The sequence below is a fragment of the Mytilus galloprovincialis genome, chromosome 7, assembly GCF_965363235.1.
Source record: "Mytilus galloprovincialis chromosome 7, xbMytGall1.hap1.1, whole genome shotgun sequence".
NCBI classification, from domain to species: Eukaryota; Metazoa; Mollusca; class Bivalvia; order Mytilida; family Mytilidae; genus Mytilus; species Mytilus galloprovincialis.
In genome coordinates, this window is record NC_134844.1 from 65820074 (window position 1) to 65879879 (window position 59806).

At 31.7% G+C, this 59806-nt stretch overlaps 1 protein-coding gene across 1 annotated transcript; it reads right to left on the reverse strand.

Annotated features, from left to right (window-relative positions):
- Nucleotides 1–18685: 18685 nt before the first annotated feature.
- On the reverse strand, nucleotides 18686–44878 carry LOC143083488 (protein mono-ADP-ribosyltransferase PARP14-like). Its single transcript, XM_076259748.1, has 16 exons — nucleotides 44790–44878; nucleotides 39160–39365; nucleotides 38439–38675; nucleotides 32881–33117; nucleotides 30129–31841; nucleotides 29351–29776; nucleotides 28613–28698; nucleotides 27672–27902; nucleotides 26195–26416; nucleotides 25209–25239; nucleotides 23894–24093; nucleotides 22866–23038; nucleotides 22413–22469; nucleotides 21845–21966; nucleotides 21373–21668; nucleotides 18686–19218 (listed from the first exon to the last, which is right to left on the reverse strand). The coding sequence occupies exons 2-16, from the start codon at nucleotides 39356–39358 to the stop codon at nucleotides 19207–19209; spliced, it is 4242 nt and encodes a 1413-aa protein (XP_076115863.1). The 5' UTR covers nucleotides 39359–39365; nucleotides 44790–44878; the 3' UTR covers nucleotides 18686–19206.
- Between the last annotated feature and the right edge of the window lie 14928 nt (nucleotides 44879–59806).

Here is a 59806-nt window from a genome sequence, read left to right on the forward strand (position 1 = left end):
GACAAATTGCAGTTTATGCAGAAAAATGGAAAAAATGACATTTTCAGAAACGGTTTATTTCCATTTTTTTAGGTTTAACAAAATACCACTTTGAGCATCTGGTCCGCAATGTCAAGCAAGGCTTGAATAATTGTATAGTTATTCGTGTAGTGATTTATTTTTTTCCTTTTTGTCACTTATCACAGCTTCAGATTGAACCCGATCTTAATAATTTACGACGAAAAATATCTGCTCCAAAAAATTTATAACATTGCCTATGTGTTTTACAAAATTGCACAAATCCCCAATTTCCAGCCTCAATTTTCTCGAAAACAAGCACGGTGACCTGTGTTTTATTTTGTATTTTATTTTATAATTCGCCAAGGCCTACAACATATTACAAAATTATAAAAATGACATTTTATCGAGAACCTGTATCGGATGCCCTTAAGTTAGAAGAAACGGATTACATATATCAGAAACAATGAAGATATTTTTTTTTTTTATTTTGTATAAAATTATGTGATAATACTTTGAACATTCTGTATTTTTTAAGTTATACAAATTAATTCTTTTTCTCAAGCAGTCAGTATCATTGATACATTGTCATGATTGTTGTTGACTGATCATTTGAAGTTAAAGATACAGGCACTACTTTTGTAACTTATTTCCAAAAGACTAGTTAGGACAAAAAGTCATTGACCAAATGTCAAAATTCAGTTTTGAGATATTGTGTCCCTGATTTACAAATAATTGATTTTTTAATTTATTTGAACTATTATATATCAAAAATATAATAAACGAAAAGGTGTGTTAAAATTTAATAATGATCCCATAGTTCTTAAATGTGGTCTAAATTCACTGGTTTCATTAATTAATTTAATGCAGCTTTGTCCCCAATGGATTGTGTGTATAATTTTCCTCTTGGGCTCCGTATAGTTTTGAAGAAAAAAAATCCATTAAATACCTTAGATGAAATCTAGAAGTCCTGCATTTATCCGTCAAAAGTTGTTATGCGGCTTCGCAATTAAGATATATTGTATATGATAAAAACAATTCTTTAAAGATTGTTATAAAAAAAATATAGTAAAAAAACAAAATTATGTAAAAGATAAGAAAACAATACTGAAAGACTTCTTTTACTTTTATGTTAAAGTGAATTGAAAAAAATGTCACGAAAGAATAATAAAAAATCTCCTGGGAAATAACGTAAATAGATAAAAACCGCCAATTTGATTTGAACAAAATTCCACAAGAATCTTTAAGTAGTACAAGAAACCATTAAATTTTTTTTACGCTACATAGAGATTAGTATACATCATAAACATGGGGTAGTGGTTTAATACATGGTCAGCGTTTTGTTCCATTTCAATGATTTTTAATTGCAAATGATAAACGTCCCAAAACTATTGTTCAACAGACATAATATGTTCCATAAATAAGTCAACTTTCCACTTCATAACACAAGAGACTTAAACTACTTTCTCACTGGCTTAATTCTAGGTTTAACATTTCTCGTCAACTGTCTACTATCTGACCATATTATAACACTGAACAAAAGCATCTAAAGAAGCGAAATTGTTGAAACGTTTGCTTTAAATATTATTGCATGTATTTACTAACAAAAAATTAACATCAAATTTTTAAAAGGCGACGAGAAGACAGAAAACACTTTGAAACATCTTAATTCATTTTTAAATAAAATCGATAAAAGAACGAAAAAACTTTAAACATTCTTTAAAATTTGATATATCAAATGAACTGTCTTATGTACATTATTACGATGACTGTATTTCCTGTTACCCTTTGTATGATTTTGTGCCAACATTTATTAATATATCAACCCAACATCTAAAAGTGAAATGTAAACAACAGTTTCTGTCATAAAGCAGTATTTGGAATGAAGTTACAACACAATTCCTTTTCTACATTTGAAAATGCCTGTACCAAGTCAGGAATATGACAGTTCTTGTCCATTCGTTTTTGATGCGTTTTGTTTGATTTTGCCATGTGATTATGGACTTTCCCAATTGATCTTCCTCTAAGTTCAGTATTTTTGTGATTTTACTTTTTAAATATTGACATACATAGATATTGTTTTACTTTTTGCAACTTAATGTAAAAAAGATGCGAAATATACGAAAGGCATATCCACACTGATAAGTCGACAAACAAAGTGACAATGCCATGGCAAAATACGGATAGACAAACAACAGTACACACACCAGAACATATAAACTAAAGACTGAACAACACGAACCCCTTCACAAATCGACGTTAACTTAGAAGTATAATTAATATTGAACTAGATTTAATTGTCTTTTTATTTTTCCCTGTAAAATCGCAGTCATCCAAATTTCTGTCAAAACATTAAAACAAAATTTAGCTAGTACTCTTAACTTGTAGGTATATACCAGATCGTCCCACTTTTAAATTTTTTACAGTTCTGATTGTCTATATCTATAATGTTAGGCTTATTTATAAATCAAATATCAATATATTTTTAATTCGAAATAAGTTATTTAAATTTTATACATATGCACGAAATTGTTTCTTTTTATTTGTATGAGCTCTCAAACTTAAAGGTTTACATAAGCTACGTTGTTACATAATCATGATTTACAATTTACAGCATCAATAAACAAAATATAGAGGGCAAGGTTTCAACACATATTCTCACTGAGAGTAGAAGTAAATGTGGCCCGTTTATGTCAGTGTCCTTTAAACATATACAATTGTATAGAAAGATGACTGACATATCATGGTAGTATCATATTCCTTTTATATTCAGAGTATATCCAAGAATGTACTGTATCCAACTAACATTTCATATTTTGATGTAGATGTTATACCCCATGATATGTATCTTGATCACATGCTCGTCCATGATTCTAAAACTTATCAAAATTGAAATCTGATCTTTTCTATTGTTCGTCTAAGAAAATTTCTTAAAATAATGTTTTTCAAATAGATTTTTAATAGACAATCACATGTGTGCATTACTTTCGTTCACCTTTTAACTGTGAATGATGGTGAATATTTTGTAAAATTGCATTTTATTGACACTTTTCAGTGCTGTTCTATTTGTAAATCTAATGTTGCATACTATGATATTTCTAAAACACATTATGTGAAGCAAAATCTATCATAATTATTTTTGCTACTCTTTTTCAAAGTTTGTCAAAAGAGGGATTTGAATTGATAGTACAGAAATGACAGGACAAGACATCATGTGTGAGATATAGACCATTAGAAATGTGGCGTGAAATAGTTATCTCCCAATAACTATGAAAAGATATCAAGGATTTATATTATTTTGAAGAATTTTGTTTTAATTTATGTGTTATAAATTTTAAAAAAAGTAAGGATTAGTGGGAAAATTATTTAATGACACTACATAGATAAAACTATGGACCCCTTACTGAATTTGTCTTGGAGTTCAATATTTTGGTTTTATTTTTTGTTAATGTAGTTTTGTTTTATTTAGCTTCCTAAGCATTAAATCTCAAGCAAATCTAGTGAAAACGTTATGATTATTTATTTTTGTATTGTAACTGTTTATTTTTCAGTGTCAAGTACATGTTATTGGTGAGTTCCTTTTTAATTTTTAATATTTCATGTATGTTGATTATATATGATACCTTTCATTTAAGTTTTTTTTCTCTCGAATTGTACATGTTGTAATATTTCAGATATTATTCATGACAATAAAGAAACTATGAAAGTTTGAATTAACTTCATCGGTAATTTGTACATTTTTCCTTTGATGCGTATTCGCTGTTAATGTCAGTATCAGTGAACTGGCCGTGATATAAACATTATTGGGTTAGTACGCAAATGACATGCGCGAATGCAACGCGTAGGATCTACTTTTCCCTTTCATTCACAAAATTGCGCGTGATTTTTTTTCGCAGAAACGCACGAGATTTTTGACGAATGAAACACTTGACATTGTTTGAAACTTTCACAAAGTCAGTTTAGCCTTTTGTGAACGATTGTTGTGAAAATGTAAACAGAAAATGCACGAAAAACCCGATAGATTTTAAAAACAAAATGCTTTAAAGATATATCGTCCATGCTGAGTTTTTATTCATACAATACCAATACATAGTCTGGTGCTGTTCCAAGTAGTTTTCTTTTTTTGTTTCTTGAGAAGTAATTGTTTTACCTGTTCAGTCACTGTTATAATTCATATTTAAACGCAACACATAAATAGTTACCAAAAAGGAACCACTATCGCATGAGAGAAGCTAGAAAAAAAATGAAATTTACGCATTTTCGACATTTTTGTGGGAACATCATATACAATTTTAAAAGATGTGGCTTCATTGTCAATATAAAGACAGATATTCATAGAACAAAGAACAAAAAAGTGGACCGTGATATTCATATATATGCGAATCTAGGATAAATTTTTAAAAGGGGGGTATAACCGGGGGCACTTAACTATAAAAGTCTGCTTTGACCAGAATTGTAGCCTTTATAAGGGTTGACTGTGACCCGGGTCTCCTACCCCTAAATTTACTTCTTAAATTAAAGGTAACCGTAGAGCCTTTAAACTCCAAGTTTCATATTTCTGGTCCCGTCCGTGTGTAAAATAAATGAACATGACTTTGAAAAAGCAAGAATCATAAGTTAAAGTTTATTGACGTCTATTTAAATGTTTAAAATAATTATGAAGTCGACAAGAAATGAGCTTGTTAAGATAATCTACAGTCAGCTTACATTGCCTCCTGTATAAATGTCTCCTCGCAGTGCTTTCTTAAAATTATTTGAAATCAATGTCACCGTGATCGATGAACACTTAGTATTTCGAATGATTCATACTTTTTACAAACAGTTAATTTATTAAAATGACCATATAATTGATACTCATGTCAACACCGATGTGCTGGTGATAACCTCAGGGACGAAACGTCCACCAGCAGTGGCATCGACCCAGTGGTGTAAATAGTTATCAAAGGTACCAGACTTATAATTTGATACGCCAGACGCGCGTTTCGTCTTCATAAGACACACCAGTGACGCTCAGATCAAAATATTTATAAAGCCAAATAGGTATAAAGTTGTGGAGAATTGCGGACCCAAAATTCCAAAAAAGTTGTGCTAAATACGGCTAAGATAATCTATGCCTGGGATAAGAAAATCCTTAGTATTTCATACTTTTGCAAACAGTTAAGTTATCAAAATGACCATATAATTGATATTCTTGTCAACACCGAAGTGCTGACTACTAGGCTGGTGATACCCTCGGGGACGAAACGTCCACTAGCAGTTGCATCAACCAAGTATTAACTTCAAGCAGGTGTTCGATTGTCTTTTGAACAGGTAGCAGTGATTACGTTGAATGTTTCATTGATTCACATGCAAGACTGTTACCACATCGCTTTGTGTTGGAAGACGGAAAAACTGATCCTCCTTATATGGAAAACAAAATGTGTTTTCTTTACTGTAAAGAACACGGTTACAAGTACTGTGGAACACAGGTAATATTGTTATAATGAAAAGATACATTAATCTTACAATTGGTATACCCAAAAGCCATCTGGAACCACAAATGATAACATCTAGATACCTAAAATGATCTTCAGCCACGAGAAATATATAATTAATCAATATGGATACATTTGAATTTTGAGAAAAATTCTTCACTTAAAAAAAACCGCATTATTTCCAGGCTATCATTAAACTAGAATACATTTCAGGTATTCTCCTTCTTTCCGCAAATACAACATATTTTTTATTTTTCAAAATAATTTGTATAAATCGATGTAATGATAAAAAACTTAAAAAAATAATTTTTGAAAAATACTACTTACTTGTAAATGTAGATAGAATCGATAATAAACACATGTCAGCATATATCAAAATGTATGTATTAATGGTTAGATATACTATCGCCCCAATTATTGTTATTTCGTTCAGTTAGCCCGCTCCTAAAAGCATTGTTACAAAGTAGCTATCAACATTTGTCATTTTTACAGTTTTGTTTATTGTGTGCTTGTCATATATATGCAGCCTAGGTGGGGAAACAACTTTTAGTTTTGTGAGTTAAAACGTATAAACTAAAGAGAGAGTTGGTTCATAAACATGATAAATAATCAGATACAACATTTTGAAATATTGAACAGTCTGATAATGTTAAATTTAAAGCGCACATAAATTTCACAGGGATTAGCAAATAGAGATGTGATATTTTATACGTTTTACTGCACCTAGAATGGTTAAATTAATTAAAAAATTTCCGATTTCATCATCGTAGAGATAATTATATCACGCGTTCGCAGGTTCTTATTTCTTCAATTAGGCATGTATCAATTAAGGATCAGTCAAACTGCGATAATAAATTTATTATTATTTTCTTGTCATCATTTTTGAAAAAAGAGTACAGAACAAGTAACAAGTTAACTAGATCAATTGAAACAAAATACTTAAAATTACATTGTAAAGAATTTATGCTGTTTATGAAATATGAAAATATATTTTGTATTATATTTGACCACTTTAAAATTGGGAACACTCATCAAAGAAACTTAATGCATATTAGTTTGTATTAAAAAAACACTTGTGAAAATCTGGCTGTACGATATATCAGGAACGTATTGAAGAGTCATTTTCGCATCTAAATGTTTATCCCATATATATTGGATGTTTTAAGTACATATAACCTCTTAACAAACATGTCTGATTAGTTTATGTTAATAGGGAGCACTAGTAAATGAATTTTGGCCTTAAATGGTTATTTTAATCTTAACATAAACTGTCTGAAAAATAAATCATTCAGTCATGAGTTTTGATTCTTATCTTCTGACTTAAATTCACTACTGTTCAGATAATTCGCTTGCAGTCAATTCAGTGCTGTTCGGTAGCTTTTTCAGACAATCCAGTCTGATGTTGAGGTGTGCTAGTAAATAACAACTACTGAACAGTCTGAACAGATCCTAATTGAGTGCAGACAAATTGTCTGAATAGTACAAAATTATCGCAGTGGGTAAGTTTGAAATCTAACGGAACGAATAAACATGACTAAATGATTTTTTGTTTTCAATAATTTAAGACTTGTTGAAATCAAAATGACTGCTTCAGATCAAAATTGGTTTATTATTGTCTGCACAGAGACTATGAAAGGAATAACAATGACATAGGTGTCAAAAACTATTGGTCCCCGTTCGGCCTTCAAAAATGAGCGAAACCCATCCGCATACTCTGTTATAGTTAATTATAAAAGGCCCCGAAATGACAAATGTAAAACAATTCAAAGAAGAAAACTAACAACTGGTTTACGTACAAAACCAAATATGATATACCTCATCAAACGACGACCACTGAATTACCGGCTCCAGACTTAAGAGAAGCACACACAGAATGTGGCGGGGTTAAACTAATTTGAAGGTGCCCATCCATCCCCTAACCAGAGAGAGTGGTGTAACAGTAAAACATAAGAACACACTTTACAAAATAGTTGCAAATGGCATAAATCATCAGACCGTAACAACCTAAAACAAATATAACAAAAATACAATCCGGGTGTGTCAGGGTATTTATACAACCCCAGAACACAAAAAGACACTAAGTACAGATCTGAGAGTACTCGCAGTTAATAACAGCTAGTTCAAAGCCAATAACAACTGATAAGAAAATCATGCATTTAAGACAAAAATGTCAATCAGTACACATCCAACATCCAATGAGTTTAGTGTAAAGTCGTCATTAACATAAATTTGCATTGAGATAACAGTCCAAATAGTCGTTATCATAAACGAATAAATACGTCCATACTGTTGACCTGAGCCGAACTTACAGATTCAAATATTTTTAGGATGGTAGACAATGTTTCTGTGGTGATGACCCTTATCAGTACGGCCCTGAAAATGTAACAGATAATTACATCAAAGATTATGACTGTGATCGGGAGTGTCGTGGCGATTCTAAACAAATATGTGGTGGTGTATGGAGGTTATCAGTGTATAAAACAGGTAATGAGACTGAATCGTGAATATGCATGAACAAATTAAGAAACGGTTGTAAGATTTATGTGGAAAATGACAGTGTTAAACATCATTAAATATTCTTTCTTTTCTAATATCACAGTCAAATTGAAAAACAAAAAAGTGTAATTGTATTGATCAGCAATTATTTCCCTGAGTGTATAAAATAAATTCCTTTCCGGATTGAAACAAAAAATCTACCGTTTTCAAACAGTAGTGGCCAATAAATACTTTTACATCATTAAAACTAACTTTTATTGATGTTGAAAACGTTTTAGAAATTAAGAAAATAACAATGACATTGTACATGAAATTCAGAAGTGCCTCTAGCTAAACTATCAATGTTGCTTGCTTCCATTTCTTATAAATCGTTATTGAAAAAAAGCAATGATTTCTAAACCAACCCAACTTATCTTCAAAATAACTTTTAAAACCCTTTGTATTGCGGCTTCTTGAAATAGAAAAAAAATACCTATTCAATCAAAGCTCTGTATGTTCTCTTTCCTGTTCCCTCCTGATATATTGCGGTCAGACTTATATTGTTTAGTTACAAAATTCCCTAGTATTGGCCCATTTCGGTTGTGATTATTGTATTATTGGATAATGCCGATACATGGTTTTTACTCCATTTCGTTTATTTATCGCTTAGTTTGGTAAATAGAAACAGGAATAATTGCAAACATTGATAATACTCTGATACATTCGATGAAATAGAAAGGACTTGCTCACCCTTCTTGAGCACCTGAGTTCACCATAAGTGTTTGGTAGGGTTCTTATTGTGCAATCTTTAGTTTTCTATGTAGTGTTTGGAGTATTGTTGTCTGTTGGTCTTTTTTTCTTTTAAAGCCACGGCGTTTATAAGTTTATTTTCGACTTATGAGTTTGAATGTCCCTTTGGTATCTTCTTTCGCTTCTCTTTTGAAATCGATAATATCAATTTAGAACATACTAATCAAAGCACAAAAATAACACCAATTGATTCAAGTTTGTTTTTAAAAATACGAGATTGGGGGCGTCAACAAGGAGAATGTGTCCTGCTTTCAGAAAAGAAATTATGTCAAAGAATGCTAATATTCCGAACGGTTTTCATAATTTTATCACTGAAGCTTAAAGAGGTTCTTTGTATTATTTTTTATTGAATGATCATTGTCAAAGATTTAATTATTCCGACTGAATATGAAATGAAAACAACCTTTGCCTTTTGACATCAATCTAAATTCCAACGAAAAAAAACAAAATAAAAAAGTTTAATTTTGCAATTAAATCACTTGATAAATGATCAATGGTTCATCCACCAAACAAGTTAATTGTTAATTTTATAAACACTGTTATATTTCTAACATGTCAATTGTTAAAAGAAATATTCAACGAGTTTTTTGTAAATATTGTTTTTTGCAGGATATGTCCCGTTTAAAAAAGGAAACAATCATTATGAGTTAGTCTCAAATAACACGATACTTACAGCACCGGCCAACCAAGTCCTGATATCAAGAAGTAAAATTGAATGTGCACGGTATTGCGGAATATCTGACGAATGTAAAGTGTTCGTAATTTCCACAGAAACAGGACAGTGCAGTTTGTATAACAGATACACCGTTATGTGTGAGGGAGTTCAGCACGTACAGAAATTCCAAGTTTATATTATGAAATAAGTTTAAGATATGCTAGTGAAAAAAATGTAAATGAAAAAAATGCCTTAATTTACTGCTGTAACGCTCAAGTGTATATCGTCATTTTCATATATCCGTTGATACTTTGCCCCGCATGGCGGATTTGCGCATAACTCTTAACATGCTTAAGCACATGTTAAATTCCAATTTGAAAAATAAATGTGTGAATGATTTTTTGAACAAGGTATAAACTATTTTCTTCAAAACTGTAATTAACACAGAAATTAATTTTGATCTAATAAGAGACACTTTTTTTGCAAAACCAGAAAAAAATTGAAAGTAGCTTCGTTTTGCTCATTGAATTCTTCAGTTTAGTTTTGCACAGATGTTGACTGACGCATAGTGGAGAAATAACCAAACATTATCCTCGTGGTTACATTTCCTTAAAACTTGGTTGCATCAAATGTTGATTCATTCACAAAATCCAAACTACAAAAAAACACTAGAAGTAAAAAAAAAGCTCTTTTCCAATACTAAGTTTGACAACCAACAACTGTATCAAAACAATTCAATTGTTATTTTCAATATATAAAAAAAAATGTTCGAAACTATCTGACAATTGTCTTTAACTATTATTCCGTACTATGGCGCTACAATGTCACCTCAATCCCCACTCTTGTGTGTTTATTGACTATGGAGATGTTTAAAAAGAGAAATTGTATACTTTCTAGCAATCAAAAGCATAAAATAGTCAATTATCTACATATTGCAAACATGCTAAGAATATGTTGAGATTACATTATTTTCAACAGTTTAAATATAATCAGATATGTAAAATGTTAAGAAATCTATGGAAAATGCCATGTAAAGAGTTTAATTTCCCTCTATGGCACGCTTATTCAACAATACTTTACATTTTTGAAATGATGTTGACCTAATCTAGAGGGCAAATATTGCATATTTTGTTATTTATTGGTGTGTGTTGTTTGTCATAGTTAACTTTATACAAAAACTTTATACAAATTAATTCATATTTGTTTAGCAGCAAACTAAAACAAGTCTCAACAAAACATACCGAAACCCAATGTATACTATAAAAGGGGAAGTTCAAATAACATGACAAAATCAACAGTTGACTATATCAACAACCTGAACTAATGGAAAACAAAGAAAAGATCCGTCTATATTACATTTATTTGATAAATCTAACTACACATATAAGATAACTTTAAGAACACATAGAGTTATCACATCCTAATTTTTACGGTGCTGTTATTTACAAAGCCCGTAAATATAGATAAGATTCGTGTAAACTATTTGATCCTGTGAATAAACTTTTTCTTTAAGGTTATCAATTTTACATAGAAGTAATATTTAGATATTAAATTTAAACTTTACATATGTTATTAGTACTTACATTGATTTTGCTTTTGAAAAGTTAAAGCAAAACTTAAAATTTACAGCTGTATATTTACAGTTATAATGACTAATTTTCCTACATCCTGTCGATATTGCTTACTTATATCTTGACATTCGTTTCTCAGACTGTTTATAATGTCTTTACACTAAATCCGTTGGATGTATACTGATTGATACTTTAGTCTCGGATGACATGATTCATCTATAAGATGTAATGGCTTTGAACTATCTTTCAGTAACTTCCAGTACTCTTAGTTTGATGCTTTGTGTCTATCGTTATATGTTAGTTGATTTTTGTGTCTGTAATCGAACTTTGAGCTACGCCAATTGCTACTGCTTTTAATAATTTGTTCTTGTATGTTGTACTTTTACATCACTGTAATAGTTTGATGGGGGGAGGTCGCACTCCATTTGACCCCGCGACACTTTTTGTATGTGCCTTTCCCAAGTCATGAGCCTATATGTAGTTCAGTGGTTGTCGTTGGTTCATATCTGTTATATTTGTTTTTCGTTTGATTTGTTTCACATTTTATGTATCGGGGATTTTTAAAGACGACAATTCGGTAAGAGCTTGTAGTTTGAGATGAAGTCCATGCGGTTGCTTATAATTTCGAACATCGACTTCATTGATAGTTGTCTCATTGACAATCATACCACATCTCCTTAGCTTTATATATAGCAACATCACTTTAAAAATAAGGGGATGTGCAATGATTGCAAATAAGACAACTATCCAACAAAGTTAAAATGAAGTGGACGGTTTTTATATCCGATCACCCCGATATACAGTCAGATTGAAATTATTTTTTCTTGTAAACGGTTATTTTAGTATGACAAACAAGATGCAAACAAAAGCACTAAAATCATGTTTTTAGAAGTTGTAGATATATAAGATGTTGATTTGTCGGTCGAGTTTTCATTCTTTCGTGCCACCATAATTGTCTGTGGTCTTGAAATTTTATACGTGATTAATGTCGAAAACTTGCATAATGAGAGTTCATATCCATTTTCCTTACATATTTACATATGTCAGCTATTTTATGTAAAATTCCTTATAATTATGGATAAATGAATAAAATTATTTTTGGGAAAAAAATGTCTCATCATAATATTGCTTAAACTTAATTTAATAAAAAAAATCTTTTCTATCTGTGTTTGAACTTTTTTATAGATAGTGATTTCGAGTTGTTTTAAAATCAAACCTTACTATGGTGATATTTACGAGATATCGAATAGCATGATTATTGGTTTATCAATAACTGCGTCATTCATCATGTTCATTGAATATCCCTTGATGATTATGTTGGTAAGGTTTTGCAACAGCAAATTATATGTTTCAGTTTGTAAGTCTAGAAATACAATTTAAAAATTTGTAAGAAATTAAAGAAAAAAAATTTACAACATATTGTTCATTGTTCACTCCTTTGTACAAAATATATAGATGACTATATGCTCTTAGTTATTGTCTCTTTACATGGTATCTGTATTCATCTGCCGATTTGACGCCAAAACTTATGGAAACTATTAAATATCCATTGTTACAAACACAATTAACAGAAGATTGCAGAAGAAGGTTTACATTTATAAGTCTTCTTTACATAGAAATAAAAAGTAGTAATGTTCAAACCAAGCACATGTGTTTGCATATATATCCCACCTAGTACTTTTTTCTGAAAAGAAAGAATAATGTTGTTATTGTCAACATCTTTCACATATAGAACAAAAATAATCACTATATTTTCAAATATGTATTTTTGCACGGACGGGTTAAATATGTGGTATGGTATTTACAAAATGCGTAAAGAAAATAAAATGCGTATCCTTCTTAAATCTTTAAGTTCCTTTAAGTATATATCAAATGATAGCCCATTTATTTGGTATCAACTAAAATTGAGAATGGAAATGGGGAATGTGCCAAAGAGACAACAACCCGACCATAGAAAAAAAACAACAGCAGAAGGTCACCAACAGGTCTTCAATGTAGCGAGTAATTCCCGCACCCGGAGGCGTCCTTCAGCTGGCCCCTAAACAAATATATACTAGTTCTGTGATAATGAACGCCATACTAATTTCCAAATTGTACACAAGAAACTAAAATTAAAATAATACAAGACTAACAAAGGGCAGAGGCTCCTGACTTGGGACAGGCGCAAAAATGCGGCGGGGTTAAACATGTTTGTGAGATCTTAACCCTCCCCCTATACCTCTAGCCAATGTAGAAAAGTAAACGCATAACAATACGCCCATTAAAATTCAGTCCAAGAGATGTCCGAGTTTGATGTCAGAAGATGTAACCAAAGAAAATAAACAAAATGACAATAATACATAAATAACAACAGACTACTAGCAGTTAACTGACATGCCAGCTCCAGACTTCAATTAAACTGACTGAAAGATTATGATTTCATCATATGAACACCAGGCACAGTCCTTCCCGTTAGGGGTTTAGTATCATACCATCATAACATATATGAGAAGAACTCAACCCGTGTCATGACAACAGCTGGTTTTTTAATAAATGTGTTTAGTTCTGATGCAAAGACCCTATAAGTGAATCAATATTAACGCCAAAATATGCAATCTTTAATGATCTGACAACAGTATCGTAACTATATCCCTTCTTAATAAGTCTATTCAAAGGTTTTGTTAGTTTTTGAGGTGAATACTGACACCTTTGTACTTTATCAAGAATATTTCCATAAAAAAAAATTGGATGTGAAATACCTGAACGTATAAGAAGTCTGCATGTTGAGCTATATTTACGAATGATGTCCTTATACTGATGATAAACTTTAGTAAATGTTTTGACTAGTTTGTGATATCGAAAACCCTGGTGTAATAATTTTTCAGTAATACATAAATTTCTCTCGTTAAAATCTAAAACATTGTTACATACACGAGCGAATCGTACAAGTTGAGATATGTAAACACCGTAAGATGGTGACAAGGGAACTTCACCATCTAAAAATGGATAATTAACGATAGGAAATGAAAAATCATCTCTTTTATCATAAATTTTAGTATTCAGCTTTCCGTTAGTGATATAGATATCAAGATCGAGGAAAGGACAGCGGTCATTGTTTGTATTAGCTTTATTTAAAGTGATTTCAGCAGGATAAATTTCTTTAATATACATACTGAAGTCGTCATTATTGAGAGCCAAAATATCATCCAAATATCTTAAAGTATTATTAAATGTGTTTATCAGATGTTGTTTCCATGGGTCTTTGCTTATTTTTGTCATAAATTGTAACTCATAGCAATACAAAAACAGGTCCGCAATAAGTGGTGCACAGTTATATCCCATTGGAATTCCGATAATTTGACGATATACGGAATTCCCAAAGCGAACAAAAATGTTATCTAGTAAAAATTCAAGGGCATATATAGTATCAAAGCATGTCCAATTGACAACATGTTTCAGAAAATGAGTAAGAATCAGAAGAAACTAAAGTAGTTGTCGAACAAATTTGAAATTGATAGAAGAACTGTCTAACAAAACGTTGAAACGCACATTTGCACTATCGTATAGTCAATTTAGTGTCAATGCATACACGGCACCATTTCTTCAGTAATGGTTGAAAGAACAATATTGAAAATGAAAAGCATATTTAAAAGATGACTTTATATAAACCACACGAAGAGCTATACACCTCAATGGACAAAAAAAAGCCACTGTAGGACATTGGACCAGAGCTTTGCATGAAGAATATCTATTCCTTAATCTAAAATAATTTGTATGTTCGTGCCAGGCTGGTGAAACCTTCGGGAACTATCAGTCCACCGACAGAGGCATTTGCCAAGAGGAAATAATACCATACTGCCCTCTTGTAATCGAAATATCATTCACGACATCTAACTTTGTGACTTGTGTTGCATTCACGACATTTAACTTGTGACTTGTGTTGCATTCACGACATTTAACTTGTGACTTGTGTTGCATTCACGACATCCAACTTGTGACTCGTGTTGAATAGTATACATAAATACTAATGAAAATATTTATGTATATTATGTCAAAACCGGGATTGTTTTTATTCATTTGTTTTGCTTCACTGGGTTAAAACATCAACCTTGGTAAAAGTCTGATTCAGGTCACTTTATTAGAAAAGAACATCCTGTAAGCAACAACTGCAGTTCTAATATTCCTGTTCTATTTGTCGTTGCTTTTGAAATGTAGGTAAAATCATTTCACGCCAAATGTTAATTGAGATGTATATTGAAAACAAGGGACAATGATATATATAGACTTTCCAACTTTATCTCTGTGCTGAATGCTATAAAGCATTTGCACAAATAACTTCTTAATATTTAAAAAATATACCTTTCGTGTTTTTTAAATCTAAAGATCGGCGGTTATGTGCACTCGTAATTAAATATATAATTAGTATATATTAATTAGACCTAAATAATATTACATTTAAGGATTCCGCAGAATAAACACACATCAACAAGGCAAAGAGCTTCATAATCATGATACTTTTGACGAATTGAAACGGCATTGCCTACTTTAGATTCGAAGAGCTCCTTTAAACAAAATAAAGGTTATGTCATATATGAAATAGTTCTGTCCCAAAGTGATAAAAGTTGCTAATTTTATAGCCGATTAATGATTCTGCTCAAGCTAAATTGCGTAAGATTTGAATACAACGCTTAAAAACACAAACGATTTATGTAACCATAAGATACAAAAGACCAATGTCTATATTGATGAGCTATTTTAGGGATGAGTATCCAAAAGAATACATTTTGAACAATAAGTAATAGAATTTTATGTTTCCGATTTCGCACAATTAAAGGGAAAGCTTTTGAAAAATTAAAATTTAATGTAAAAGAATAAAACTTCTCGATCATTTAAACAAATATTTCGATAAATACGATGTAAAATTTTCTTTTCATACAAAAGAATTCTGATAGAATTGTTAAAACAAAATGTGAACACAAGTTATTTTAAATGCATCAATTTTGTTCATTTTATTTTATTTCTTAATGAAGTGTTCAAATGTTCTCTTTATCTAAACCTCAACGATGTAAATTAAATGTAATCTGATAAAAAAAGAATTGAGGAGGGAACGAACACCCCTTCTCAATGTCAAACGCGTCATGATAGATTTTCAAAACTATATATATTTTTTTTATTTTTTGTCTACACTATCCCTACTTGACAAATGTATTTGGAAACAAAGGTTTCCTCAAATGTATGCACACAATCTAATATACTAGTATTTCGTTTCTATATACTTAAAAAATCAGAAGAGTTTTCTGGTCAAAACTTCGAACGTACAACAAAATACTCAAAAATATATAATTACAATTAAAAACTTAGGGTATATTCTCAGTTTTAAGTAATCCATACATTTTGAAAAACGAAATGTTAAGTACACATGTATGTCAACATATTTTTACAATAATTCAATGTTTTCAAGATTATGAATTTATATAAGAAAAGAATTAGATAAAAAGTATAATTAGTTGTTCGGCGGCAATTGACTTTCAATATACTATAATTAATGCAAACACATCATATATAAAATACGAACGATCTTTCACTTTTTACAACAGCAGATTTGTAAATGCGATTTAAAACAAATTGGTCAATTAGAGGAACACATATCAACTATAAGAGGAAAACAACGGAACAACACTCAAGTGCAAAATCAAACCCCAAGACAACCTAACACAGAGAGATGCGCGAATTGATAATCTAATAATACATTACAAATGTAAGCTGCAGACCTATCAACGGGCATCTTCCTTTAACGATAGCACAGGACACCACAAACATTAAGGTATTTTTGCGATGTCCATATAACCGTAAAATTCATGCAACTAGAGCCACAAAAATAACAATCATTTTCATAATACAAACCCAAAATATCATGATTTTGGCGGTCTTGAAATGCTATTTCAAATAAATGCTGTGAAGACTTCATGATTATTTGCGATTACAAAATACTTTATCCATTGACAATGAAAACTAACTGGACTATATTGACAATTAAGACGTATATAAAAGGTAAAATGAAGGTTTGTCACGATTAAAACGTTCAATCCCGCTGCAATTGTTTGCACCTGTCCTAAGTCAGGAATCTGATGTTCAGTGGTTGTCGTCTGTTTATGTGGTTTATTAGTGTTTCTCGTTTCTCGTTTTTTTTTTATTAGATTAGACCGCTGGTTTTCCCGTTTGAATGGTTTTACACTAGAAATGTTTGGGAGCCTGTATAGCTTGCTGTTCGGTGTGAGTCTAGGCTCTATGTTGAAGACCTTACATTTACCCATAATGGTTTACTTCTATAAATAGTGACTTTAATGAAGGGTTGTCTCATTGGCACTCATGCCACATCTTGCCATATCTATTGAAATACAAAATTCAAACCACAAACGATAAGACATAACACAATATCAAACCGAACACACAAAAGAAATACATAAATATACATGAAAGCTGTATATATGAATACCGAGAAACATCGTAAATCAAATTCACAGTCGGCAAAACAGTCATTCGGGAATTGGTCTCATTCTGTATTTAGCACTCTAGACACAGACACAGATTTCAACCAATTCGTGACGGTGTCTCTAAAATTTACATAGTGTCATTTTAATCATTCCTCCTCTTTTCAAGCAGTTTCAGCGTAAGGAGCACACTCCTGTATATCAAAAACCATATCATGAAAGCAAGCACGAGATTCTTTGATGTTTATACAAAAATAAAGAAGGACAGACATGTGATTTTGCAAAGTTATATCATTTGTCACTGGTGTTAAAATAGGTAGCTATTGTTTATATACATACCGTCATTGTAGTGAAATCCATGACTTAATAAATTAATGACGTTACTTAAAATCTGACATCTCTACACAGACGGGCTTACTACAGGTTTTAACGAACGAAATCAATGCACCACTGATAAACTATTAAGTCAGGGATTTCGTTACCATAAATTACTTAAAAGAGTTATTAAATTCTTTCATAGATATAACAATTTGATTAGTAAAGCTAAAAAAGTAAAAGTAGAAAACTGATTAAAAACGGTATTTCACATTTTACTGTAATATTATACTAAAACGCGGAAATTACTATGTGATCCATGTATTCTCCTCGAACCTTTAAACATATTAATTAGTAAAGGTTATCTTATCAATGTTGTATTTAGATCTTTGAATAAAGTTTACATCGGCACAACTATCATTTTTGTCATCAGTAAATTATAAGTTAAACATAACTTAGTTTGTATTCTTTTCAAATGAGATGTATAAATACATATCAATGTTCATTCTTCTATATCGAGGTTAACTCTTAACTATACTACTGCCTGTCGATACTTTTTTTTTGTATTGCACAAGTTATGTCCATAAAAGACTAAATCCCTGGGCTATGTTTTAGTTGATTTAAGTCTCTGATGCGTGAACTTTTATTATTAATTGTTTTCGCTTTTAACTAGCTTTAAATAAGTGCGAGTGTAATCTCAAATCGTACTTTCGTCTGAATTTGACCTGTTGGTACAATTTGTAAAGCTTTTTTGTTAATTCATAGATATCAGAAGATGTTGTATGAGTGCCAACGCCAAATTACAATTTAAAAAAATAAACCATTATAGGCCAAGGCATGTCTTAAACACGAAACCTTAAATATTAAAAACAAGTCTCATTATAATACTGCATTAACTCAATACAATAAACAAATCTGTTTTATCTGTGTTTGAACATTTTTATAGATACATGCAGTTTTTCAAAATATTTTTAAGCATAGCGTGGTAGAATGGTGTTTTCTTTTAGATATCGAATAGCATCAACAATTCATGTACTAATAACTGTGTCATTAATGAAATAGGCCTGGATGTTTATGCTGGTAAGATACTTAAACTGAAAAATATTTGCTTTCGGTTTGCATGTTTAAAAAATTAATACAATTTCATAAATTGAAAGAAATGAAAAGGAAAATATAGATGTATATCATATTGTTCATTGTTCACTTATTTGTAGAGAAAGGATATAGATTACATATGTGTTTAGGTATTGTCTCTTTTTATTGTATATGTTCATTCATCTGCCATTTGGATACCAAACAGGATGGAAACTAACATGTTCATTGTAACAAACACAGTTATTAGAAGATTGCAGAAGTTTTCCATTTACAGGTCTTCTAAACATTGAAATAAAATGTAGTAATGTTCAAACCAATCACATGTGTTTGCACATATATCACACTTAAAACTTTTTCTGAAAAAGAAAAACACAATGTTGTTATTGTCAATTTCTAAAAAATGTATACAGAACAATATACATAATAATCACGGTATCTTTAACTATGCATTTTTGCAGGGACGGATTTAATATGCGGTATGTTAAAAACTAAGTTAACCTTAATAATATCTCATGTATATCTTATTGAGAATACACTCAATTGCTATATTTCAGTGTTGAGAATACAGTTGTATCGTTTCCATTGATATCTGTAAACTGATCATGCCGATAAGAGACCATATATGTAACTATAAAAAAAATGGCAACTGTATTAGGCTATCATATACACTAATGTTTGAGTTGTTCATTGGTGTTGATTTGAAGACAGCAAATGGACATAGAACAGAAATGTTGATACGTTTGTTTCTAAGAGTTTATCAATTTCAGTAACACAAATCGACCGTTGGTTCCAATTGTCAAAACGGATGTCTTTTACTCAACATGTGAATTTTTTTTCACACGATTATAGATGAAAGTTTTTGTCTTTCTTTTCGAACTATATGGATTTTTTTTCGACCTACAACAAAATTGTTAAACACGTTAAATGCACACTAAGGACGGTGCTGTTTGCTTATTTAGCATCCTCGTTATTTAATAGTTATTGTGTTTTAAATATGACTTGTTAAGTTTCAACTTCGCCTATTTGAATCTTATATACAAAATATTCAAATACCCTTGTCTAGGTCAAATTATAAATTAAAAAACATTGACACAAACAATAAATCAACCAGAAAATTACACTGTGTCGTAAATATCGATGATAGGCTGCTCTGTCTGTTCGAGGATTAAAATACACTCATACATAAACGAATGTCAAAATATCAAAACTTAGATCAAATATCGCTTTCAACTGTTCATTGCTCACAGAAGGCATACATTAGCTTGTTACATGTGTTACTCAATTATAGCGTTGTATCATTAAAACTGTTCAATGTTTCTTCAAAGCAAAGGTAAAGATATCAAATTAACACCATCAATTAGCATCACTGGTATATTCAACAAATCGTTATAGATATAACGTCCTTTTTCTAGATCATTACACATCAAAAAGGGACGTAGTTCGTGAGTTCACACCGGGTTTGTGATTGGGATCGTAAATCATAATTATTGGTTTTCTTTTGTGGACTTCTTTGTATTTTCCTTCATATTGTTTTGATCGTAGTTTTGTCTGTTTTGTTTTGTATTTAACTGTTTAAGAGTTAATGGAGCAACGACACAATTTTCATTTTTCATATAAAAAACAGAAAAGTCAGCACGAATAACGATATTAAACACATGGTCACATACTATGGTATCACTGAAATTCGAGACTCAGAGTCTACCACCAATGTCAACATTTATCGAATCTTTTTATCTCAGTTTTTGTATATTTTGTATTATAAAAGAATCTACTAAAACCATCAAACACATGTAAAAACGCAATAGATATGAAATGAAATGAATTAAGGACGTTAAGCAACCAACAATCAATCAATCAATGAAATGAATTAAATCAATTACGCAAAATTTGCGTTTCACAGCAATATATCCTAAAATTGAAAGACTTTAGTTCAAAGATCTTATTTTTAACAGAATTCAAGAATACTGAGCGAAGTCAGGTATAAAAAAACAAAGCGACAAACAATTGACCACATTATACCTCCAACCACATTATACCTCTATTAAATATAAAATGAAATTAATCAAAAACACGTAGAGGTTCGACATAGCTACATTCAGAACGGGCAATGCTCTTGACACTGATACATAACTTTCTTTAATTGGTGGTTAATCCTATTTCCATCGTTTGAAACGTTCTGCAATATCGTACAGTTTACGTACGTTTCAAATATTATTTACAATTCTTATGTTTATAGACAAATTTTGCGTTTGATATCATACATGTCTTTACAGATAATTCAAAGAACATTGACAGTTTACACGTCGGTCTTCTTTTTAAGTTGGCTACATAATACATGTAATAAGGTTTAAACAGCTTGTCAATGTTTGCATCGGTTCTTGAAATATTTTGGCTTCAACATCGATCACTGAAGACATGTATTGTCCAATTTCGAATATTATTGAGTAAAATTATTACGTTTAGTTATGTTAATTCTATTTCATGGCAAATAAATGTTTAAAGGGGCTTACCTGTTGATAAGCAAACCCTCTCGTTGTATAGTGCACAATGTAAAACGGAAGAATATGATGAGAGTTGAATATAACAAGCTCTTTCTTATCTGGTGACATATGGGAGTCATGGCCTTGTTGAAGTGAAGCTCCTTGAATCACAGCAGGACATACGTACACATTCCCAGGTAAGACCTGACAAAGAAGCAGCTGAGTGGCCCCTGAAATGTAACCCATCGAATAACCAGGATATTCACTGAAGTAGACACCTCTACCATAGAAACCGGTATCAGTCCTGTGCGCGAATCCTTGCTGGCCTAGAAAAATAAAAAAAAAAGATGTGATAATTTTTATTTTCCATTTGAAACTGTTAAACGAGTATTTCACATCGAAGTAACTGTTAATTGAGATTGATGCAAATTCTGGGATATGCATTAATTTGTTCCAGGTATTTAATTGATTCTGGGTCATATACGTACAGAAGAAGATTTACCTGGGACTTTGAAATTGTTTTCAACAATAGACTTTATGTTTGTCGCTTGTGTACCATGAAACGCTAATATTGGATAAGCCATCTTGGCTCCTCTGTGCTTCTTCATGTCATCTATTGCTTTGCTAAAATACATAACAGTGAATATCTTAATCTTTATAGTAACACCGTATCCATTCTAAAAACATTGTTAGTGAGCTTATGTGGATTTGAATAAAGATACATGTTTCAAATTGATCAAACTGTTGTCATAAATTATGTCGTCTATATTACATTACATCAGATTTAACCTATCACAAACTCTTATAGAGATTTTAAGCATACAAATGTGTATGTTAATAGTCATCAATGTGAAGCAAACAACTGCAATTCATTAACACATGTGAGAAACAACTTGTTAAACTACAAAATCGTCCATTAGTAAAGTAAAACCTGATGACAGTACATGTTTTTGTTTATACTATGTAGATTTTACAGATTACACATACCTCATTAACCATTTCTATAAATAACAAACTACACAGTTTTTTCTCAAGAGATTTGTTTATTGACAAGATTCGTATATACTTACTGGAAATGTTTTACTAAAGGTGGGTTAACCACATACTGTACTTTGTTTACTGTGAAGCTGTAATGCAAGATAACAAATGCAGCATATAATTGTGTAAGAAAATATGTCGTAATATTTTCTATTCTTGTGTTGTTTTCTATTATTAATTATCATCAAGTAAATATTTAAAACTAAGTCGGATTTTAGTTATTTGAATTACCTGTAAACATTTTTGAATCAAAATAATGACAATGAATATTTTTGGTTGCAGTTTATGTCTTCGATGTATCATGTTGGTAAGTGAAAACTCATAAACAAATCAAAGGCATACACGCATTCAAGTACTGCTTTAATTTTGTCTATTAATAAAATTTCTGATCATGTAGAGATTCGGTAAATTTTTTGCATTATATAGTTATAATTGTGTAAAATTTCAATACATTCTTTTTTCGTTTGTCATAATCATACAATTACCTGTTTCCACTTCCACTGATTAGCCTATAAAACTGAGACTCTGCAAGTCTGAAGTGGGTTTGTGCAGCTGACCCTTCCTTGTACGCTCTTTCTGGATATAGGTCAAAGTAAACAACTTTGTTTCCTTCCAGAGCCTCTTTTTCGCCATGCATTAATAACTGTCTGTTTGAAACCTAAGATGGTATTTGACAAACTATTAATTATTAGAAGTCTAATTGTTTTACTTAAATATTTCAAGTTTGGCACTGAATGAGAATATAAGTGAATACTATAGTATATCATGCTTGATTTGTGTATTATCTTTTTTTTTATCTGAAATATTAAATATTTATTTCAGAAACACATACTACCACATTTAAAATACCAAATATTTAAAAGAAAAATATTCTCTAAATATCATATAATATTTTTATCAATTGTTATAATCAAAGATAATATTCCGCAGTGCAAATCCTAGGGAAAATATATGGGTAAACTTATGTGTTCCAGAAGAATGTATAACTCTTATTTGAATTGAAGCACCCATATCATTGTTCATGAAAATAAAATGTCGCTGTTAAGTCGTATTAGATCATCAATCCTGTACTAAAAGCAACGAATCTACAAATGAAGCGTATTGGTGAAGTTATGTTCAATATATATTTCATAATGTCTGAAAATGTCAATATGATGTCTTAGGGATTCCAATTAAAATACTTCAAGTTATAGAGTAAATGCATAAAATTTACAAGTAATGCCCTTGTAATTTCGTGTTTAATCTGTCAACTGTTTAATACGAACACCACTGGTGAGTCTCAAATAGACGAACTAAGCCTACGACAATACAAATAGGCTGGTATCTTTGATTATATAATGTTGTTACATCTTTCATCTGATTTGTATCTTTTAGCGCATTGTATAAAGGAATGCAAAACAATGATATATCATTATTCCGATAAAATGTGTTATATTAAAGTTAGACTGTAACAGGTCGTTTAACTGTGCAATTATGTTTTCAATACTTAAACTATAAAGAAAAAAATTCTAGCCTTCTTTTGCAGTTGATCTAGTTCTTCGTCTTTCTTCTTCATTTCATCTTTAGTTTCTTTTAGTTCTTCCTCAAAGTGCTGTTTAGCTGCAATCGCAGTTTTTAGAACTTCGCGTTTCTCTTCGTCGTTCATTCTGCTAAACACAACTGATGAAATTCCTCCCTTTAAAATTCTATCTGTATTCTTCACAGTAGAAGTTTCTACAATGAAAATATATATGCAGTGTAAACCCGTTACAAACTGGATACGTTTACGAACTGGCTGCATAATTATATTAATATAAATTAATCATATCTTTAATCATTTTTGATTTGAATGTATATCAATATATTTCTGTTAAGACATATCTTTTCTAAACAAACTTTAAAGCCAAGAATTTCGAAGATGACGTATTTGAAATGATACATTCTTAAGTGCTTTTACTTGACAAAAAAAAACATATCACTATAAACCAACTCCATTGTGAATAAAAAAAATGAGTAATGTGTCTACAGAACACATATGGTGACCTGCTTGCATATAACGTTATTAAGGGACATAACTAAAGAAGGATTAAGAGACAATACTCAAAGGAGAAGGTCCGGTAAGGGCCGATTTCGGCCTAAAATTTCAAGTTCATCTAACAAAAGATTTTAGACACTTTCTAAACACTTAAGTGTCTAATTCAATTGATTCATTTCGTTAATGTGGAAGATTTTACCTTAATAAGTCATTTAAAACGCCCCGATTCAAGCTTAAATATGAAAAATCTATCAAATATGCCAAAAATCGTCACTTTTCATATGATTTTTGTCAAAAATGAAAGTGGCCGCATCCGTGTTCATCCTCAACCTTTATATATATTATGTATTATCATCAAATACAACTTACAATTCAATATTATGAATGTCTAAAATTTAACTAAAATGCTACAATTGTGAAGATTTCAGTAATTTAGCATGACTTAATGATGCTAGTACCCGATATATGTGCATTATGTTGTCAAAAACAGCCCATATTTATGTAGCAGAGGCATTCTACTTTGCAATAAATATCTAAACGATTACATTTTCACAATTTTCTAAAACTGCTATATTGAGGCCAAAAAGGGGTCGTACTGAACCTACTCCTTTGTACTTGATCTGCGTGTTCTGGTAATGAGCATTTTATATCAATTTCATATCATTTTGATGAGGCTAACTAACGTTAGTGAACGTTATATATTATTAAAAATAAGAAGGTGTGGTATGGTTGTCAATAGACAACTAGAAACCATCTGACAAATAATTTAAGCCTTGTTTTCATCATTGTTGTTTTTCAAATTTCAATCACTTACTTTTTCTGTGGTTTTCCTCTGTTTCGAAAGCCTGCAAAATAGTTGTTTATTAAATATACTACAGTTTATATAGTATAAAATGATGTTCACTTTGTGTTATATATTATAAAGTTTCCACTTTTATTGAGTAAAGTTGATTCAAAATTAGTTTGCCAAATATGTAAGTCATATACATTGCAGCAACTTATATTTCTATGCATTTTGCATCCTTGGTTTGGAATTTTTTAAGCTTTACGTACACATGAAATTTGTCAAGTGTTATGTTTATTTCCCTGACTTAAATAAGGAGATACAAGTTTCTACATGACTGTTAGAATGATGATAAAATAAAATTAACGGTATCAATTTTCTTGCACCAGATGCGCATTTCGACAATACATGTCTCTTCAGTGATGCTCGTGGCCAAAATATTTAAAATCCAAAACTTATATAAAAGATGAAGAGCTATAATCCAAAAGGTCCAAAAAGTATAGCCAAATCCGTGAAAGGAATCAGAGCTTTGCATGAGGGAGATACATTCCTTAATTTATAATAATTTCTATCATTTTGTAACAGCAAATTTTAATAACACGAAACAAATCCGTATTTTCATGCCAGTACCGAAGTACTGGCTACTGGGCTGGTGATACCCTCGGGGACTAATAGTCCACCAGCAGAGGCATCGACCCAGTGATAGTAATAAAATTAACGGTATCAATTTTCTTGCACCAGATGCGCATTTCGACAATACATGTCTCTTCAGTGATGCTCGTGGCCAAAATATTTAAAATCCAAAACTTATATAAAAGATGAAGAGCTATAATCCAAAAGGTCCAAAAAGTATAGCCAAATCCATGAAATTATTATGAAATTTCAAAGCAAGGGATAACAATCTTTGTGCAACCTTCAACACTTAAATAAATAAAAGACTCAACAAATGCATTAGTTTTTTTATTCTAAGAGTTTAGATGACGATCGTAAACATATGATATTAACAAATAACAAACCTTAACAGTGTCATGATCTTTATCATATACTACAAACAGAACTTCTGTGATCACCGATTTTGGATTTTGCAATGAGAACTCTTCTACACACTTGTGCAATGATTTGGCTACAAGACCTGCAGGATATCTAAGTTTACCTGTTCCCATCGCTGGGAAGGCAATAGAACTGCATTTATTTTTAGAAGCAGTCGACAAACATTCCATCACGAACTTTTCTAGCTCCTGCAAATTATATATAAACAACATATAGACAAATATGTTCTTCAAGTGCGTAAGTAATTCGATATGAAGAAAAATAACTATATAAATGATAAAGTCATGTTAATATTTTATATTTAAATCAGCTGCTGTAGAGTATTATTCCTAATAATTACTGGTAGCTGATAAGTACAATCCGTACAGAACCAGGTATTCTAGGACAAGCATTTTAAAACTATACATTTTAACGTTTTACAAATTTGACTAGAAAAAAAAACGTTGCATAAAGACTTAAACGTATCATTCTTTTTTATAAGTAGCACACCTTTATTTAATTGAACTGTTGAAATGTGTTGTTTTCTTGATGTTAAACACCACAGCAAAATAAACTGATTTTAAAAACTGACACAAATTATAGCGGACAAAGCATTAAAAATGAATTTAATCTATCGTTAAATCTTACTTATATAAATAAAGGCAACAGTATTATACACCTGTTCAAAACTCATAAATCCATGGACAAAAAACAAAATCGGGGTAACAAACTAAAACTGAGGGAAACGCATTAAATATAAGAGGAGAACAACGACACAACATTAAAATGTTACACACACACAAACGGACTAAGCACTAGACAAAATCCTATGAGAATAACAAATATAACATCAAAACCATATACATGAATTTGGGATAGATAAGTACCGTGACACGTCTTATAGTAATGTGAATTCACACTCAAAAATAAGACAAAACAAACTACACAACGGAAACACAACGTTAAAATGTAACACACACAGAAACGAACTATAATATAACAATGGCCATATTCCTGATTTGGTACAGGACATTTTTAAAGGAAAAAATGGTGGGTTGAACCTAGTTTTGTGGCATGCCAAACCTCCCTCTTTTATGGCCATGTGAAATATAACATTAAAATGACAACACATCATTACAGGACTACAATATAAATAAATAGGAGAACATAATTGACAAAGAAACACACGAATAATAGCTAACAAAAGGCAACAAACTAATGACGTATGGTAAGAGACTTCATTAGATAATAATATCTAAGTAAAATTCGACATTATCAGGCTTTTTTCTGTTAGGTAGGATTATCACTGAACTAGTACACATTTCTGTTCAGGGGCCAGCTGCGGAACGATTTTCTCGCTGTAATGAAGACACATTGGTGGCCTCCAGCTATTTTCAACTTATTGGTAGGGTCGTTGTCACTTTCTCTTTTTCTATTGTCAATGTTATTTAATTACTAACTTACTTTAATTTCCGATCCTTCTTTACGCCATTGATTCAAGCATCCATGACAAACAATTTTACACTTTAAATTACCACCAGATGTAACAGCAATAGCTCCATAATTGATACCATTAGGATAGTTCTGTGAACACTCTTGTTGTAAAGATGGACCACCATTTTTCAACAGTGAGGCGGACACTGCGCCATGATCCAGCTTTAGTTCTTTTGACGTCGTATTTACAATCGCTCCAACCTTAATAGAATCATTTGATATACACTCGAAATATAATGCCAAGTAGCCTGTCTAATTTGAAATGTGAAATGAACGTAGTTATTTCACTTCTCTGACGCGAAACAACAGTATGTGTTGTCAAGAAGTTGATGACATCGGATCAAAACAAATTGTGAATGCGTAGAAAAAGATATAGTTCCTTACATATTTTACTTTAATTTTATAAATGTAAAAAACAGAATTATTAATCAAAAAAATCAAATAATGAAATATATTCAAATCATTACCGAAATACACATATAATTAATTCATTAGCTACGCGCATTCGTGAATTGTTGTGTTGTTCGGTCACTCGTTTTTTATTTTTGTCTGTTTTATTTATTCTATACCTATTCGTCTAAATTATTAATTTACATATATCGTGTCATTTTCCTTATTTGAACATTTTACGATGGTTCACATGGCGAATGATGCATTTACAACAGAAGCTGATTTTGTTTCAATGTTTGAAGTTTTATTTTATCGTGATTTGTACGTTCAGAAACGGGTAATTGAATACCTATAAACAGGTCTGTAGCAATGTGTAACTTCTGAAGCTGCTAAAACAATAAGCAAAATGAAGCATTGTGATACAAAAATATGTATTCAATTTTATACCAAAACTGAATAATAATTCCGTGTACCCAAATACATACAAGAATCCGAAATTAGTTTATATGTTGTATCTTTACCTTCATTTTTGCTAACTGTCCTTTAATTATCTTTATCTCAATATTTCCAATCTGTACATTTTGTTGATCACTTGCAGCAGTTAAACCTGCATTGAATGATAAAGTTAGCTAAAACATGACTTCATCTGTTCATATGATGTTCCTTAGTTTCAGAGGTCGAAGTACATCACCTCTTTCGCTTCTTGAAAATTGTAGTTTTAAGAACCGGAATCTTCCAAAATGAAACTTCAGATCTATGATTATAAAATCAAGTCTAGTCTATCGCAATATGCAAAGTGCTTTTGGTCCTCAATGCTCTTCAACTTCGTACTTTTTATGGCCTTTGTAACATTTTTTTATTCGAGCGTCACTGATGAGTCTTTTGTAGACGAAACGCACGTCTGGCGTAAATATAAAATTGCAATACTGGTATCTATGATGAGTTTATTTACGCTTGACTTTTTGTAAATTCTCTCGGAAACATTTAGTGATATATGGTATAGCTATTACACTACACTAACTGCACTTTCATTTTGCCATGTGATAAGTGACTTTCTGATTGAATTTTTCTTGGAGTTTTTTTGTGATTTTACTTTTTCAAATAAACTTCTCTTTTTCAAAGCTTAGCTTTTCTCCTCGATATTTCATAGCTGGTGTCCTCTAAGTCTACGTATCTTAATTTATAAATATGTGGTCACTAGCGTATATGCTGTCCCTGAAGGTATTGTGACTTAATAAATACATGCACCTGAAATCTACCTTTAGAAGCTGTCTTTGCGAAATGCATATTTGCTGCTTTCTGAAAGAGTTTGACAGTGTCAAAAACAACGTCACATAAACATACAGTCTGTATGCAGCTAGATGGATGCACTCTGAAATAATCTTTTACTATTTCAACTATTACATTGGTTGCTGCTTCCGAAGGATAGTGAAATATTCCAGTACAGAGAGCTGGGATTGCTATACTGGCAAATTTGTTCTTTTCAGTCACTGCTAAGCATGTCTCAATACACTGGACTAAATACTTTTCCTCATTGTGTTTTCCACCTTTCCAGGTCGGTCCGACAGCATGCGCAATCATTTTACAATTCAAATCACCAGACTTCGAACAAAACACCTCTCCATCAGATAGTGGGCCAGATTTTGTAATGTACTGCTCACATTCATCTTGAATACTTTTCCCACCTTCAAGAGAAATGATGATATTTAACCACGTGAATTTCATAAAAGCTAAGAAAGGAGACAGAATCATTGCAAAGGAGAAATATCATTCTTCAAACAATATTTCATAAATCATCATTCTAAACACTTGAAAACAAGAATGGAATAAAACGGTCTGCATGCACAGAAAAGGGTAGACGGTTAAATCATATACATAAACTACTTATTTCATTTGAACAGAAAAATGATTAACTAAAGCTAAAAGCAGTATTTATTACTAATTTGCAACACATAACTGTCAGTCAGACTTAAACCTTTTAAGAATATGATTTTTTTTTTAGATATTACTGAAAACGAAACGAAATCGATAACTAACCTATCTTAACAAGGACTCTTGCCAATCCACCTTTATGCTGTAGATCTTTATTTGCAGCATTAACTATGACGTCAACATCAAGTTGAGTAATGTCGCCTTTTATTATCAATACTTCTTTATTTCCATTTGTAGTGAAGCAGGCTATTTCTGAAGCATTTCCTTGAACTATACCCTTGCTATCAGTTCTCGTGCCGTCATCAAGGTCATCATCGCTACTTTCGTTACCGTCTTCGCCAATTTGTTTCAATTTTGTCTTTCCCATAACCTTTTTCACAACTTTTTGAAACTTTGAATTTGAAGCTACAGAATTAATGCACTTTAACAAGGACTCTACTTCTTTAACAGCGTCTTCGAAAGCCTTGCCCTGTCCCTTTATAAAAATACTATTATGTGTAATGTTAAAGACTATGTTTTCTTGTTTCAATTCTTTTTCTAGTTTTTCTATTTCTTCTTTCATCAGCTCCTGTAAAAGTTTCACGTCATCAGGACTGAGCTGGTACGATTTTTCTTGTACTCCATTCATGGATATGAAATCGGAAAGTTTCTTGTGAACTAAATGACCATCGGATTGCGATAAACAGTATATAGCAACTTCGTCTAGCTGATTTGTAGTTATTTCTAATATGGTGTTTCTATATTCATCTTCTAAATCCTCAATATATCTTCCAAATTCGCGTGAATTGAGAACAGGTGTCTGCCAGTTTTCTATATCTAAAGATATTTCAATTATAGATTCCTTGAGAATTTCAGCGCATGTGTCCGCTTCGTTGTTTGTCATAGCGTGCACATATATCGTACCATCTTGAAGATCCAACACTCCAACAGTACCGCTTGCTTGGAATTTACCGTAAATCTTCTTTTCAACATCAGGTCGTTTTAAATATTGAATGAAAAGTTTTGACCTCTTGCCAAAACATTCAGAAACTATTCCATTTAATATTTCAAAAATTTCAACTTTCGCAGCAGTTATGTCAACTCTCGTTCCGCAAAATTTTACGACATTGCCTTTTGTGTCTATCTGTATATCAATACCTACATATTTACTTTTCAATTTATCAGCAAAATGTGTATATTCTAGTAGGATCAATTGATGGTGCTTGAAAGATATCATGTCACTCATTTCTTTGGATTTTCGTGTGATATCTTTCGTGATATCTTTTATCATTTCCTTTATAATTGCTGACAGAGTTTGCACAGGCGTTTTGTGACCAACAATATATATCTCAAACGATGTTGTTTTCTCAATTATAACACTAACGTTATCTGGATTCTCCATATTCAGTTCTTTCAGTCTTGACATGAGTAACGTGTGTAAATTCTCAGCAACGGAGTGTTTGTCTACTTGCAACGACTGTAAATATTTGTCAACACCCTCTTTGACATCTCTGCTCCATGTTTGTGCCAGTTTTTGATAACCTGATTTTTCTTTTGAAAGTGTACACTTCATTTCTACCTTATTATCGTCAGATGACGATGGCCACGTGATTTCAGCATTGATTGCTTGTAGCTGTTCGCAAAGCTGTGACTGCGATAATGTTGAATGAAGTAAGAATTTCAATTTCTTGTTATCTATATTTGTGATATAAACAGGTTGCGGCACTTCGAATGCTGCCTTGTCTTCATCATGATGGATTCCAAGGCAGTCGTAGAAAATTTGCACTGTTAATTTACACTTGTCGATTATGTGTGAATTTTCGCAAGCAGCCATTGCATCTATCAACAAAAAAAGAAGACGTCAATTTTATTTCGTTCTTTGTGTCTTTATTTATTGTCTTTTTCAAATTAAAAATTACCTTTTGTTATTTTCTTTGAGTATTTCAATAGATTATTGTTTATTTTCAATATCGAATAAAACTAAACGGAACACATTCTATACAGGAAGTAATAAAATTTAAATTATACTTCCAATAAGGGACACCATCAATGCCTTTAATGTCATTCTCTTCTATACCATTGCTGTATAACAGTGGTTAGTGCACGGATAATGAGGAAAAGCATGTATCATAGAATGTATATGCACTCTTGATCTTATGCACAAAATATCTATACTCAGGATAATCTATTATCTTTAAAAATTACGACTTTTATGTAAACTTCTGATGAAAACGGATTTACTATTAATTTGTTCTTGAGTATATCTTTTAATTTCTTTGCTTGTTTTCCTTTCTTCATTGTTTTATCCCAAAATTATTCTTTATTCTGTAATTCCCTTCTACAACTGTACTGCCTTCAGCGGCATATGTTTATGAAGATGTGCTTGTTTATTTACGTGTTGTGATGTGCCATTATTGTTTCAGATAAGGGGGACGGTTGTGGTACCTTTTGAAACGTTCAAACCCGCTGCATTTGTTGATGTGCAGTGGTTGTCGTTTGTTGATGTTGTTCATAAGTGTTTATCGTTTCTCGTTTTTTATATAGATTAGACTGTTTGTTTTCCTGTTTAGATAATTTCTCACAAGTCATTTTCGGGCCCTTACTAGCTTGCTGTTCGTTGTGGGGCAATGCTTTTGAATGTGCACTTTTAAATATGGCGGAATGTATTTTGGCGAATTTGTTCTATCCGCGAAAAAAAACGAAAATTTAAACTCCTTGAAAATAACCTGCTATACGGTATTGTAGCACATAAATGTTTATAATATGAAATGTCATTTACACTAAGAGATGTTCATTCAATTGAATAATTTAATACAAGCTGGTAAAAATGCCATACAAATTGAATGATAGTTCATTTTTTGTTAACGAATTAACTTACTTTTCGGATCCTGAAAATACACAACACAATAGCCTTGGTCTGTGTTCATTTCTGTTTTAACAACACCCTCTACACCTGACCTTCTCTTGTTATCAAAGTAATATTCAATTGTACCACTGGTAGTTTTTGGACTAAAACCTTTCACTATAATACAGTCAGATTCTGCTACATTGTGTACTTCTATGTGGTTACCGTCAAGAGTCCTTTTCTTACACACAGCTTGAAGTTGTCCAATATCTGCAAAGATAACGGTTAAAACGACAAAAAAAGAATTAATAGAATAACTGTTGAAGTATACATGTACGAATGAATGAATGGATTATAGTTTTCTGTTCATTTTTATTTGACAAAGTTTCTAGGCATTCTAAAACATTATAACATATAAAGCCCCTTCAAATTAAGTGTGTTGATTTGGCTTTACATGTTATAGAATAATAGGCAAAAAACATAACGAACCAAACAATAGGGAATATAAAAACATTAGGTGCAGAGATTTTAAGAAAGGAGAATTATGGGCAATGTTGAGCAAAACAATATAAAGAATGGAGACGAATTGCCTAAAAAATTAAACGATACAGAAATGAAGGAGCCCAATCCAGATCCCTCTAATATCAATCAACTTATCAAAGAGGGACGAAAGATACCACAGGGACAGTCAAACTCCTCATAAACCGAAACTAAACTGACAACACCATGGCTAAAAATAAGAAGACAAACAAGCAAACAATAGTACACATAAGACAACATAGAAAACTAAAGAATAAGCAACGCGAACCCCACCAAAACGTAGAGGTGATCTCAGGTGCTCCTGAAGGGTAAGCAGATCCTGCTCCACATGTGGCACCCGTCGTGTTGCTTATGTGATAACAAATCCGGTAAATAGTATCATTCGGTAGTCACATTCATAAAATGGAAGGGGAGTGTAGACAGTAAGGAACAGAATTATAAGAATTATAAGCCGGTTACCTTTGTTAACTATTATCAAATGTTTGTGTTTTTCCATTACAAAATGAATTATCATTAGTTAGCATAAGCTCGTGGTGCATTAGAATTAAAAAGGAATAACACTTTAAAGAGTAGTTACAGTTGGCACCATCAATTTTGATTAGACGCTGGAAAATATTCGTTTTACTGCATTTAAATCAGTTAAACATGTTTAATACCTGATTTATATACAGTACTAGATTCGGAATAGAAACAAAAGACATAAAAGACCAAAAAAAGGTCAAACATGTTGAAAACAAACTGATAATATCATGACAAAATGGTTCAAAACGACCTAATAATTAACACGTTTACAAAACTCCACATAGAAAACTAAACATTGTGCAACACGAACTAATGACTTGGGTTATATCACGGTAGGTAAAGTGTCCTGCAAGGATCGTGGTTTTTCGAGTGAATCTGTCAATTTTTTTTTTTCGAGTGAAGATTGGGCTTTTTCTAGTGATAAAACATACGATCAGGCCAATTAACTGCTAATTCGTAATTAAAATAGTTCTTTACATGACTACATATCTTATTTTGAATATTATATATGTTTTGAGTACCAAAGAAGCACAATATCCTTGTATCTAACCATTAATTTCAGTACTTGTTATTGTCCAGGTTTTTTTTCGAGAAGACTGTGAGACCGTCCGTCCGGCTTTGTAAACAAATGGTCCGGGTTTTTTAACAAAAATTTGAATAAGAAAAAGGGAATTCTTGACTTTACCAAATTACTTGTCTAGTTTATAAATGTAATTTTATGAATGAAAATGTCATATACAGGTATTCTCTATAAATCAGCAAAACATTAATTACTACTCTGATCGAAATTAATCATCTTCAATTTAATTAAACTACCGTATTGAATTAGAAATTATTGGATTCTTTATCATTGTTTATCAAAAGGTCCTTACAACATAGTGCAGGGGGTTCATAATCTTTTCAACTTCATTTATTGTACTTTTGATGTCACAGTTATTAATAGTTTTTCGAGGTGAACCCTGAGTTTTCATACGGGATATATTGTGGATACCGTTGTACGTCCGTCTGTCCATCGTCAGCATGTCGGACAATAACTAAAAAACGCAGTAACCAATAAGCATGAAAGTTCGGAAATTGTTTATATCTATTGGGATATACTCCCTTTCGAATTTCAAAAAATTTAGATTTTCGTTTCCGAGTTATTGGATTTTATTAAACTAACTAGAGGCTCTAAAGAGTCTGTGTTGCTAACATTGGTCTATGTGATGCAGTGCATATTAAAAAGAACACCTATCTTCTAAATTAAAGACAAGATTGAATTCATGACAAAATTCTCTGTTTTGATGATGGTGACTTGTTTGTAGATTTTACTTGAATGAACATTCATGCGGTTTACAGTTATCTCTATAATGAACTTGGTCCATAAGTTTCAGGGGAGGAGATTTTTGTAAAAAAAAAATGCGTTGCTCATGATCCGCTCCCGTACATTAAAATGAAATTAATAAGCTGCTCTTATTGTGATCTGTTCAACAGAAAATAAACTCTATCCGTATATATCCTAGCATCACGGGACAACACATTGTAAAAGTTAACCGACGTCGACGACGGATAACCAATAATAATGAAAACTGTATAAAAAGTGAATTCTTATTCTTAAAGGATAATTTTGTATGGTCACTCGAATGTGTGAATATGTTCTAAATTGGTCAGACAATCTAACCTATAAATAGATTAAGGCTTTTAGTTTTTTTTTAGGTTTTTTTTACATGACATTGAAAATTTATAAATAGGTTTCATAACGAGTGAGAATGGCTATCGCTTGATATCAACTCCAGTTATTTAATTTCAATATACCAATAAACGAGCCTGCGGCGAATTCATTATTTTTATTTCAATAAAATAACGTGAAATTACCTACTTACTTACTTACTTACTTACTTACTTACTTACTTACTTACTTACTTACTTGAATTAATAGACGATATCAAGCGATTTCCTATTTTCACAAGTTGTTAATCCTATTTGTCGTATGTTCAACACCCTCATTGTGTTAAATTAAAAATTCCGCAAATCGTTGGTCAAGTATTTGCACATGAAATGTATATCGTAGTAACCTTTGATTGTTATCAATGACATAACGTATAGTTATAGTATAGTTCAAATTAACGGAGATTTCCGTATCATCTTTTCGTATCACACTCCTTTCATTGTGATATGAGAAATGTCTATTCATGCAAGAAATATATAATAAGCCACAACCATAAGAGAATAAACTTTATTTTATGAAAACGCAACGGGTCTATCATGCGCCAAATAAAATACGGAGTAAGAAAAATGCCATGTAGTAAAACATATTCTACTAAAAAAGGTATGCCCCTACCCCAACAAAAAAAATCATAAAAAAAACATTCACAAACTTAATCCGACCAGTTTTTATCCTATTGACAATAAAATCTGAATTAAATTTCATATATAGTTAACAATTAAATGAATAATTCATTAGCTTAATTTACTATTTTTACGTACGTTTCAATCCAAATTGTCTATGCTTACATTAGATTGTTGACATCATGAATATGTCTCAATCCAAATTGCCTATGATTACATTAGATTGTTGACATCTTGTATACTATGTTTTTTGATCGAGTTAAGCCTTCCAATTGATACTTTATCGTGTAGTTTTCTATGTTGTGATGTTATGCTATTGTTTCAGAAAAAGGGAGAAGGTTGGTACCATTAAAACCTTTAATCCCGCTGCAAATGTTTGCACCTGTTCTTAGTCAGGAATCTGATGTACAGTAGTTGTCGTTTGTTTATGTAATTTGTACGTGTTTCTCGTTTCTCGTTTTTTATATAAATAAGATCGTGGGTTTTTCCTGTTTTTAAAATGGTTTTACACTAGTAATTTTTGGGCCCCTTATAGCTTTTTGTTCGGTGTGAGCCAAAGCTCCGTGTTGTTGGCCGTACATTGACCTTTAATGGTTTACTTTTATATTTTTTTATTTGGATGGAGAGTTGTCTCAATGGCACTCACACCACATCTTCCTATATCTATGTAATTTATAAGATGTGCAAAACAACAATACATACACACAATACTTGTTTATAAACTGTAAGTATCAGTACACTTTTATTAAACTGATGAATGCATTGGTTTCGTGCCTTAAAAATTACATAATTCGAACCCTCTTTATTTTTTAAACGTAAATACAATGACACATTACATTCTAAGCTATAGGATATTTGTATCATCACTCGATAAAACACGGACGCCCTCGAAAAAACACGGCTACTCTCGAAAAAAACCGACACATCGAAATGAATTTAGTCTCAAAATGTCGTTTTCAACGCAACAACAATATTTTTTGTAAAGTGTCTGTATATCTATGGATATAGTGATTCCATGTATGCATTTCTATCGACTTTTACATTGGTATGAGTATAAAAAGGGCTTTGTTCTGTTATCGGGAAAAAAAAGCGTCGTAAGGCTATATTCAACTTTTTAAAAGAAAAATAATGTCTGATTGATAATCTCTTTTTATCCTAAATACTAACACATCGTGTATATCCTTGTTCATTAAACTCAAGCTTCTATATCACGTCCTGTCAGAAAAAAGTCTGTTTGTTTAAATTTTGAATATTATTCACTCGAAAAAAAGTGGTCACCCTCGACAAAACCCGATCAAATCACTCGAAAAACCACTTTCCTAGTTGGACACTATACCTACCGTGAATATCAGAATTTTCAGATGGGTACGCAAATCCTTCTCCACATACATGTGGCAAACGTCATGTTGCTCATGAAAGTAAAAACCCGGCAACTAGTCTAACTCAAGGGTCATTTATTTATTTTTTTTAAAAGAAGCACGGGAATGTGGCTACGACCAGTTGAAGCATGGTGAAAATAAGTAACATTAAACAGGTTTTAGTATTTAGCGGATATAAGCTTATATGATTCCATGAATGCTAAATAATGAGATTCGTGAACTGCACAATGTTCTTAATGTCTATGACGTGATATAAGCTGTTGTTTGTCCTTTTGTCGTTATACTTCGTCGCCAAGATTTTGTTTTAAAAGTCACTCTTTGATTCATGAGTTTCAATCCTTATTAATTTTTTTTGGTTACCTTTACTACATATTTTGATGAGCAAGTTTTTTTTAAAGTAACAAAAACAATAACATTTGTATGGAAACAAAATAATCGTTACTATGAAACCAGGTCTATTGTTGTTCTAGAATGCGGCATACTTTTAATTGTTTATAAAACAAATTACCGTATGGTATAGCGGGTTATTTTTGATGGATGTTAATTTTCGCTTATTTTCGCAGATAGAACAAAATTGCCAAAATAAACTCCGCCAACTTAAAAATGCACATGCAAAGGTATTGGTAAAACAATTTCAAACGCCAAAATATTTCGTAAACCTTATTCAAAGAACATCGCGAAATTTTACATGCGCGAAAATAGCCCGCTATACGGTATGATCACTGGAGTATTGGTCTTCACTATAGTATTTTTAGTTTGAATATTTCTTTTGTATCATTTGTCTCTCTTTTTTCTTAGATACTAAAAATGCAATACACATACCGACCGGCTTCAAAAATGTAATGATTGCTGTTCCTGATTCTTCATCTCCAAACTCTACAGACGCCACGTCTTGTTTTGTTCTTGCCTCTATGAAGTTGGTAACATTGTCTTTAGATGATTTTGCGTTCAATCCAGTAATCATCGCCTTATTTTTGCAATATGTTGGCGCGACATGTTCTTCCACATGCAACACAGCTCCCTCTACTTTATGTTCTTTTTTAAATATAACTGATACATCTAATAATTCAAAGAATTAAATATAGTACCGTAAGTGGATGCATTTTTGCATGAAATACGTATTTCAGTCTGACTATGATAAAATGCATAACACATCTAGTTCTAGCTTTATACTTTCGTTTGACCGGTCCAGGCTTTGAACCCACGACTTCTCGCATTTGAGGACGAGACCACCGAAGATGTTTTGGTAGTCAAGCAGGCTTCTTACTTTTGATCGACACATACAGAATATGGCTTGATTTTAGATATCTTTATGCGCTCAAACCCTCCCTAACATAGAACAGTGGTGTTGCAAATCGACATAAGAAACAATTGTGGACAATTAAGTGATTATCATATTGGGTTGAAAGAAGTATACACCAGAGCGATGGCAGCAAATTTTCCCTTGTAACCGGGAGGAAGGTTATGTTCTTTTAAAAATCTATCTTTTTCCCCTTATTTTGTATGTATGTTTAAAAAATGAAGGAAATAACACATGGCTTACCTTCATTTCCATCAAAAGTCAATAAGTACATTCTTTTGTTAGGCACATATCGAATATCTATGACGTCACAATTTGCCCCTCGTCTAGATTCAAAATAGTATCTGATAGTGTTTGATGAAGTTGTTTCTTTCATTCCTCTAACTTCAACAGTATATTTAGTCACTGTTGCAGAGGGAGTCAGTTCATTCGACTTGTCCATTCTACCACTGAAATCATTCACAAAAACTATATCTATCAAAACTGCTTCATATGGCTTTTGTTTTGAAACAATAAATGGTTTTATCCTCATTTGGAGTGACATAGTTTTTTCTTCTTCAATGCATGCCCACCTAACACACAGCTAATGTTATAGCACGTGATAGATGATGATCTAAACCTCATTTTTCGTTAACCAATCGAATCGTTCTGTGCAATTTTTGTAAAAAATGAATTAAAGTCGAGAAATATTTTTCAAAAAAAAAATTACCATCTGTGCTAGAACGTAAAATAGCCTTTAACTTTCATTTCTTTTTATACAATATATTACTGGTATGCGTATTATAGATTTTTGATATCAAAAAAAAATAATAATGTGATTTTTCGTTGAAAGGAAGGATTTTTGAAATAAGGACAAAATGGTTACAAAAAAGTAACGTTTGTCACAATGTTGTCCTTATTTCAAACATCCTTCCCCTTCTTTCAATTTCTTTTAGTTTTAGTATAAGAAAAACATAAATATTTATCAGTCCAAGTTCTTATTTATACACATTGGTTTAACTGTATTAGATGTCAGACCACCAATTTACTCCCTCAAACTAAGAACGTAAAAGTCGCCCTACTTTGACTCAAAATGTGTTTTGATGTAATTGTTTACTAAAACTAACCATTGCATTTGTTTGAGATTGACAAGATTCAGAATGGAACATATACTTTTCAGGGTGTGAGATCATCTCATGGGAGGTTAACCTGATTTAAGAAGAGACAAAGTCGACATTAATACTGAAATGATAATAGATTACAATGATACGTTCCACTCAATGACCAGTGCGGTCTTACAGGTTTAGTCTTTGTTTTTATAACATTGAAGCTGGGAATGACATGAGGATCAGTCATAGCCACGTGGTTCCTTTTAAGTGACAGTGGTCACATTTGCTCTGATCAGTTGGCTACAATACGACATATAAAAAGAACTAATGATACCTTACGTCACGAAGATGCCTATGAAAAAAATCACCACTTATGATGCCCGAAGTGTGGATACATCGGACATGGCTTTGGTATTTGTAAGGTTTTCTCAAGACATAGTGTTGAATTTCAAATTTAGAACCATTTGCTAACTTGAGATAAACAACTTATTCCATTTTGGGCAAGCTATCACTGTAAAACATCTGTGAACTGTTGATCTCTTAAGTAAAGTATTATATGCAACGCACCTATCGTCGTCGACTTAGAACCAAGCAATATGGCTACTGTTTATACAACCATGAAAAGGTGTGTTGACATGTGTATAAAATCCGGCCAGCAGTATTCAGTTCAGACCATTCGACAAACCTTTATATGCCATTGCACAGCAGACCAAACTGTCTAGGCCTCTTGAATGCGGGGTATAAACGTGTGGGAGGGTTCCACACCATAGCATGCTTTATTCTACGTTGTCTAGAGGAGGGTGAGATCCCACTTAAACATATGTTACCTAGCCGTATTGTTGCGCATGTCCCAAGTCAGAAGCCTCTGGCCTTTGTTTGTCTTAAAATTAAGAATGGAAATGCGGAATGTGTCAAAAGACAACAACCCGAACAAAGAGCAAATAACAGTCGAAGACCACCTATGGGTCTTCAATGCAACAACAAAAAAATCCCGCACCTAGAGGCGTGCTTCTGCTGGTTCCTAAATAGAAATGTTTACTAGTCATACTAAACTCCGAAACAAATAATAGAACAGAAAATTAAAAATCATATAACACTAACAGAATATAATATAACTAAGGCCAGAGGCTCCTGACTTGGGACAGGCGCAAAAATACGGCGGGAAAAACATGTTTGTTTTTATATTTCAACCCCCCCCCCCCACCTTTTACCTCTAGCCAGTGATAAAAAAACACACACAACAATACACAGAGTAAAACTCAGTTTAAAAGAAGTCCGAGTATGTTTAATTTTAGTTGATTTATATGTTTTGACGTTTAGAAAGGTATGACGTCCAATTGCACTGCCCTGTGGTCGGCTCGTTGTCTCACTGACATATTCCAAAATTCAATTCTCAATTTTATTAATTGCTTTTATTGGAAAACTCTATGTTGATAGGGGTGTGATAGATGTACTAGTTGATTCGAAATACGCAGTATGTGTACCGTTGAACAAACGCTTCTTGGAAAACAATTCAACATAGCAGTGTTAGCTCTTACTCTTACATATGTGGCAATAAGATATATAATTTAGCCGTGTGTTAGATAGGTGCATTTAAGATATTAATTAGAACTAAATGTTACTCGCTTATATACTGCAGCTCTTTCAGCTATCCAAAATAACATATTTAAGAGCAGACTACACCGACAGATAACCAATATATGTCAGTAACCTGTGACTGCTACGAAAGGAGAAAAGTATGTCTATCTTAATAATAATTTCACGGTCCAGTTAGCAAGCAAGCTAATCAAACATTCACACTCAATGCATGTTGCTGTAAATCATCCTTTTTTTTAATTTGAACCTGACGACATAAAGTCTCAGATTCATGAAGCTGAAAACTATATTTACAACATAAATGTAAATTCTACAGTACGGAATAACATTGTAAACGTCACAAACAAGACGATTGACGGTAAATGACTGATTATCACAAATGAATACCCATGCAATGCAAATTGACTACGCAAATAGCACAGTAACCGTATAAACAATCATTCAGAAGTTTAGGGAAAGGAGTCAATTAAAAAGAAACAGAAACTACGGAAACGCTTGTGCTTTAGGTAAAGAGTTAGTATAAAGTAATTTTGTTGTTGAAACTATCAAAATGTAATACTAGAATTTATCAGACAATTTATTAGAATTATTCAATGTATTCGTGTATAATATTATAATAAACTAGAGGAATAAAAATCTTAAATATTAAAACAGTTCGTTTCTAAACCTTTTTCTTTCTTTGTCGTTAGTTTCTTTTGCTATTGATTGTTATATCAAAACCACATTTAAATAAAGACAACAGTAGAATACCGCTGTTCGAAAGTCATAGATCAATTGAGAGAAAATAAATCCTGGTTCAAGTTACAAACAAAAACGGAGGGAAGCACATCACCTATAAGAGGAAAACAACGAAACAACAGAAACACAAAGTGCAACAAAAAACCAAACGACAATGTAACACGCACAGAAACGAACTATAAGAAAACAACTGCCAATTTCCTGATATAATTCGCGAATATCTGACCACATACGGCTACGATCATTTTAATGTCCTTAAAGATCTGAGTGAGGTTAAGTGAGTAATGATTATCGTCTAAAAATATACAGGAAGTAAACCTGGGACCACACAGGGTCTGTTTTTCCTACCTAGCAGTTTCAATGAAATACAAAGTTATGGCCTAATTATTTACTGTTTCCTATAAAAATCGGAAAAATCGTCACTGAAGGCAATTGTCAAGGTGACTTATGTGTGGATCTTGTTTTTGCTATGCATGTGTTTACTCTACACAGTTTATCTATGTCTTCCTTTTTTAAAGAGAAAAAAAACGCTGGGGAAAAAAAATAGTTCATTGCAATTACTCCTTTAACTTATAAGGTCATATGACTATATTATTGATGGTATCAGTTTATTTTGGATTAATTAGTTTGACTGTCCCTCTGGTACCTTTCGACCCTCTTTTAGAAGATTTTGTGTTGCTTATCTTTTTTGCGATACATATCTCTTTCTTTTATTATAGTTTCTACGAAAACATCGTCATAATTATAAATCGTCAGTCAAGGTCAATTACATCCTACATGTACAAGGAATTGACTGTCGATCCAATTGATTTTATAATAATGTGTGTGTGGAGGAGTGGGGTGGGGTGATGGGGGTAGTGTGAACTTCTTTAAGTTGTAATCTCTGTCTTGACTTTTAATTTGTCAATTTATTCGGTCTTGCATAAAAAAAAATATTACTTTATCTTTTTTACATAAATTGTCATCCTGCCTTTTTCTAATTTCATCTGAAGCCCCAAACCCCTACATATCTTATAGTAGCTCCCTAACCAAAACCTTTCTATTATCTAGTGTAACCTTTTATTCGATACAATTTCTATAATTTCACTTATATTTCACTTATCTTTTCAAGTGTTTATTAAGTGTTTGTAAATTTAGATGTTTAGAGAAACATGAGTGTAAACGTATTTTATTAATAAAATTCAAGTTAGTAATGTACAAAATTTGGCATTTACAAATTAATACAATTGAATAATTGATAGGATAAAATTAAGCTTTTAACTTATATTATGATCCGTTCATTAATTCAAAGGAGAGCATTTCATATTGTGATACTCAAGAAGTAGAATGTACAAGATTAAACAATGTTACACTAGAAAGAACAACAAACAAAACATTCAATAATGTTATGAACTCAAGAGATATAAATAAAAATCAGATAATAGGAATACAATAATAAAGTGCATGTTTCTGAATGGACATAATAGTTAAAGATATAAATATTTGTTGAGCAAGATGTTTGAAATCAGATGACAAATCGTTTGCTATGTAAGGGGCGGATCCACCCATTTTAAAAAGGGGGTGCCCAACCAGGTCAAAAGGGGGGGTCCAACTATATGTCTCCATTCAAATACATTGATCGGACAAAAAAGGGGGTTCCAACCCCCGGACCCCCCTCCCCCTTAGATCTACCACTGAATGTCATGAATGTTTGAACTGTCAAGAATATTTCCATGTTTTGTTTGTAGCTAACTCCCGTGAAACTGTGTATCAAAAATTCTGACAAGAAATGTATGATTCCGATGTTATAAAAATTCTGCTCCCACATGATGTGAAATCGGGGACAGTGCAACAAGTAATGCGCTGTTGTTTCTATGACACCACATAATCAAAGTGGTGAGACCCCCTTATCTTTAACAAAACGATGTTGATTATAGAACTGCATTGCATTTAAATTTTTGATCAATATTAAATCCTAAATCTTTTTGAATGGAGACATATGGTTGAACCCTCCCTTCATCTTGGATTGGAAACCCCCTTTTAAAATGGCTGGATTATTACATATTATTACAATTCTACTATTTAAACTTATTGTCGTTTTGTCTGCCATATACATGATAATATATACATCAACATATCAAAATATAAATAAAAGCGAACTGAATTTTCAGAAAATACACTTTTGTGTCTAACTAGGTCATGATCTTTAATCATTAGGGATACAATTTCGTAGACAATTGTAAAATAACAATAGTTCGACAATTTGAATGCATGCATACAAAAATCCGTGACCATCTTCAATCGATTGATGATTCAAAATAGAACATACAATAAATAAATCGAATTGTAATTTCAAGTACGTCACGTACTCTTGTCACGTCATAGTGAAAATGTGTTCTACATATGAACCAAGCATCTATTGTTAACATTTGTTGACTAATGTAGTCGAATGCAGATAAAATGTTTGTTTACCTTGATAATTTAGCGTCGACACCTAGATGAATGAAAACTATTGTTAATTTCCTCCTTATCCAAAATTTACTTTCACTTTTGGTATTGACTACCTGTTATCTATTTTTAGAATTTTCTATTACCGTGTGTGTGGTTTCTAATCTCGTTTCTAATACTTCGATAAAATTCAATCACAATGGGCGTTGTATACTTATTGCTACGTTCATCATCTTTATAGATCATAAAATGTATAATTATTTGACAAATTGTTTTAATATTCAAAAAGTGAAATGGATAGGGAATTTAAGACAACTAAAAATAATCAATAATTGGTTTTAAACAAATATTTAAAAACATAAAGTCAAAAACGTCATAGGAGTTTAGATAATATAGCAAACGGATTTGATAAAGTTTATTGAATAAAAAATACTTTTTGATAAAACGAAAAAACAGAGAAAAAATCAGCCCAGCAAGACAATCATATTTCATATCTTATACATGTTATACTAGGTGATTTTATCTCAGATTTTATGTTCCATCATTTTTTTATTTATGTACTAGCTGCAACAATTTATGAAACGTTTTGTTGGTCAATAATTAGTTCATAATAGCTTCTTATTATTTATTAAAAGAGGGTTCCAACTATATTTCCCAATTCAAATGTATAGCGTCAGAAAAAAGAGTTCCAACGATGTGACCCCCGCCTTCCCCTAATCGGATACAGGTAATAATCGCATTACTATTACTGAAAAAGCGCATGGGTAAAAGTAAGAACACTTTGTAATAGGTGAAGTTCAGTAAAACATAATTAAAGACTTTGTAATATGTAAAGATCAATATAACGTAACTCTTTTAAAATATGTATCTAATTAAAAAAAAAACTTGGAAAAATAGGGGTCCATACTGGCCCATTGTGTATTTAAGAAAAATACTGACACTCTTGAACTACAATGACATTTATTGAAAAATTCTACGTGTACTTATTATACAACTTGTGCATGCCGATTTGCCGTTTTCGTGTTCATAATTATGTAATTATTCACTGGTTACATTATATTTTTGCATGTACATTCTTTACGTGGTATTGCTTTTGTATAAAACACTATATCATTATTTATATTAGTTGTGAAAGGTTACAAACGTTATATTAATTAGATATCAACAGGGAAATCGATTATAACCTATTATCTCACTAATGGCTTATCAATAGTCATTTATAAGTTGGTGCCAAAAATTAAAAAAAAACTGAAAGACTTTTTTTAAAGTATGAAATGATCGCTGACTGATATAAAAGTTGAAAGATCACACTGGCCCTCAGAACCTGATTAGCTTCTACACCAGAGAGGAAAAATTACTTTAGATTAATCTTTTTGAAGAAAAGAATCTATACCTACATTCAAAAAAATTAAAATTGTGCAGCACGGTATACCAAAAGCTGCAGCAGGTACAAATATTCAAAATAAACATCCTGTAGAAGTTATCTACTATTTTAAATCTCGGTCTATTTCTGAAATTAATTCTTACATACTTTTGATTTTTAATCCTGTATGCTAACATTGCCGATGTGAAATTTTTAAATTGTTTGTATAAACATTGAACGACAAAAATTTGTGACGTGTACATTTTCTGACGTCAGACACACGAAATTGTTCCTTTTAAAATTGTAACACGGTGATGAATGCTGTACCCATATTTTGACAATTTTATTTATTATGTCTGTTTAGTTCACGCATCATTGTAAATATAACGGAATTTGATGATACTGTCGTACAAAGTGAGAGGTTTACCGCTATAAAACAAGATTTAATCCACCATTTTCTACATTTGAAAACGTCTGTACCAAGTCAGGAATATGACAGTTGTTGTCCATTTGTTTTTTATTTGTTTTGTCATTCGATTTTGCCATGTGATTAGGAACTTTCCGATTTGATTTTCCTCTGAGTTCAGTATTTTTGTGATTTTACTTTTTGCTATGACATATATGCCTCAGTTCGACAAAAAATATTGATTATGTCTTGTTTTCCTGAAAGTTATAAATAAGTATATTAAATCGAACGGATTTTATTCAATTCAATTCAATTCAATTCAAGTCTTTATTCCCATAAAACCACATATTTTTAGTATGTGACACAACATAACAAAATTAGAATAAACAATAACAACAAGATTATTAATATACATAATAGAAGTAAATATTCCAAGAGTGCTCTGTCCTCAGTTTATCAGACTGATAAAAAAGGATTGATTTAAGTATAATCAAGATATCATATACCATGTTTCAACTGCACTTTAAGCATTGATTCCATCGCATACACTTCGAAATCCTGTTTATACTCAATTCCCTCACACACAACTTCAAAGCCATTATACAAGCTACAGTGTCCTGTTTCCTCAGAAGTTACAAAGACTTTACAATTGATAGATATGAAGCAATGACATGCGCATTCCACATTGCTAGTTAATGTCAAGACATGGTTGGCTGGTGCTGTGAGTATTGTGTTACTGAATAGTAACGTGTATAGAGCTTGTTGCTGTTCCACTGGTACGAACTCTGAAAAATAATTAAACACGAATCCCTAGCTTTATAGCCTATAGCAGTCTTCTTGATCATTTTACAGCTTAGCCTTTTGAATGTGTAGTACTAGCGTAAATTGATGTCATGGTAATTAGAGGACAGACACAAGTAGACACACACTATTATATGACCATTGAAACATGAACACACTCATCGTCGGATTATTAAATGGTTATTTTATTTTGTTTCAGGGACAAACACACTGTAATCTTGGCATCTATATAGTTTACATGGTTTTCCCGTTTGAATGGTTTTACACTAGTACTTTTGGGACCCTTTATAGCTTGATACTCGGTGGGCGCGTTGAATGCCGTACATTGACCTATAATAGTTTACTTTTATAAATTGTTATTTGGATGCAGAGTTGTCTCATTGGCACTCATACCACATCTTCCTATATCTATCTATGATACTTTACCTGTTTCATACACTGATAATCTCCATTCTCCACCACATGTCTGATTAGAATCTCCCTTGCATTCATAATTACAATCATAATCCATTAAACAATAATAATCTATACTATCTGCCACGTACTGATAAGGGTCATCCCCACAGTAATATTCATCTTTATTCTAAAAAAAATTAATCAAGAATATCTATTTCAAACAAAATTTTAGACATACAACTTACTGAACGCCTATAAGATTAAGCTCTTTAAAAATCAGCTGCACGGTTTAATTGTAAACCATCAGTTAACAGAAACCAAGCTTCTCAAATGTTAAATGTTTGTCAAGATCCTACATCAAATGAAACTATGTCTGTAAATTGTGAAGTTTGCTTGATTTAAAAAAAAAAATTCAACAGACAAATCCTAAATTTTGTCAAATAATCGAAGTTAAATGAGAATAATCTGTTTGCGTCAACGTGTGCCATACCCACTTAAACAAGGACTTTCGTCAATTTGTATCTGCTAAGTCTTATTTCATACCATTTAGCAAATTATTTTCGCGGGTTTACATTTCGCAATATTTATTAATTAAGGTTTTCGAAAAACTTTTGGCTTTTATTATTTTAGTGGATTCAAAACTTTTATCGATACCTTTGCATCTACTCTTTTAAATTGGCGAAATTTGTTTTTTGTGATATTGTTCTAGACACGTTATATTTCTAAATCGTATGCAATGTCGAATGAATTTTCAGTCCATTTGCCAAAAAGCCACGTGACACTGATTTCAAAAAATTACTACCTAATTATAATCTGTAGAGTACTGTAATTGTACTTATTTTCGCGGTGTATTTATTTTCACGAATTTCGCGGTTGGTTTATTATCGCGAAAATAAATACACGCGAATCCAAATCAAACCTTTCAACTTATGATAATAATAAAATCGCGAAAATAAATACCCACGAAAAAAGTACAACTACAGTATTCGATCCCTGTAAAAGAGAGGCGACGAATACAAAAAAGGAACATTCATGGTAATAACATTACTGACAGCGTCATAACATAAAATGAAAAGACCAAAAGACAAACAACAGTAAATAATACCTGCATAACACATCATAGAAAGCTAAAGACTAAGCAAAACTAACCTCCGCAAAAACTTGGGGATTATCTTATATGCTCAGTGAGGGAAATAAGATCATACTCCGCATTTGACGTTTTAGATATATATGAATATGTAATGTGAGTGTCAATGAGACCACACTCATCCCAGATCACTTTTTGTTTTAAGTAAACCATTAAAGGTCAAAGTACAGTCTTCAGTTCGGAGACTTGGCTCACAACGTTTCTCACGAACACTAGGATTATGGTATCAATCAAGTGATAAGATGTTGTAGTTAGCACACGAATAAAAAAGCGTTTGAATACTTATTTTTATGTTATATCATCTGAAAACTTAAAAAAAGAGAAAATTTGAAAGTCTTAGTAAAACAAACCTGACAAAAATCTAAAATTGTTTGCTTTTTCTGATATCAATTCGATTCTTAAAAACACCAAATGTGCGTTCATGAATGGGAAACACAATAAAACTACTAAATGTCATATTGGGAATCAATCAATGAATAGTACAAGTATGTGTTTTCACTTTTTTTTTTCTGATATAAAATCCTTTCTTCCAAACACCAAATGTGCTTTTATAAATGATAATCACAATAAATTATAAATGACATATTGTGATCAGGAAATGAATGCAAAAACAAAAATGAATACAAGCTTTGATTTTTTTCCTTTTAAGTTTCTGATATAAAGTCACTTCTTTCGAAAACCCAATGTGCTTTTATAAATGACAATCACAATAAAGGCAACAGTAGACTACCGCTGTTTAAAGTCATTAATGTGACCTACCGAATGAGACTATTTACCGGATTTGTTATCACATAAGCAACACGACGGATGCCACATGTGGAGAAGGATCTGCTTACCAATCCGGAGCGCCAGAGAGCATCCCTAGTTTTTGGTGGGGTTGGTGTTGCTTATTCTTTAGCGTTCTATGTTGTGTCATGTATACTATTGTTTGTCTGTTTGTCTTTTTATTTTTAGCCATGGCGTTGTCAGTTTACGTTCGATTTCTGAGTTTGACTATCCCTCTGGTATCTTTCGTCCCTCTTTTCTACATACGAAAATGCCTGTAACAAGTCAGGAGTATGTCAGTTGTTCTCCATTCGTTTGATGTGGTTGAGCTTTGATTCTTGTGGTTTTACCTACTACAATATTACCTGTGTTCCGGCGTATTTATATCCCTGATCTTTACAGTACAGCAAACACCTGTAATTTTCCATATCTGGGTGCTCGCTACCATTTAACTGATATTGATGTGGTAATACTCTAGTATACGTATCAACAATGCAACCAACATAAGCACTGCTACCTTTTCAAATGAAATTACAGAAAGTCAGGGTCTGCCTATATATAGTATAGACGACGCAATAGGTTTTCAATGAATAGTTTTTTGAGGAACTATATTTTTTCCTTTTCGATCGACCATATTAGAATAAGTGTTAGCATTGTTAACCGTTATGAATTTTAAGAGACTCTTGGATACATAGAAAATAAAAAATAAAAATGCTCCCTCGATAAACCTCTTGACCTGGTATTTATTTTTGCAATACGCGAAGATGACAATATATATCATGTTTATCGAAGGAAGACAATTTGAAAATAGTTTAGAAGCCACAAAATTCTGCTTTGTTGACTATAGGTGTAATACCAACATTGATTTCCCCTATTATTCTTTGTTATATTTGCACCTTTCAAAAAAAGTGCAGAATATATCTTTTGTTTCAAATACTATTTGACATGACTAAAATTTTATGCTTTCCAGTGCTATAGAAAAGTTTCCAATAAATTACATTGCATATAAGAAAATTATTTATTAATTTATACATGTATGATGGATTTGAGCATTCATATATGAATGCATTTTCTTATTAGGGTATCTAATTTGTTGTTGTCATGATAAATCAATAAAACCGTGAAATATCTAAAATATGACTAAAACAAGCAAATAAAAGTGCATCGAGTGAGATATTTTTGTAATGTTTGAAAAAAACACATACTCACCTATTGCCTGACCTGGACACTGTGAAGAAAAAAAACAGACTTAAAATTTAATCGTGACACGAGATGCATTTTAGTTTGTTGTAAAAAAGAGAAAAAAAAAAGAGTTTAAAACGACCTCTGTCAAATATATATATATAGGAGTAATTCCAATATGTACAGTTCGTTAAATGAAATAAATAGCGATAAATGTCGAAAACCTTTGTAAAACAACTTTACCTATTGCAATCTATTTCTGCCAAAATATTTGTCAATTAATATAAGTCAACTAATTTTCCCCGTTTCCAATCTCAATCAATCAAGAATACTCAAGTTTTTCACCAATTTACCCCGTTCAATATGTACCGTCTTTTTAATCGATTGTATCAACGCATCTTTCACGGCATACGTAACTCCTAAAACATGCACTCAATAGATCTTTCAAGTTGGTGAAATATGTTAAGGAATATAACAATAATTGCTTTTCCTTGCGATTATTCTCATCATGTTTAAATGATAATCAAATGTAATGAATATCAGATGAAATTTATTAATATTGCATGCATTGTTAAATAAAAATGTCACATAAGAAATAGTACCTTTAATGTATCTATAAACTCTACACGCATCAACAATCCAATAAAGGTTACTTCTATGATAATTTTCGTCAAGATGTTAACGCTAGCAATAAGTTCCATGTTTCAAAACCAACCACTTTAAATGTCCAAATTGTGCAATGTCGACTATCTGAAACTATAACTGATTGGAAAGCTTTAAATAGTTTAGTAGACTAAAGTTTCATTCGCGATATTAAAGCTATCGCACTTCCTCCTCCCAGCCATATCCATTTAGATTAATAATTTAAAGAATCAATTAAAGTTGACATCTGACTTATTTGGATGATTAACTAAAAGTTTTTTATTCAGATATCGAAAATAAAATCATCATAGATTCCAGGACTAAATTTTGTATTTACGCCGGACTCTCGTTTCGTCTACAAAAGACTCATCAACGACGCTTGAATCCAAAAAATTTAGCAAGGCCAATTAAAGTACGCAGTTGGAGAGCATTGAGGACCAAAATTCTTAAATGGTTTGTCAACTACAGCTACGGTAATCTATTCCTGAAGTAGAAAAGCCTTAGTATTTCGAAAATTTAAAAGTTTTGTAAACAGTTAATTTATAAATATGGCTATCTCAATAATGATTCATGTCAGCGCAGAAGTGCTGACTACTGGGCTGGTGATACCATCGGGGGAATTAAAACTCCACCAGCAGTGGCGAAATTATTGATGAATAATTGAAATTCAAATTAAAAGAGATGACACGTGGAAGTTTTAATTATTTTGATTAACTTAATTATCAATAACTCCTCTCAATACAAAAACAAAAAATACAAATTTGGAGGATAATTTACCGTTATTGTTCTATATTGTAATCAGCCATTTATTTTCTATTTGATAATTCTATTATCTCCATGAAACTTTTTTGTTTGAGTTGCAGTTGATATTTTTATATTTATTTTACACTTTTCTTTCCAATAACTGATATATATATATATATATATATATATATCGGAAATATTTTTGTCTCTTTCGCACATTCCCCATTTCCATTCTCAATTTTGTTGTGTTTATTTCCAAGTTTTATAAATTTAAAATGACTGTAGCTGAATGGAAAGTAATTGTTCCATTCTTGAAGAAGAAAAATAAGCATCAGGCGGCATTATTTTTTCCCGAAAATTAATTAGAAGGGTTAAAGCTGCGACAAGCAAGTCATTTACTTACATGTATATCATTTAGAATAATGAAACAATATGACTATTATTTGCAACGCTTCCTACATGATTTTTCCTTTTTTTTTACACCTAAAGTATTTTTATATGTGACCAAGTCTTCAATATGTTATAGATTTTTGTCTAGAGTACGCGATTTGAGGTAAAATGTTGTTTTTATCATATACTCTAAAGTAAAGAAATGATATTCAGAAATACATTCAAATAAAAAATATCACTAAATATAATTGCCTACGTTAGTAATGCTAAATAACCAACATATCTCAGGAATAGGTTCTTAAAAATAGCTTTTTACAAACCAGTTTTCTTTGGTTCCTTTTGTCATCTTACATCAAAAATAAGTCTTTTGGTAAATGTAATATTTTTTAGTATTTTCTGTAAATCATATTATGCGGAAAGATACTTTTGACATGCACAGCTCAAATATAACCATATTTTGACTATTGATTATGTCTGTTTTGTTCACTCATTGTTGTAAAAATAACGGAATTTGATGCGACTGTCATAAATGTGAGAGGCGTGGCGCTATAAAGCCAGGTTCAATCCACCATTTTCTACATTTAAAATGCCTGTACCAAGTCAGGAATATGACATATCTTGTCCATTCGTTTGATGGGTTTTATCGTTTGATTTTGCCATTTGATTAGGGAATTTCCGTTTTAAGTTGAGTATTTTGTGATTTTATTTTTTATATACACATATATAAACACTAACTTACCGTGTATGAGTTACTCTTGCACTCATGATAACTTCATAAACGACATCTTTTCAATTATAGTATTTTTAAGCAATTCTCTAAAATGAGATGAATTATAGAATATAAGCACTGCAAAGCAACTAATGTTCGCACCTTTTGTGAAAGAAAAATAGCGCGAATATAAATAGTCGCAAATATTTCAAATAAGGATCGTTCCTTATTTAGCTACATCGACATGATCAATCGAGTAAATAGAAAATCGAGAAATTATTTTGGCGTGAAAAGGGTAAAACGCGAAATAAAATATCCGCGAAATTAAGTTGGTTTACAGTATGTGTTATATCAACCATTACTCCTGACGACTCTAAATCTTCATCAACAGGTTTGTTGACTGGTTTCATGACATATTTGTTTACACAGTGTAATTGACATTTCAAGACAACGACATTATTTGTCTGTATCGAGCAAAAACACAATATATTGGAGGCTATGATTTTGTTTTACAGTTACTATAGTTTCATACCAGGGGATGCACCGAAAACAAATATCCCACACTATACATAATAGTAAATTAGTTTATAACCAAAGCCTGTTGATAACGTTATTCAATTTACATGTTAATGTAAAAATCACTGGATGGAGGTCTACGCTATCTATACATGTGGTAAAAAACCTTAGCGCTTTGACAAATTTATACAAAATGAACGATATGTAATGCCAACACAAAATTGATGACTAATGGGATATACAATATAAAACATCATCAAAGATACCAGACTGATAATTTTGTACGTCCTTGTGCACGGTATATCTTAATACGACTCTTCAGTGACGCTCGAAAAAAGGTAAGAAAACCAAATGAAGAATAAATTGAACACCATCAATGATCAAATGGCAATCTCGTTGTCATTTAGGTGTATATAGAAACATAATGACAATTTTGCAACCATGTTTACTGAAATTAAGTTAAAATCAAAATTCTCATCGTAAAAATCGAGATGTTCCAATGTATACTAGTAGATATTTAAAGCCTGATTTGTATTAGATTTTCGTTAGTTAAAATCAGAATTCAAATTTCAAATACTTGTAAATATCTGAATTTCAATTAGTACTAAGTGGATCCTCACTCGTACTTAATTCCCATTTGTAATGTGAGACAAATGTCAATGAGAGAATATCAATCATGTGGTATGTCAAATTAGAAAAGATAGTTATCAAAGGTACCAGGATTATAATTTAGTACGCCAAACGCGCGTTTCGTCTACATAAGACTCATCAGTGACGCTCATATCAAAATATTTATAAAGCCAAACAAGTACAAAGTTGAAGAGCATTGAGGATCCAAAATTCCAAAAAGTTGTGCCAAATACGGCTAAGGTAATCTATGCCTGGGATAAGAAAATCCTTAGTTTTTCGAAAAATTCAAACTTTTGTAAACAGGAAATTTATAAAAATGACCACATTATTGATATTCATGTCAACACCGAAATGTTGACTACTGGGCTGGTGATACCCTCGGGGACGAAACCTTCACCAGCAGTGGCATCGACCCAGTGGTGTAAATAGTTATCAAAGGTACCAGGATTATAATTTAGTACGCCAGACGCGCGTTTCGTCTTCATAAGACTCATCAGTGACGCTCATATCAAAATATTTATAAAGCCAAACAAGTACAAAGTTGAAGAGCATTGAGGATCCAAAATTCCAAAAAGTTGTGCCAAATACGGCTAAGGTAATCTATGCCTGGGATAAGAAAATCCTTAGTTTTTCGAAAAATTCAAACTTTTGTAAACAGGAAATTTATAAAAATGACCACATTATTTATATTCATGTCAACACCGAAGTGTTGACTACTGGGCTGGTGATACCCTCGGGGACGAAACGTCCACCAGCAGTGGCATCGACTCAGTGGTGTAAATAGTTATCAAAGGTACCAGGATTATAATTTAGTACGCCAGACGCGTGTTTCGTCTACATAAGACTCATCAGTAACGCTCATATCAAATTATTTATAAAGCCAAACAAGTACAAAGTTGAAGAGCATTGAGGATCCAAAATTCCAAAAAGTTGTGCCAAATACGGCTAGGTAATCTATGCCTGGGATAAGAAAATCCTTAGTTTTTCAAACTTTTGTAAACAGGAAATTTATGAAAATGACCACATTATTGATATTCATGTCAACACCGAACGGGGACGAAACATTAAAATATTTAACTGTTTTATATTGATTTGTGGGATAAAATAAGTAGACGAGTGACATAAAGCATAGCATTTTATTTTTAATGCACCCATTTAACATACGGGAAAATCATATACCATTCGAAAGCATATTATCTGTACTATCTTTTTTCCCCGGTCTCGTCAACTACTCGTACTGTGCAATTTCTGTCATATCACGATGAAATGTCAAGGTTGCACACTTTCTAATTTTATAATATGTCAGCATTTTTTACATACAATGTTTTCTATAGATTTGTGGTTTAGACATTGCAAAATAAGATGTTTTTCGTCTTTTATTAATGACAACAACATGAACAATCATTAAATATTTAATAAAATAATTGCTTTCGGATATAAGCTATGCTTACAAATTGTCTCGGTTAACATGTTAAATGTTAAGTACTTGAAATCAGACGTGCTGACTCAAATTCACATGATATTAACAGATACACGATCATATAAGGTGTTAAATGGACCATACACATGTCATTTACAAATACCGTTACAAAATGTCCTACAAATGTACTTTGTATTGCAGATTTTATTTCTTTTTCAATAAAAAAGCAAACATGACTTTTTCTTGTATGAGAATTATGAGGGGATCAAATTGCTTCAATATATCAGCCGGCATAGCATTACCCGAAATCTGACTCCCATCGATTAAATATATACATTTTGGTAAAATCCTTCTGAAGTTTGAAATAAAAGTCATAGTATTTTTGCTCCTATTTGATGTATTCTATAGACTATGTCCGTAAACATGAAGTCAATAAAATTGAGAAAGGAAATGGGGGACGTGTTATAGAGACAACTACCCGACCAAATAGCAGAACACGAATCGGCCTTCATACAGCGAGGAAGTCCCGAACCCGGAGACTTGCTTCAGCTGGACCCTAAACAAAATTATGCACTAATTCAGGGATAATGGACGTCATACTAAACTCTAAAACACATAAAAGAAGCTAAAATTAAGATTCATACATTTGTCATTTCGTGGCATTTTAAAGCTGACTATGCTGTGTCATTTGGACCCTGGTGAAGAGTTATTTCATTGACAACTATACTTCATCTTCTTTTTTTTATGTCAACCCACAATGTACTCTTAAAATGTCCTGTAAAAAGTAAGGAATATGGCAGTTATTATCAAATACTTATAGTTCGTTTGTATGTATGTTGACGTTTGTTTTTTTTGCACTTCAGTTTCCTGTTGGTCCTTTGTTTTCCCGTAATAGTTGATGTTTTTCCTTAGGTTTAAGTTTGTAGCCCGGATTTGTTTTCTTCAATCGATTCTGCCTTTTAAACACCGATATAATACTATTGCCTTCATTTTCTGATTTCGCCGTGTTAAAGTTAGAATAAAAAAACAACCTATTGAACTGGTATTTTTTTTTATTCCACTGCATAACAAAACGAAATAATGAAAAATGTTTGAAATTCATATGAAATAATATTTCCATAAATTTTTTTAACCCCTGGATAAACATTATGGCAAAACATGATGTTATAATGCAGCAAATTTTGAAAAAAAATGTCTTTATAATGGAGTTTTGAGGCTTCTTTTATTCTTTTTGGGGCAGAATGAGAATAGCTCATTTGGCCCTTTGGGTCAGGTGAGCTAAAAAGTGTTATTATTTTTATGAGCAATTATTTCCCAGAATGCATCAAATAAATTCTTTTTCCGGAAAGAAGAACATTCCACCAGTTCCAAACAGATGTGTGATATGCATATTTTAACTTAATGGAAACTAACTTTTATTAGTGCTAAAAATAAAGTTTTTGAAATTAGAAAAATGATGATCATATTGTATATGGAGTTCTGAAGTGCTTTTTGTTGAATCATTACCGTTGCTTGTTACAAATTTTTACCAACTCTTATGAGAAAACATTTAATTCTAAATCAAGTTATCTTCAAAATAAACTTTGAAAATCCTTGTAACGCGAACTTTGTGTTTCCCTTCTGATTTAGTGCGGTTAGATTCAATTTTTAAGTTACAATTTAAATGCTCCATTTCGATTGATTATTGTAGCATTGGTTAATGCTGCTACATGTTTTTTGCACTATGGTGTTCATTGTCACCTAGTTTGTTAAATAAAAACAGTAACAATGACAAACTCTTGTTGACACATTCGATAATATAGAAACATTTAACATTTACAGATGCCCAACGAACACTACGGGTGCCAAATGTAGACCGGGATTTGCTTACCCTTCAGGGGCACTTGGAAGCATCTGAAGCTTTTGGTGGTGTTCATTGTGCGAAGTTGTGGTTTTGTACTGTTGTTGGTTTGTCTTTCATTTTTTATCCGTGGCGTCGTACGTTTGAAAGTACAGTTGGTATCTTTCGCCCCTCCTCTGAAAAGCGCTTATATGGTTATATTTATAAATTTACTGTTTACAAATTTTTGAATTTTTTGAAATACTAAGGCTTTTCTATCTCAGACATAGATTACCTTAGCTGTATTTGGCAAAACTTTCAGGAATTTTGGTCCTAAATGCTCTTCAACTTCGGACTTTATTTGGCCTTTTTAACTTTTTCGGATTCGAGCGTCACTGATGAGTCTTTTGTAGACGAAACGCGCGTCTGGCGTATATACTAAATTTAGTCCTGGTATCTATGATGAGTTTATTTATATGCATACAGAACATTAAAATCAGAGCACAAAAAAAAACTTAATTAATGGACTCAAATTTATCTTTGAAAGATAACAGGTATCAACAAGATGAATTTGTCTTGATATTTAAAAATGAAATAACGTTTAAAAAGTCCCTACTATTCAGTCCTATGTTCAGCCTGTTATCAAGAGAGCTGCAAAATGTTCTTTGCATTATTTTGTATCAATTCTTTTTTCTATGTTTAAAATAAAAACAATCAGTTTAATTTCCAAAGCAAAGTCGTCAGAATAATAAAAATGTACTTTAAGGGACTTGACAAGGACAATAACAATTAATAAACAACTTATATTCTACATTTTAGATTTGTTAAAATTAATGTTGTTTTTTCAGGATATCAACCCTTAAAACAAGGCCAAATTCAGCTCAAATTAGTCTCAAATAACACCATTCTTACAGCACCAGCCAACCAACTCATGACATCAAGAAGTAAAATTGAATGTGCACGGTATTATAAAATATCTGAAGACTGTAGAGTGTTCGTAATTTCTACAGAAACAGGAGAGTGCAGTTTGTATAACAGCTACGCCATTATGTGTGACGGAGCTCAACATGTACAGGGATTCCAAGTGTATATAATGAAATAAGTTTTAACTATGCGGGTGAAAAAAACTGTGAAGAAAATAGAACTGACTCAAAATTACTATGCTAAAGTGTAAAGTGTCATCCTGAATGTTACATAGCGTAACATAATGAAACCTACATGCAATATGATTATTATGGTAAGACAAAGTGTTCAAAACAGTGAATTACCCAGAAAAGATTTTTGATTTAATACAGTGAGAGACACTTTTTAAATCATGAAAAAAGTGAAAATTAGTGTGTTTGTGCTCATTATATTCTTCAGTGTAGTTTTGCAAATATTTTGACTAACGCTTAATGCAGGAAGAACCGACATTATTCATGTTATTCTTCGTGATTTATAATTTTCATAGTTGTGATTCATTTACATAATACAAACCACAACGTATCACGATAATTTCTTTCGATACTATGTTTAACAAAAACAAATGTCTCCAAACAATAATTTTATGTATTATAAATCAAATAAATTACCTAAAATTATTGAAAATTGTCTTTAACAATTAAACCAGTGGCAATGTAGTAAAGGATCTGCTTACCCTTCCGAAGCACCTAAGATCAACCCCAGTTTTTGGTGGAGCTAGTGTTTCTAAGTCTTTAGTTTTATATGTTGTGTATTGTGTACGATTTTTTGTCTGTTTGTTTTTTTTTAGGCATGGCGTAGGTAGTTTTTTTTTCGATCCATGAGTTTGATTGTCCCTCTGGTATCTTTCGCCCCTCTTTTGTCCCTCTATTTCTTCTGTTGTGTATTTATTGATTTTTGCGTTGTTTTGCAAGGGAAATTGCACAATGTCAGCAACTAGAAATAATCATGTTATTTGGAGATACCGCATGTTTTTTGACAGTATACATATAATTAGTTGTATCGTACTTTTTGTTCTGCTTTTAAAAATGTTGCACAATAATTGATAACATTCGCTGTATTTTCATTTCTGCAAATTGGAGATAAGAAACGTTATATACATTTTTGGTGAAAACCTTTTCCAAATTGTTCACAGATACAAAGATTGGTTA

Excerpts from the sequence above, each read along its gene's own strand:
- LOC143083488 (XM_076259748.1), bottom strand. The coding sequence starts at position 39,358 with ATGGACAAGTCGAATGAACTGACTCCCTCTGCAACAGTGACTAAATAT. Across the intron at positions 29,777-30,128 it reads AAGAGTCCTTGTTAAGATAG|GTGGGAAAAGTATTCAAGAT; the intron begins GTTAGTTATCGA and ends TTTCTCTTGAAG. Across the intron at positions 24,094-25,208 it reads AGAGGAAAACCACAGAAAAA|AAACTTCTACTGTGAAGAAT; the intron begins GTAAGTGATTGA and ends TTTTCATTGTAG.